This window comes from Rhinolophus sinicus, linkage group LG03 (genome assembly GCF_036562045.2).
Source record: "Rhinolophus sinicus isolate RSC01 linkage group LG03, ASM3656204v1, whole genome shotgun sequence".
Classification (NCBI taxonomy): Eukaryota; Metazoa; Chordata; class Mammalia; order Chiroptera; family Rhinolophidae; genus Rhinolophus; species Rhinolophus sinicus.
Window position 1 is genome coordinate 1,528,087 of NC_133753.1, and position 64,635 is coordinate 1,592,721.

The 64,635-nt window shown below is 61.9% G+C and overlaps 1 protein-coding gene across 2 annotated transcripts; it reads right to left on the reverse strand.

Moving 5' to 3' along the window:
• Positions 1–15,995: 15,995 nt before the first annotated feature.
• Positions 15,996–57,795, reverse strand: KIF26A (kinesin family member 26A). Of its 2 annotated transcripts, none has more exons than XM_074326809.1 (16): positions 57,492–57,795; positions 54,684–54,929; positions 42,589–43,041; positions 34,711–34,901; positions 28,054–28,243; positions 24,555–24,767; positions 23,929–24,022; positions 23,409–23,671; positions 23,130–23,313; positions 22,858–23,020; positions 22,401–22,563; positions 19,034–21,806; positions 18,071–18,276; positions 17,954–17,974; positions 17,440–17,590; positions 15,996–17,188 (listed from the first exon to the last, which is right to left on the reverse strand). In XM_074326809.1, exons 1-16 carry the CDS (start codon positions 57,627–57,629, stop codon positions 17,007–17,009), a joined length of 5,631 nt encoding a protein of 1,876 aa, XP_074182910.1. In that variant the 5' UTR covers positions 57,630–57,795; the 3' UTR covers positions 15,996–17,006. The 2 variants fall into 2 exon arrangements, with proteins under 2 accessions (XP_074182910.1, XP_019602866.2); XM_019747307.2 differs by lacking the exon at positions 57,492–57,795 and adding an exon at positions 55,269–55,517.
• Between the last annotated feature and the right edge of the window lie 6,840 nt (positions 57,796–64,635).

Genomic DNA, 64,635 nt, shown 5'->3' on the forward strand with positions numbered 1-64,635 from the left:
CGTAACGTACAGCACAGGGAATATTGTCAATAATATTGTGACAGCTGGGACGGTGTCAGATGGTTGATGGACTTATCAGGTGATCACTTCTTCAGGTATATAAATGTTGGATAACTATGGTGTACACCTGAAACTAATATAATATTGTATGTTAGCTATATTTTAATAAAAATCTTAAGATAAATTGAAAAAGAATTTTTAATTAAAAAATAAAAATTGTAAACCCCCAGATGGCGAGTGCATTAAGGAACCTAATATTATCTTTAGGGAAGAGGGCTGCTCGATACCATTGACTTCCCCCCATGCAAATGTTCCATTTTTATCTGTGGCTTACAGGCATGTCACAAATAGGATTAGAAAACCATTTTGTGAAATGGAAACAAATAGGATTTAATGGAAAAACCAAAAGATGGTCCAAGACCCATTTTTCTTTAATGATATTTCCGGCCAGGAGATTCTGAATCACCTGCTGGGTTGCACACCCTCCAGGACACCTCCCCGCTGTGGAACAAAAGCCAGACAGAGCTGAGCTGGGGGGTGGGAGGGCCATGGAGAGAAGAAAGGGAGGGCCACCAGCCAGCCCGGAAGCCATTACACAATTGATCCACCAGTAAAATTCACTTAACGGCTTTGCTGGGGCTTGATTGCCGTGAAAGACTTAATCCTTTGCCCTGGAAGCCCATCCTAGAATCCTCTGGGGACAGCCCTCTGGGCCCCTGGGCTAGGAATGACCCAACTGGGCATACTGGAGCTGCCCAGAGGGTCATGGAGGCTGGCACACTGAGCTGCAGGCCGGCCACCTGCCCAGGAAGGGGCGGGGTCTGTGACATGTCGGCCAACCACATCTGCCCTCTGCCCGTCACCTGGGTCCCCATGGGCCAATACCCAGCCCTTACCACACCTGACAGATGGCTGCAGTCCAGTGCACTGGTCCCTCACCCCCTTCCTCCTAAGTTGCAAAGGGAGGACACAGAGGTATTCCAGAATATTTCACTGTGGCTTCATGGGAACCCTCAGCCGTGCCCTGCACGTGGGCCAGGCTCTCCCACAGCCATCACCCTTTGCCAACCCTCAGGGCCCTGACGCCCAGACATCGCTCCACAGGCCTACTGCCTCTAGGCCATGTCTCCACAGCTGTCCCCAGCCACCCCTAGCCCAACATGCCCTCGTTGAGCCCCTGTCCTCCCCGTCGCCCCGATCTGCATGCTGGGAGCTCCCTGCCTTCCTCCCAGGCCAGCTCAGAGCCAGGAATGGCGCTTAGCTCTCTCCTCCTCCCCCACAGGACAGGTGGGCTAGGTGACCCCTCTGGGCCAACAGGAAGGGGGTATCAGGAGGCTTCCAACTCCCGCAGCCTTTCACACCTAAAATAAACACTTCCTGGAAGGATTTATCTCCCCAACAAATACATAGAGGGAGGCAGGAGGGTGGGGCAATTAGATGACCCTCCCGAGGTCAGGTGGGTCATCCCTGGGCAACCCCAGCCTCGTCCTTGTGCCACATGCCACCCTTCAACGGAGGACAAAGGACGTCTTCATGCTTGTGAAGCCCTTAGGACGAGCCTGGCCTGCCCTGCACCCCCAGTCGGCCAGGGTGCCATTTGCTGTGTGACCAAATTAATGAAGGGAGGAGGGAGTGTCTGGACTCACATCGTTCCCCCCTTCGCTCCCCTCCTCATTCCCTCCCTGGCGCTGGCATCTCTGAGACACTCTCCAATGCAAGTGTCCCAGTCCGGCCTAGAGCTCAGGGCAGTTTGGAGTGTCCTGGGTGGAAATAAGAACTCTTTATAACTGGCCCCACGCCCTGCTTAGACAGACGCGTGGACACTCCTTTGTGCAGTGACCTGAGTGTCAAAGGGCTGGGACACAGAGGGCCCCCACTGAGGGGCAGATGTGCTGGCCCTCACGCTCCTGTCAGCTGTCCCTTTCGACCCTGTCACCACCCTGCCCGTAACAGCACCCTTCCCACATGCTGTCTGCCCACTGCAGCTTCAGGTCAGAAGCCAGACAGTGACGTTTGCTGGCATTGGGTTTAAACCAGGGGTCTGAGTGCCGACCTGCGGGGCTGAGCCGGTCAGGTTGCGTCTGCCCAGGCCCTGCCTTCGTGGGGGTGTTACTGGGCATGAGAAATGAAACCTTATCTCAAAAATCAAATATTTACATGCAATCCCTTACACTTAAGTTTTTAAAAATTTTTTCATCTGTTTCAAAACACTTCAAGGTCATTGTGGAAAATCCAACCAACTCAGAAAAGGCAGCAGGTGGACTGTCTATGTCCCGTGACCCCCAGAGCCCCCTGTGGTCTTCGTACCCTGGGACGCATGGCTGGGGGTGCAGACGTCCCCCACCATCACCCTCACACAGTGAGATATCAGGCCACTGTTCTGTACATGAGCAGCACCTGAGCTGTACTGCCAGGGCACTGCCAGGGCACCTTGGGCAGAGACATAAATCGTGCAGACAACCACCGCCTCAGAGGAGGACGGACAACTGGCTCTGCCCCTGTCATTCAGTGGCATCTGCAGGGGGCAGGAGGCCCCTGAGCAGGCGCTTCATCACTCAAACTGAGCTTGTAGGGACAGCAGGTCCATAGCCGCCCCGGAGCCACAGGGCCCTCTCTCCCAGAAGGGAGGCCAATGACACAAAGGACAGTGTGGGGCCCCTCAGTGTCCCCACAGAGCCAGGCCACCCTGGGGGCTGAGGGCGAGGAAGGCCACACACACACCCTGTCACACATGGCACACGCCCTAGTCGGTTACCTGCACTTCCTCCCCACGGCCAGCTTGTCCCTTGGCTCAACATCAGGCCAAAGATGGGAGGGGTGGGGGAGCTGAACCTGGACAGCCCCTGCCCTGGGCCCAGCAAGAAACAAGGTCAGAATGAAGCTGGTCTCTAGCTGCTGGCGTCTGCCAGGATACCCCACCCCCACCTGCCACCTGGTCCCGAGTGGGCTTCCGCCTGGAGAGACAGGCCTCTTCTCTGCAATCACTTGTCCCAGCATGTGCTGCCGGGGAGAAGTGTGGCTCGAAGGCCCCCTGTTTATATAATTAGCGTTTCACAAACATCTCTCAGCCTGAGCGGCTTATGGTGTGCAATGTGCCACGCGAAGCTTGCAGCTCCCCAGCACCCTCGCTGCCTGCCGGAGCTCCGCCCACCAGATCGCTGCAGGCTGGGTGGAATGGGGACCCCCTGCCTCTTCCCTCCCACCCGCGCTGCAGGAGGGGAAGGCCCCTCCCTCCACTGCCACCAGCTTCCAGGGCCTGAGTGTCCCAAACGCCCTGGGCTCCACAGCGAGTTCAGGGGTCTCAGTGCTCATGGAACCGAGGCTCATCCTTGGCAAAAGGCAGAGACTAGGGAAGTGTGGCCCGCGCTCTGCCCCACAGCCCTGTGGGACCGTCCCGAAGCTCAGCCCGCATCATTATGCCCTCCCGTTCACTCACTGCTCAGTTCAGTCACGCATCTCAAGGGCAGCAACAGGAGCCCTCTGAGGACTTGCTCACTGTCCTCACAGTGAGGGGCACAGTGAGTGCAGGCCTCACCTCAGCCCTCGCCCTCCCCCGCCCTCCAGGACCTGCCCATCAGGCCCAGGGACCTCAGCCTGTGCAGGGCGGTGGAGAGCAGGGCTCCCTGGGAAAGGCCAGCACTCTGCCCTGCACAGACCCACTCTCTGCAACACCCACCAACAGCTTTCCTGGGTGTCTTCACAGAGCCAGTTCCCCACAATTCCCCATAATTACGTGCAGGCTCCAAGCCCCACAGTGCACCCCCAGGCCACAGAAGAGAAATGTCAGGGCTGCAGAGGTCCCCCCCGGGTTGCAGCATAGGACTGGTCTGCCACCTGGGGTCCAGTCGTCCCTGCCAGATCTCACCTCCTGGCTGCCAGGCCCCCAGCCCAGGCCCTGCACCTGGACTGCCGACTCTCCCTCCCTCAGCTCCTGAAACCCCCCAGGCCCAGCCCTCACTCTCACTGCTCCATGTCCTGCCCATCCCCCCCCCCCCCACACACACACACACACTGCCCCAGAGCCCCTCAGGAGGCAGAGAGAGACCCCTGGGCCCCTGGCCCAGATCAAACCCTCCCTTCCCCAGCCCACCCCAAATCAGCCTTTTGCCAAACACAGTCAATAAATTATTCAGTTTGCAAAATGCCATTATGTGTGAGTTTACTTAATTGAATAGAATAATTTATGGTAAAACCTGGGGAAAGAAAGATCGATGAGGAACAGCTAGAAGAATGATTGAGTTTCAGTGAAGGCAATTTGATTTTTATCCCTCATTATAATAATGTTAAGGGGGAAACATCAACTTGGGTCAGAATCAATATTTGCAGAGTGGCCGGACCGTGAATTTTAACTGGAGGTGGCGAGGAGGTAGGCAGCGTGTCAGTAATGAATGCCACATCTGCCGCCACAAACAGCACTGGGTTTGGGTATGGATGCCCCACCCGCAAAGTCGCTGGTGATCATAAAAGATAATTTAGGGACAAGTCTGTTTGCGACACGTGTGTAACACCCCCTCAGGATTCAGGACACAGTTACATGTCAGCGTCCCTACAAATCACCCCCGAGACAGATGGTGCCAAGTTTCTGCTCCTTTTCCTCAGGGCTCTGGGCAGCGGTGAGTCACAGAGTCACGCCAGGACCAGGTCCCAGGCCACGTCCTCCTGACCACCCTGCACCACTGTTGCCAGGCCCAGCCGGCCCAGCCTGTGGAGGGCACCTCAGGGCGACAGCAGAGGCTCGGCCACTCGCCAGCCATGTGTCCCTGGGAACGTCGCCTCTGCTAGGAACCTGAGTGTCCACACAGAAAGCTGATACCCCAGCAATTCTGTGTTCTGTGAGAACCTCTGGTTCTACAGAAATGCTTGTTCCTGCTGCTGTTTCCCTCTCACAGAAAGATTTCCCAGACGGAGTCAGCCCAGACAGTTGGCCCATCCACGTCCACCAGCTCGTGTGTGCATACACCCATGGCCCGTGCAGAGAACGTGTCTGGCTTTGGTCCTGCAGGTCTGGGGAGCAGCACAGAGCTCCCTTGGCCCCCAGAGCAGTACACTGAGCCTTGGTCCCCAAGCTTCCTGCACCTCCGCTCTGGAGCCCCCTGAGCCCCCCTGTGGCCCATCTGTGTCCCCTCGGCCAACACATACCCATGCAGTCAGCTCCAGGGGATCTGAGGCTATGTACATGCACATGGATTCAGGACTACATGCCCATTTGATAGATGAGAAAACTGAGGCTCAGGGAGGTGGAGGGACTTGCCCAAGGTCACACACCTGGGTGGCAGAGCCAGATCTGGGTCTTCCCACGCCAATTCCCCCTCTTCAGAGGATCTGCTGACTTCTAGAGTCCAGTCTCCATGCAGGGAAGGGCAGACACAATGCCAGAGCCCTGGAGGTCTTGCAGGGAGCCCAGGGCACAGTTACCATGTCAGGTCCGTTTGGGAACCAGGATCATCTGCTCTGAATGGAAAAGTGGCAGCCAGCTACTGGCCTTATGGGCAGAGGGTGGTACCAGGGGCCTGGCTCACTGGGTGACCTTGGGCATGGCCCTGCCCTCTCTGGCCTGATCCCAGTATCTAAGATCCTCACCAAACCCTCCGTGTCCCTTGCACTGGGTTGCAGGGGCTGGGCTGCAAGCCAGGACCCACCCTCTCCAATGCAGCCTCAACTGACAACACAGCAAACCACAGTCTCTGCCCATCAGAGCAGCTCCCCTGCAGTGAGGTTGGCCAAGCCAGTCCCAAGTGGCCTGAACACCTGCAGATCTGCACAGACCCCACAGACATACTTCCCACTGACGCTTCTCTGCAGACTTAGGGGTCTCCAAGGGTGGGAACCACACCTACCTCACATCTGTGCCCCAACCCCAGCCCTGAGTCCAGCAGCAAGTGGCTCTAATTGCCATTGGATGACAGGGTCAGTGTGGGGGTGGATGGATGGCTGGATGATGAATCGATGATGGGTGGATGATAGATGGATGACTGAATGGCTGAATAGACAGGTGGGGATAAGGCAAACGGACAGTAGATAGCTGGACACATCGCTGGGTGTGCAGGAGCTAGGAAACAATACAGAGACCGATTGGGTTTGGGTGAATAGTGAACAAAATGAGAGGAAAGGAGGACGGTTGGATAGATGGGTAGGTGGGCGTGTAGGGAGAGGTGGCCTCAGGAAGGCAATGACCACCCCTGCGCCAGCCCCAATGAATGAATGAATGAATGAGTGGCCAGGTGGAAGGTGGTCACTGGAACTCGCTACATTGAAACAACAGAGGGATCCCAAGGCTCGGACCCTGCTTTCTCCCAGCACGGTGGAAGCAAAGCTGGAACAGACCTCAGGACCAGCACCCCAGCCGACTTCGTCCAGTGGGATAGCAAGACCCAGATGGGGAGGGTCTTCTGTGCCTCACCATTGGCCCCCGCCCAGCCCTGCCTCTCTGTCCATTTGCCAGCCCTTCTATGGCTCAGGTCTCCATTGGTGCGACAAGCTCCTGGGGTCGGCCAGAGGCAGTGACCCCTCGCCCACCCTTCTTGCCCTCCAGGTCTCCAGCTCCCAGCAAGAGGGGGGCCAGTCTGATCCCCAGAGCCGTCAGGCGCCTGCCCCACAGGGAGCATTGCCAACTCACCCACCCTGATTGACAAGCACATTAATGTTTCATTGAGGCCACGACGCTCACACCAGACACCCCACTCATAGCAGGATGCTTGGCGGGGGCACCTGTCAGCAAGGGGTGGGCAAAGGCAGGCTGGGGCAGGCAGGTAGGAGCCCGGTGGCTGCCACCCGTCACAACAAAGGACAAGGGATGGGCAGAAATGGCCAGGAGGGAAATTGGATGGAGTGTGCTTTGGATGGAGCAGGCCGCTCTTGGTTTCATAAAGGAAATGTAAGCCGCTTGACCAGAGTCCCCGGCTGAAGCCCAGCAGAGGGGGGAGGGGCCTGCCTCAGGCCCTCCTTCCCCACCCAGCCACCACCAAAGCCACTTCCTCCTCTCCCTATGTCCCGGCCCCTCCCCGTGGCAAGCTCTGTCCCTAATTTAGCCACCACACTTGCATCCTCACCTCTCTTCCCTACCCGCATGCGTCCTAATATAGTACGTTTCCTCCCACCCTCCGGAGCACCCCCTCCAGCCTGTCTCACAGGTGAGCTGGGAAAAGTCAATGGCCAGCTCTCTGAGGAAGTAATATATACACATACACATAAACTGCACTGCACTTATACAAAGGATGCGGACGCAGAATTTACAAACAACGTACCTGACACCTTTCGCCATGACTCCGCCCAGCCTTGGTTCCACAGGGGCTCTGGACGACTCCGCCCACCCCCGCCTGCCATTCATGCAATTGGAGGAATGAAGCCTTGTCCCACACGCCCACTCTTCCCAGGAAGCTCGCTGTGGAGAGTCTGGTATGTGATCTGTTAGGCTATAGATCTCTCGTCCTCGTGCAAATTTTATTCACTCAACAGAAACTCCTGTGGTGTGGACAAAGGGCTGGCTTTCTGGCATCTACTGTCACAAAGAATGGACCTGGACTGCATTCCACTGTATTCAATGACAAATATGCTTAATAACGGACTCACAGAGGCCCTGAAAACTCAGCCGCTGGCTCTCGAGGGCCTGGAGGGGTGGCTCCCAGAGCGGTCTCCACCTTCTGGCACAAGGAGTGATGAGCAAGATTCTGAGTCTCAGCGACAGGTGCGTCCAACCCCGAACTCAGCGCTCCCAGGCACCTCCCAGTTAAAAGAAGCTCTTGGTCTTCCTGCCACAGCATGGGGACCAGCCCTCTGACCCCGAGGGGACTCCCCCAGGAGGAGGTACAGGGGCACCTGCCACACAGCTTTCCTAGGTCACACAGAAGTTTTTGATGATATGTCTGGGACTGGAGCCCACCTCTAAAAACCCCCAGCATTTGATCTGTTGGTCTCTGGGGAGGGGCAGAGGAGGCAGGATGGAGGCCCTGGGGTTCAGTGCCCAACTCCACGGGCAGCCGCCTCCCACCGGGGAGCTGGGAGCAGGTGGGGCCTGACCCCCTGGGGCCAGGAACGGAGAATTTCAAGGCAGCCACAGCTGAGCATTAACATGGGTGGGGCCTGGGTCTGCACTGTCTCAGCCGGGCCTCTCCCCTCCACCCTGCCAGCACCCAAACTCCAGCCCTGCCACTTCCTAGCCCTCCCTCGCTGCCCCCACAGCCCCACACCTGCTGCCTCCACAGTCCCCCCACCCCCTTTGGGTCACTCGAGGACCACCTTCCCCTGGCATTGCCTGGCTGGCTGCCAGCCCCTGGACAACGGTGGAGGGAGGTTGGTGGTGAGGGGGCAGCTGGGCCACTGGCCTCCAGAGACCGACGCGCCTATGAGGCCCCGCTCCCCCAGGATCAGCCAAGGACATCACCCCACTCCCTGCAGCAGTGCGGCGGCCTCCTGCTGCCCTGGTCAGGATTTGGGCTCTTCGGCCCCAAAGGCCCCAGGAATCCAGCAGTGCTGAATTTAGGACACCCAGCCCGCCCAGCCCCTCTCACATATCACACACTCCCTGCCCGGAAACTCGCCGCTCCTGCCCTGGGCCCCTGACTGTGTCCGCTGTCCCACCAGGACCAGGGCAAATGGGGAAAAGGCTTAGAGCAGGGCTCCATCCAGCTCAGGTCCCGTCTGAGCAGCAGGGACCCCGCCCGCCTGTGCACCCCCAGGGCCCTGGGGGGCAGATTTGCTCTTTAAGCCCAAATCTGTGGGTACAGATGCCAGGATCCTCTACTCCCCACAGGCTTGCCAGCAAGAACTGGAGGTGAGGGCACTGGGGGAAAGAGCTCCCCACACCAGGATTCCCAGACTGACACCAGCAGAGCATCAGTTATAACTCCCTCACGTGTGCGAGCACGTGTGTGTACGTGTGTGCCATGTGTGCACATATATGCATGAGTGTGCACGTGTGTGTGACACCAACTAATAAATCTGGCCTTTGTGGGGAGGTGCTTCCTGCTGAGGTCTGTTCTCTGTGACTTATTAACAAACTGCACAGCCTGACACGCACGCCCCAGGATGAAGTCCCCCCGCCAGATCAGCATAACGTGGGATAAGTAAGCACGGAGATGCGAGCTGCCCACTCCGCCTATGGCCACCTCTTCACCCTGACCCTGTGCCTCTGGGCCCTGCCATGGGGCTGGCTGAGCCTTGTCCCTGAGGGCCCAGAGCTGTGGGTCAGGTTCTCAGGCCCCGCTGGGAGCCCCTGAGACTGTCCCAAGAACTGACTGCCTGGTTCCCCTGACCCAGGCCCTCAGCCACCGCCCTGGGGACATCTCTCGGGAGGTCCTGAGGACAGGGCCGCAGGGCCACGGTGGTGTTTGTAAGGAAACAATGAACTGTGTGTGGGAGGGTCACCCTCAGGTCACACAGGGCCCGCCCCAGGCAGGCATCCACCACCGCTGGTCCCAGCTGCTCCTCCCAGGATCCGAGTCACCCTGATGTTGGACGGGGTGGTGACATGGACACGTAGGAAGAACTGCACTTGCGGTCTGTGTGCCCTCACTATCATGTCTGCCCATATTAGAGATGGGGGAACCCTGGGAGGCAGAGCTGGGATTCGAACCCAGGCACTTTGGTGCCTGAGCCGTTGCCCGCTGTGGCTGCTTTCAGAAGCCCAGTGCAGGATGTCCGCCCTCTCGGCCAGCACCCAGGGACCCCTCCTGCCGGGCAGCTTGGGTGTCCCTCCTCGGTCCCCCTGGGCTCAGCCCAGGGCTGGACACACGGGCTCGGGAAGTCCCCACTGGTGACTGCGTCCTGTGAAAATTATTTCCTGAAGCTGAACTTCAAGACGCCTAGAGCAACAGTAGCCTTGTTCCCTGAGCCAGGCCTGGGTCACAGCCGGCCCAGCTGAGGGGACACGGTGTGAATGGCGGGCTGGCCGGCAGGGCAGCTGGGCTGTAGATCACCCCCATCCTGTCCTGGGCTCTCAGCCAAGGCCCGTCCTGCCTCGTAAAGATGCCAAGAAACACAGCAGAGCACAGCAGGCCCACAAATCAGCCGGGCGCTGGATTTAGAGCGTCACCCCTCTGCCAGGCAGATCAGCTTCCCCAGCAGCTATGGAAGCTGCAAGAAATATGGCCCAACACTCTGCTTCTGGAGGAACAGGAGAGATTTATTCCAAACCATAGGGACTGGAGTCCGATGTCTGGGGCTGACCAGGCACAGCCAGGCCCCGCATCCTTCTATAGGAGAGGAAACCAAGGCCCAGGATGGGGACCTGCCCAGGACCCCCGGGGTAGCTGCCACACCCAGGGATCCAGTCAGTCCTCCCTTAGCCCAGAGGCCCTGGTCCTTGCCCCCAGCTGTGTGGGGCTCCCTTGGGGGGTCCTTCAGAGGCAGGTAAAGCCGTTTCATTAAGCTGGACCATGTTTTCCCACATGGCTGGGGAAAGCAGGGGCCAGCAGGGGGGCAGCGCCTTCCTGCTGGGTGGGGGTGGGGGCAAATGGCTGTCCCTGGAGGTGGCTGGGAGGCAGAGGGGGCAGGACCAGCTGACAGCTGACTGACGAAGGTGGGAGGTCTGGCTGCCTGGAGGCAGGGCAGGTAGCATGTCCCAGCTGACCTGACATTCCCCAAGTGACGACAGTGTGAACACAGGTATGGGGTGACCTCACCCTGGAGCCGCCCTGTGTGTTCTCAGGGACGTCACTGCCCTTTCTCCAGCCCCAGGGCCAGCTAGACCATGAGGTCACACTGGCAATTACACTGGCATCGTCAGCATTGTGGCTGCAGCCCCATGCCAGCAGGCCACCTCCTGCACACCCAACCCTACAGGCAGGCACTGAGTTCTGTGGCGACAAGGGGACCCAGCATCCCCCAAGTGCCCCATCACCGCTCTGGTCTCACAGTCTCCAGGGCCGCTCAGATGCAGGGAGGGGGTCCTGCTCCAGGAACTCCCCTCTGCTAAGCGAGGTCCACGAGGGGCCTAGGCCGACCACTCCCCTCTGCCTGACTCTCTGAGACTGCAACCCCCAGGCCTCAGCGCTCACAGAGGGTTGGAGCCCCCAGCGCTGATGGCCCAGGCCTAGGGGCATGAGATGACAAGTGGGAGCCTGGTGAGCACAGGGTGAGGCCATTGACAGTCAGTGGGAAGGCCAGACTAGACCGGGCGGGGACAGTGTCTGATGTGGGACTGGTGGTGGGACGCCCATTCTTAACTGGGCCACCCTGGGAGGGCACAGGGGCCTCCAGGCAACCCACGAGGACTTTAAAAATGACTCTGGCCAACTGCAAGAGCTCCCAGTGGCCAAAGCTGGAATGATTTTAGTAACAAAATTTAGTATTGGATTATAACTCCAAGTGTAAAATAAATACCCACAAGTCAGTACTGATGGGAATAGTGATAGAATAATCCACAGACGAAAGACAAGAGCAGGCGTCTTGTGCAGGATTCCAGTAACACGTGTGGGGGCCTCACCCACCCGTCCGTGTGGTGTCCTGGGGGGACCCTGGGCCAGGAGAAGGCAGGGGAACTCTGAATAAAGCATGGCTTCAGGGCACCACTGAGATGCTAATGATGGGGAGCCGCACAGCTGCGGGGTACGGGGACTCTGCATCGTCTCAAGTTCTCTGTAAATCTGAGAGAAAGCTTAGTTTTGAAAGACGATTCGGAAACAAACACAGTATAGCTAAAGGTTGGATGCAGCTGGGGGTGGCACCCAATGAAATTCTGTGCTTGTCTCTGTGGGGGGCATTTCTGAAGGTGAAAAGAGGGAGGGCAGGGGGCGAGGGGTCACATAGCTGAGGCTTCCGGGGCGGGGCTACAAGCCCACCTTGGTTTAGAAGGCTGAGGGGGGCATTTGTGGGTTTTAATCTGGGAGGGATGACCTGGTCAGGAAGGCATTTGGGAGGACCCTCTGGCTGCCCCAGGCTGGAGTGGGAGGTGGGTATGTTCCGATGCTTCTGTGGAGGCCCCACCCTGGCTCCAACCCCTCAGATGGCCCCTCCCTGAGACCTCAAATGGCCCTGTGCCCCCACTTGCCCCGTGCCAGACCATGCTGGACTCTGGGGAAGGGGTGACCCCATTCCCCTCAGGTCCTGTCCTGTCTGATGGGGAGACAGTCCCTGGGCCAGGGCCTCAGTTTCCCCAACCACAACATGGACTTCCGGGAACACCCGGCCCTGAGTTCTGAGTGGGGAGGGGTCTCTCTAGGCTTTTGCTGCCCCACCCCCATCTCACCCCCGTTTCCCCATCCCCACCCCCACACTGCAGGCCTAGCCCACAGGAAGCTAGACTCCTTGGCCGGCCCAGGGAATTCCTACCCGGGCCCCCTCCCAGCTTCCCGGGTTTCCTGTGTGGAAATGGGGTCTGGATCCCGCCTCGTAAATACAATATCAGGAGGGAGAAATCACCCTTCCAGCTTCCTGTTTGCTGGGAGCAGACGCTAGGGCCAAGCCCCAGCCTACGATGGCTTCTAGGCACCCTGTTGGGGCGGGGCAGGGTGGGCTGCTTGTCCCTGCTCCTGTCCCAGGACAGGGTCCCCACCCCTGAGGCAAGCTCGCCCCAAGCCGGGGCTGCAGGGAGGTCCCACTGGAGGCCTCAGACTCCCCTGGGATCATAGGCTGGGGGCCCTGAGACAGCGTGTGCACCCTAGATACACGAGGGCCCTGGAGACCAGGCCCCAGGGGTCGACTCTGGGGGAGACGGGGGTGAGGCAGACGCCAGCGGTGAACACACTCTCAGACTGTACATGGACAGGGGACACGGAGGCCCCAGACCTGGGACAGGCAGTCCCTGGGGCTGCTCCGGCTGATCGTTTAGGACCGTGATGCAGGCCACCCTGCCCAGCTATAGGGCCCAGGCCCTGCTGATGGGACTGCTCCCCCATTTCCCAGGGGGACACAGGTCAGAAGGGGACAAGGCCCCACGTCTGGCTTCACGGAGGCCCGAGCGCAGAGGACAGATGGCCCCATCCCCAATGTCACTGCTGCCATCGAGGTGACCCCACCCACCACCACCCCCTTGCTGTCACCATACCACACTCGTGTCACCCTCCCCATGGCCACTGCTGTGGGTCACTTTTATCACCTGTGTGACGGTAACAACAGGAGAAAGCTCAGAGGGCCAAACTTGGCCCAGAAAGCTCCAGGCTACTCCCTTGGCCCCTGAAAACCCCAGGTGGGGGTCACCATGCTCCTTCATCCACATAAGGCCCAGGGAGGCGAGGCGGGGCCAGGACTCTGAACCCTGCACCTGGGAGCTGGGCTGGCGGGCAGCTCGGGGGCCAGGAAGCCAGGTGCTCAGCTCCTGCCCCACCCACCTGCCCACCCACCCTCGCTTTGGCTGTTCCTAGTCACCCACTGGGCCCTATAAGCCCCCATCCCTGGTCACCCAGCCCAGCCTGACCCCCACCTGGCCCTATCTCTCCACGTGGCCTCCTGGTGCCCAGGGCTGGGGTGGGCAGGGTGGCAGAGCAGGCCTGGACTTGCAGACTGAGTCAGGCAGGCACCTCACCCAAAGGAACAGGCTGGCCGGGTGCCAGGCCGGCCTTGGAGGCCGTGAGAGATGCCTCCTGGGCGGGCGCACGCCCTTGGCCTTGCATAGCGCAGGCGGCGCCCGGCCTCCTCCTTCCATGGGAACCCCGGCCCTCCTCCAAGAAGGCACAGCAGAGCGGGGCTGGAGCAGCACCTGCCCACTTGGGGTCTGTTTCCCCAAAAGTTCCATAGCAGAAAGCTCACGGGCCCGTTGCGGGGGGCATGACATGGGGGCTGACTCAGCTTTGGCCGAGAGCTGGGTCCCAGGCGGCCGCAGCTTTCCCATCCATAAAATGGGCCTCCTGGTCCTCACAGCAGCTCCTAGCTGGGTTCCCAGCCACTAATGACAGGGCTGAGCCTTTTGATGTCCCAGATGAAAGGCAGCCCAGGCTCCCAGGCTGGCCCAGGACAGGGGTTCCCATCCAGAAAAGCAGGCGCCACCCTCCCACAGCCTCCCCTGGACTGTGGGAAGTGGGCCCCACTGGCCAGCCCCAAAGGTCAGCCAGCCCCCTGGGGCCTGCTCCACAGAGGCCCACAACAGGACAGTGCTGGGGTGCGGGGTCAGGACAGGAAGGGCCCCTCAGCAAGAAGCAGGCTCTGGGCCCCTCCTGTGACTGAGGGGCAGGGAAGGGAACAGCAGTGTTCTCTGTAGAAGCACCAGCATGCCCCACGTGCCATCCCACCCCGCCACACAGCCCAGGTGGCAGTGCAGGGCAAGCTGGAAATGAGCCCCCTCGGCCCTCACAGTGGGGCGGGCTCACGGGCAGCCTCCCCTGGCCTCCTGTGTGACCCCACCCAGACCCCAGCACCGCCTGGGGCTGTCAGGTTAGAGGATCCCTGGGCTGGGTCAGACAGGGGCACCAGCTGGGCTTCTCAGCCTCTCCCCTCAGGTATCAGGTCTTGAAAGGCTCTAGCTCCCTATCCTGAGTCCCATCACACCCACGTGACCCCCTCCAAGCCCCTAAATCCAGTGACAGAGAAACAGGTGTGGGTTGCATCTGGTTGGGCTCTTGCTGGGAACCGTATCTGGCCTCAGAACAGAAAGAGAAAACCAGGTGGGGGGGGATTCTGGCCCCCCCAATACCTTGCAGCTGACACGTGACCCAATCCAGGGGTTGGCAGTCCAAGTGCCATCGGCAGCAGAGAGCGAGGCGGCAGCCTGGGGCAGGGCTCGGTGTAGAGGTCTCTGTCCTGACCCACAGGGACCACATGGCCACATAAAGGACCAGGCCTGTTTCAGGCCGACAAGGAGCGTCCATGGAAGCATTTTGCCAACTGTTACGTGCTGTTGGTCGTGGACCTGCTTCTGCCCCACGCTGGACCCCTCCTTCAGAAGCCTCATTCATTCATTCATTCGTTCGTTCGTTCGTTCGTTCGTTCATTCCTTCAGCAAGCGCCCAGAGACCCAGCTGGGGCCCAGACCTCCACCCCATGTGGGGGGAGCAGCGATGACTCAGGCCCCACCCACCCCTGAGGGGCCCCATCGAGGTGGAAGACAGGCAGAGACCACACAAGGTATGACGTGCAGGGTGGAAGGGCCTGGGGCAGCAGGGCTACCCAGGAGGTGCCCTATTCTCACCACCTGGAGGGTGAGTACCAGGCACAGAGGCTGCAAAAGGCCCGGGGCTGGGGGGGCACCGAGGTGCCTGCACTGGAGCCTGGGGGGCAGGACCCAGACGAAGTTGGGGCAGCACTGGGGGTGCCCAGGGCCAGGCCCAGCGGTAGAGCATCAGGGGAGCAGCCTGAGGCCAGAGGAAGGGTACAGGGCAAGGAGCGTTCCCAGGTGCGGCCTTCAGAGGATGGGGGGCAGAGAAGCAGGCTTGGGGAGAAGTTCATCGGTTCAGCTGGGACATGCTGAGCACAGGACCCACACAAAGCTGACAGAGACCAGGAGGCCACGAACGCCATGTGAGGGATGCTGGGGACAGTGAGCCCAAAGGGTCTGGGGCTCTGCAGTGGAAAGAGCAGGGGCGCAGACCTCCAGGGATGAGCTGCACCGGGCGGCGGCTCCTTCTGGCTCTGGGGGCCCTGAGCTTTGATGTGTCCACAGTGTCTGCTGCCTGACCTGCAAAGGCAGTCGGGGACGAAGGGAGGAGACCAAGGGTCTCCACAGGTCGCTTCACCCCTGGCTCAATTTCCCTAGCTAACATAACCCCTGGGAAGGGAGGCAGGAGCCCAGCAGAAAATGCAGTTTCCTGCTAGCCCAGCGCCTGCCTCCCTGCCCCAGCCTCGGGACGCCAAGAACTGGGTGACTCAAGACAGTGGCTCGGGAAGGGGGACAGAGAGGATATGGGGACAGAGAGGATATGGGGGTTTGAATCTGGTGCCCCAGGAGGCACCGCCTGCCACAGTCGGTCCGTCGCCTACAAGGCTGGTCCAGCATGGATGCTGCAGGGTTTGTGGGCACAGGGAGAGATCCCTGCTATCTGGAAGCCCTCAGGCCCTGTGGACGCCCTGGGGACCCCTTGCCCAGGACCCTCGCAGGGCAGCACGCCCACGAACTCAGGAGCAGCGTGAACAATCAGTGTGTCTTTTATTCACAAATAAAAGCTATAGCAAGATGTTATCTACACATGTGTACAAAGTTGTGGACACCCCTAGAAAACGCACAACAGCCAGAAAACAGCCCATTGTGACGGAAATGCCACGTTGGCAGGCTCACCCCTGGTCTGCACTTGGGAAATGCCTCCTGAGGATTGCCCAGGGTGCCCCCCAGAAAGAGCCCGGCCTGAGGGACACCGCCATAGAAAACCATAAAAACATAGAGCATTTGTTTTCAAATTCCCACTGCAAAGACCGCTTATAGGCAAAATGATATAAAAATATGAACCTAACAGAACCTTACAAAACCCTTATCTCTCCATTTTTTGTGTGTTGGTTTTGTTTTTTTGCTTGTGGTTTTGGTAAGAATTCCTGCCGTGGAAGAAGGCGACATGTGACTTGGGTTCAGCCCTGGGGCACTGCCCTCCCGTGTCCTCGGGACAGAGCAGGTCCTCGGGGCAGGAGGACCCGCAGAAGCAGCTGTGTGCTGACCAAGGGGCCTGAGACCCTTAAGGTGGGCTCTGCCAAGAGACTGCTGCGAAGGAAAAGCAATCTGAAGCCTGAAAGAGGCTGGGGCCCGGCTGCTGCTGCTGCAGGAAGCTGCTCGGCTGTAAAGAGGGCAAGACCTCCCTCTGCCTGTCACACAGCCAGCACCCCCACCCGCCCCACCGGGGGCCTGGGCACACCTGCTGCTGTCCGGGGTCCTTAGCACCAAACGCAAAAAGAAGTCCAAGAAATTCAGGTTAAAGGCACTTGCGCTGCCATCTGGGTGGCGACGTCACCTGTCACCTGTCTCATGCACACTCACTCCCTGCCTACACCACTCGGCCGGCCCTGCCCTCCTTCATGCTCCATCACCACTGGAACCCCGTCCTGCACTGGCCCCCTGCATCCTCATCCCTCCGACCCCCACCACATTCTCACTCCACCCCACGTCCCATCCTCACACCCCTGCACGTCCCTTTCCCGAGTCCTGCTGCCCAGGCTCAGACGTCCACCTCCTGTGGCCCCGGAGTGGCAGCAGGGGCGGTGACACTGATGTCAAAGCAGGTGACCATCATGACGTGGGCCTTGCACAGGTTCACATGCTGCTCCAGGGCGGCTGTGGCACGTTCCAGGGCCACCAGGTACTCGGCCGACTCGGGCTCCAGCTCAGGGTCCACCTCGACTGCGGGGGGACAGCAGGCAGCTGGTCAGGGCCGGCCCCGCAGGGCCAAGGAAGTGCTTCTGTGCCTTCCTGGCTTCCAGGTCCCTGTGGGGCCGAGGGAAAGGGACATCCCGCCACATGGTAAGGAGCGCACTGGAGCTCCAGGGGGGAGCGGCCAGCCTGGGGAGCTGGGACACATGTGGACGGGTTCCTGCAAGCCTGTGCCTCCCGGCAGGGGTCTCAGTGCTCCAGCCAGCAGAGGGGGGACTCACATTGCTCCAGCCAGCGGCCAGGCTCCACCATCAGCCGGCCCTGTGTCTCGGCCAGCTCCTCGCAGAGCAGCTCATGCCGGGTCTGGACGTCCCGCAGCCTCTGCTGCCTGTGCTCAGCCAGCCTCAGCTTCGCACTGACGCACATCAGGCCCTGGACAGCAGGGGAGGGCAGGGTGGGCTCAGGCCCAAGGACGGCCCACCCCCCAGGGGCTCCTGGCAGCCCCAGCCTTGGCCATCCTCCCTCTACCCTCCAGGTCTGGGCAGGAGCATAGTGGGGTCTCAAAGGTGGGCATGGGTAGGTCCTGGGCCCCACAGGTGAGGCTCAAACCAGGTGCTCCCAAAGCAGCTTGCCAGGGCCTGTGGAACCTAGCCCAGGACAAGTGGGCATGGCTGTGGGAACCCCCATCCTGTGCAACTCCAGGGAACAATGGTGGTGGCCTCAGGACCCCTCCAGCCACCCACTCTGGGTGCAAGGGGCATCAGGGGCCACCATGGGCTCAGGGCCTGTTCCTACCTTCTCCACATCCTGGGAGGGCTGTGGACAAGAGGGGAAGGTGAAGTCAGCGGGCTGCCCAGCCACACCGCCAGGGGCCAACCTGCCCTGCCAGAGCCTCCCGCCACCAGCCCTGACCTCGGCCAGATCCTCCCTTGGGGGTGGGCGGTGCCGCTGCAGACGTTCCACGTCATCAATCTCGTACACCTTGATCTCAAAGGGCTCCTTCAGTGAGCCAGCAAGGGGCAGGGGCAGGTCCACCCACTGCCCGGGGAGGCTGGGCTTGCGGCCCAGGGCAGCAGTGTCCGGCAACGGGGCAGGGATCAGCCGTCTCCGCTGCAGACCTGGGACAGAGCAGGGCCCCGAGTGAGTGGACCAACAGCCTGGCCCAGACCAGGGTCCTGACAGGGACGGAGCACAGAGGCCCACACCAGAAATCTTCAGCCTAGCACCCCTGCCCGGCAGAGCAGATGGACCCTCAGTCTCCCATCCCCCACACGATACCCTAACTCACAACCTCCCTGGCTCCTGCTCCCCCGGAAGAGACCCGTGAGCCAGGCCCCCAGGCTCCTATCTCCAGACGCCCATCCTGCTCCCCACTCTGGCTTGCTGCTGTCCAACCTCAGCTCGGTCCCTAGAGTGAGCCTGCCCACCCGCCCCCCCACCACACGAGCCGATGGCCTGACCCCACCAACCACGTACAGTGTGAGGAACTGGCCCATCCCACCCAGGTCCCCAGAGGTGGGGGGTCCAGGGAGGGAGGAGCAGCCCTGGTGGGGGCTTCCAGGGAGCTGGGCACTGACAGGGAGGGCCAGGCTTGGAGCCCCCACTGCAAGCCCTCTCCCGGCTCCCCATGCCTCATCGTGACCACCACTGTGACGGGGATGGGAACCAGCCTCTGCGGCGGAGGACATATACAGGTGTTTATAAACTGTACAGCTCTGCGGGCGACTCTGTAGCGTAAAGCCCCAGGCACGTCTGACCCACTGCCGGGGGCTGTGTACCTCTGGGATCAGCGAAGGCTGTGCCCAGCTGTCAGGCACCTCCCAGCTTTATGAACTGCAGGGGGCTGTGCCCAGGGAGGGCTGGCACCACACCCACCTGTGGCCCTCTTCTTGGGGGACTTGAGGCTTCGGGAGCGGGAGCCCGGGGAGGCAGCCCCACTGTCGCTCATGGAGTCGGGGGCGGAGGAGGCACTGCCGGTGGCCTCGCTGTCCCGCATCATGCTCTCGTAGCCGCTGCTGCCACCGCTATGGTAGAACAAGGCAGTGCGGCCCATGGCCGGCGGGAGCTCCCCGCTCAGCACGCTGCTGTTGTCGCTGCCGTGGCCGCTGCTGTAGCGCTGGGGCCGCCGTGGGGCCGTCACCTTGCTGTAGGGAGACGGCAGCGCAGGGCCCGCAGGTGGCCGCTCCCTGCCCATGTTCACCCCGCTGTCATTGCCACTGTCCGAGTCAGCTGAGCCCCAGGAGGGGCCACCTCTGCCGGGGGCTCCGCTGGCTGCCAGCTCGTTAACTCGGCTGTGAGTGGCCCGGAGCGCCTGCTTAGTGCCCATGATGGTGCCCCGGCTAGCCTTGGCCCCGATGCCAGGTGTCACTCGTGGGGCCGCCCTGGGACCTGTCACAGGACCACCAGGGGTCCTGCCTGCCACAGGGGCCAGTGGCTTCACAGGAGCACCCACAGCCCTTGACCCACTGGTGGCCAGGCTGCGGCTCTTGCCCCCACCAGCTGGAGGTTTAGGGGCCCCCACACTCTTGGCCGGGCTGGCCCTACAGGCAGAAGTGGGCCCAGGCACAGGGCTGGAGGGTGGCACACCCAACCTGGGCACTGCCCGGGCCGGCCTCGCAGTGGCGTCCTTGGCCTTGCTGCTGCCGAGTGCCAGGCCCTCACACCGCTCCAGAGACCCATGGGCAGCTGGACGGAATGTGGCCTCTGCCCTGCCAGCCCGGGCCTTCAGGCTGGACGTGGCCCTGGAGATGGAGTGGTCAGACCGGCCACTGGGCCTGCCCTCCTCTTCCCCCCGGAAAAGGGTGGCAGCCCCTGCCCGAGTCAGCCCCCCAGCTGGGGGAGGGGCTGGTGCGGGGCTGGACTTGTGTTCCAGGCTGGACTTACGCACGGGTGGGGCTGGCGGGGTCACCCCGCCAGGCCTCGGAACAGGGCCCCCCTTGGGAGCCACACTCTTCTTGCTGCTGGGGGTGGCCTTTGGGCGGCCCGAGCAGATCACTGCCTCAGCCAGAACGTCCCCACAGGATGTGGCAGGCGTGGTCACACCCAGTGTAGTGGCCCCCCTCCGCAGTGGTGGGATCTGAGCCACAGCCTCTGGCCTGCGGACTGCTACCTCACAGCCGTCCACCACCCTCTGGGCACAAGCCAGCACTGGGGCTGGGCTGGGGGCCCTGTTGGCACAGGCCACCTGGAGTGGGCCACATTCACCTGCCCGGAGCAGCCAGGGGTCCTCAAACAGGCCTCCAGGGCCAGGCGGGCTCAGGGCCAGGCGAGGGCAGCCCGTGCGACCAGCCATGGAGGTAGTCCTGGGTTTCCGGGGAAGGCTGGAGTGGATGGTCTGTGCTGGGGCTGCCCCCTGTGGAGACGCGTCCTGGGGCACCCTGCCAGGTTGGGTGGGGGCTGTGCCAGCCATGCAGCCAGGACCGTCCAATTTGTCGTGTTCTGAGAACACAAAGCTGTGGACCTCTAGGGGGCTGTCCAGGATAGGAGGGCCCAGAGGGCCGGGGCCTGCTGGCGAGTCGGGACTGAAAGGGTCCGGGCTGGCCCTGGAGGGCGGCCGCGGAGTGGGCCCGAGGCTGTCGGCCGTGCAGACGCTGACCTCGCTGAGCCAGGAGCTGATGGAGGAGCCGTGACTGCCGCCGGGCGCCTGCGACGTGTACGCATCAAACTCATCATTGATGCTGCTGATGATACTCACGGGCCTCGAACCCGAGGCCAGGGCCTGCAGGGAGCAGCTGCTGCCAAAGCTGGCCAGGCTGGCCGGGCGGCCGGGGCCCGCGAGCCCGCCGAGGGAAAGCTCCTCCACCACCGTGAACACCAGCTCGTCCTCGCCATTCAGCTCCACTGGCTGCTGCAGTGTCACCGTGGTGGTCAGCAGGCCCCGCTCCAGACGGCCACGTGCGGATGGGCACAGGCGATCCACCTGCCCGCTCATGCCCACTGGGGGTGTCCGGACAACGCCGTCGGCGCCCCCTCCCCTGGGCTCATCTGGGGCTCTGCCAGCTTCCAGCTGCCCGGGTGGCGGAGGGGCTGGGCTGGGCAGTGGCCTCCTGCCGCCCCCCGCCATGGCCTTGTCCAGCACGGGCAGTTCAGGCCTGGTACTGCCGTCCTCCCTCTGGTCACTGCTGGCCTTGCAGGGCTCCGGGGCGCTCCGGTGAGCATCTGGGCTGTGGCTGCCACGTGGTGTGCTGGCAGCCAGTGGGGCGCCTACCGCCGTCCTGGGGGCCGTGGTCTCGGGCATCGAGGGCTTCCTGTCCCCACGGGCCAAGCCGGCCGGGGCTCCATCCGTGCTGTGGATGCCGTCCAGCCGCTCCTGCAGCTCCGCGAACGTGCTGCAGCGGAAGTGGTCAGCATCTCGAGGTCCCCGGGAGGGCGGGCAGCTCAGTGCCGGGACGATGGGCACAGAAGCAGGCGGGCCCTCGTTGTCTGTGAGCTCGCGGTCCGACAGGGCCGCTCCACGGGGCCCCACGTAGATGACGGTGTCGCACGACTGCTCGCTGCTGGACGAGTGGTCGGGGTCACCGGGCGAGCCGGGGGCGAGGCGGTCAGGGTCCGGGGCCCCGGAGCGGGGGTGGAACGGTCGCAGGGGCGGGGGACGATGGGCACGGCCTTCCTCACAGGAACTGTCCCCGCCTGAGGAGCTGGATGCGTACTGGGGGCAGAGCAGGCCCCAGAGTGTGAGTGCGGCCCCACCCGCTGCCTCCTCCCATCTGGCCCCGCCCTGCCCCACCCACCCCACCATGCACCCAGTGGTACAGGACACACTCCAATGAAGGAAAGGACAGCAGCAGCCACCGGCCCCGGCCACCAAGCACTGGGGCAGCACTAAAAGTCAGGCACCGAGCATAACTGATCCTCTGAGAGACTTCCAAGGACACAGCAAGGACCGAACCATGGAAGCAAGAATACTCGCCCATGGCCACAGGGCGCACATCTGTGAATCCAGGATCCAAACCCAGGTCCCGCTGACCCCAGGAGTGCCCTGCTGGTCGGTGCCAGGGAACCAGGCCCAGGAGGGGCACAGGCCACAGGGATCCCGCCAGGCTGCCCTGGCTACCCACTAAGGCCCCCTTGGAAGTAGCTCCAGTTCTGGTCAGGGCATCCGGGTGACCTTGGGCACAGCCAGGTGCTCAGCCCTGTGACCCCAAGGCACACAGGGAGTCTGAGCAGGGCTGGGCATCCAGCTCCCCAACCACGCCAGGTGGGGGCCCTCAGGTGGGGGGGACGGGCAGGAGGTGGGGCCGACCTTGAGCTTCTTCCTGCGCAGACGGTGGAGTCGGGCGGCCAGCTGCACAGTGCTGAGGGTCTCAGCGTGGCGGGCCGGCTCATCTGACACGTGGGCGATCATGGTGCTGTGGCAGCTGGCAGTGGCCAGGGACTCTCGCAGCAGCATGGTTAGCCTGTGCTCCCTGGGGGCAGAGGGGACTTCAGAGGCTGGGGGCCCAGAGAGGGGGATGTCACGGTGGCAGGTTGGGCACGGGGGGCTGCAAGGCTAGAGGGAGAATGGCAGGCCTCTTGCAGGCCAGGGCCGTGCCATCCACCTCTGTCCCCTGCCCCCTGGGCACTGAGATGCCCTCACCAGGTCTTAGGTAATGAGGCTCCGTGAGCTCAGGGGCTGGACACACTGGACATGCTTGACCCGCGCTCAGCTGGCTCCCCAGGGGACATCCAGGCCAGTGACCACCGAAGAGCCCACCGCTCACCTGTAGGGCACGTGTTTGGCTCCACTGACCAGAGCCAAGATGACACTGCCCAGAGCAGACAGCGACAGACACAGGGGGCCCCCGGGGGCCTCCTCGCCCCGTCTGGGCACCCCCTCACAGCTGCCCAGGTCGATGAGGTGCAGGCGGCTGCGGCCTCCAGACACTGAAACCACAGGGCAGGCACATGAGGAGGGCGGCTGGACCCCAGACCCTGGGCCCCTGACCCCTGACCCAGCCTGCTGCAGCAGCACGGCCTGCAGGTGGACACCTACTTCCCCGCTTTCCGCACTTCTCCATGCGGTACTGGTAGACGTGCAGCGTGAAGAGCAGGTGGGAGCTGTGCCGGGCGTCCTGACTGCAGCCGGCCCGGCTGGTGCTGCGGGCAGCCAGGGCTGCGTCCAGGTAGAAGCCCGCTCTCTCGGCCGTGGGCGCCCGCAGCTCACTCTGGTTCTGCAGCTGCAGCCAGTAAAGGGAACACGCCTTAGTGGCTCAGGGCCGAGCCGCAGCCCCTGCTCCCCACCAACCTGCTCCCCGCGTGACGGCACCAGTACCTGCGCCCCACAGACGGGGTCTTCCCGCAGGTACACGCCTGGAGACTGGGCGTCCTGGAGGCTGCCAGAGGCTACGTCGGCCAGCAGATCCCGCAGGCTCTGGTCCTGGCCGCACACCTCCACGGCCGAGACGCGGACCGAGAAGCGGGTGCCTGTCCTCTCCTTGCGCTCGTCGATGAGCCTGAAGAGCCAGGAGATGGCACAGGGCACGATGCCAAGGCTCTGGGGCGAGCTGTCCGTCCCGATCATAGTGTAGGACTTGCCTGGGGGCCATGCCGGCATGTCAGGCCCACCCCAAGCTCAGCTTGACCAGCCCTCACAGCCCAGCCAGACCATGTGGTGCCTCCCTGAGACCGGAGGCCACCTCTGACCTGCTCCGAGGCTCTGCCTTCCAGGCCTGCAGGGCTTCGGCTCCCCCTACCCCATGTGCCCGACTGCCCATGTGGGATACGCCCATATCCCCGTCCCCACCCGGAAAGGGGACCCAGCGACTACACAGTGGACGATGGGGGGCACATACCAAGGCTCATGTGCCCGAAGGAAAAAACGCAGCCGTCAGCCCCACTGACCACTGATTGGAGCACATCAGCCACCGTCCCGGAGCAGACCTCAGCCTGGGGGAGGGCACAGAGTCAGGCAGGCACCAGGTCAGGGGACTGTCACCCAGCCTCCCACCACAAGGTGGCCTGGCTGGACACCAGGACCAATGACATGGAGATCTCTAGGTGTACAGAGCACACACTCAGGCAGGACAGACATACAACACAGGCAGCGCAGCTGACAGACAGGCACACGCGTGTACACCCAATTCACACATCATGGACACAGCCGGGACCCAGAAACAGTACACGCGTGGTCACAGGAGGGTCACACACAGGACGCACAGCCTCACACACAGGACTGGTCAGGCAACTCCCACAGAGGGTCGGCTCTTCCTCGGGAACCAGGCCTGAGAACCAGGCCAGGAGCTGGGGGTCACCGGTGGGCCAGGCCCATGGGGAAGAGGAAAGAGGACACGGTGGCCTGCCCTGGGCTGTGCCCGACCCGCCTGCCTGGGCTACGGGTTCTCGCTGGCTCCTTCCTGCTCACCGGCACAGAAACACATGGTGCGACCCCGTGGCCCAGGCCCCCAGGATGCCCCCTCACCTGCTCTGAGTCCTGGGGAAAGACCGCATCAAAGGTAAACAGCCTGGGGACCAAGGTGGTGGCAGTGCGACGGGGACCCACGCTGCCTGGGGGCCCAGCAGCCGGGTCATAGAGGGTCACCTGCTTCTTCCGTGGGTCCACCTTCAGGAAGGACGTGGACTCGGCTGAGCGCTGGGCCCCCTGAGCCGGCCAGACTCGCAGCATGACCTTCACCTAGGGACGTGGGTGGAGCGGGCACCTGAGCAGCCAGCCACCCAGCCATGGCAGGGGGAGCCCCGGGACAGCTGGGACAGCAGGCCAGGCATCAGCTTTTGGGAATCCCCGCTGCAAGAATGTGAATACCCACCCACGCCTTGCTCTTGGGCCAGTGGGTCCCGTATGAGGTCAGTGAGGCAGGTAGAAAGCGAGCTGGCCAGAGGGAAGGCTGGCCAGTGCAGGGCAAGTGAGCATGGATGGGACAGGACAAAGGACAGAGGGGGGACAGGGCAAGGGAAGGGGGCACAGGACAGGGTGGGGGAGCCCAGGGCAGGGGTACGCAGGATGGGGGGAGGGCAGGATGGTCCCAGTGGACACAGATACAAGCACGGGACTGTGCCTTCCTGCCCCCAATTTGGGGTTCCTCCACACCTTCACGCTGACTGGGAGGAAGAGCGGGCTATCCAGGGACCTGAGCCCAGAGGCACAGAACGTTTGAGAGCAAATCACCCCCCACAAGCACCCACAGCTCGGCCAGCTTCCCCGGGGAGCTGCCACATGGCGACCCCCACCCCCAGGACCTTGAACGCCTTTTAGAGAGAGGGACAGGCTGACAGGTAGGCTGTCTTGCCCAAGTCACAGCTTGGGAGTAGACTCCTGAAATCCCAAACCCCAAATCTGAGTGAAGGGAGAAAGGGACAGAGAGGCCAGAGAGGGCACAGCAAGACCCTCCCCCCAAAGGAAGGCTCCAGGCCCGGCCCACGCTCCTCCCAAAAGGGCTGTGCTCAGGGGTCCTGGGGGTCCTAGGAGCCCCACAACCTGTGCTCCACCTGACAGGGAGGACAGGGGCTGCTTCAGAGCCCAGCCCGCCCTGGGCCCCTCCACTCCCAACCTGGAGGCCAGCTCAGTAAATTGTAGTGCAGCTCGAGGGGGGACGACCAGGGACTGGGGCTGGGACCAGTGACAGAGGGGCTAAGAGGAGGGGAGCCCCCACGCCCCAGACCGCCAGACATCTCAGTGCAGCTTCACCTCTCCAGGGCCCTTGCTCCCAGCTCCCAGCCCTCGGCCAGAGGGGAGGTAGCGGGAGTGTGTGACATGTCCCAAAGGGGAAACAGGCCTGGGCAGATGCCCCAGGAGAAAGGGGGGGCTGGTCCAAACTCACACCAGCATGCTGGCAGGATTCGGGTCAGCAGAGGAAATCCTATCAGAATGACCAGCTGGGGAGGAGGAGGACCCTGGAATCCAGGGGTGGGATGGACTGAGGCGGGGATGGGGGTGGAGGGGGTGGGCAGGGAGGGGACAGAGCAGGTCTCAACTCAGGGAGCAGGTGACCAGGCAGCCTCTGCTCGTGTGTCCCCAAAGCACCAAAACAGACACAAAAACATGTCCCCCCATGCTGGAGACTCAGCTTCCTGGTGGCCGGTCCAGCCCTTCCCTCACTCCTGAGGGAGCAGGAGGTTCAGCGGGGAGGGGGGCTCGGGACCAAGATGCCCTCAAACCTGCACCAAAACAACCCCCCCAGACAGCACCTCTTGTGCGGCCATGGGCAGGTTCTGAGGGGGGAGCCACGATGAATCAGGGTGCCTCCTGGGAGAAGGCAGAAGATGGGGTTTCTGCTGGAGAACACCTCGGCCGCCCTGCACCTCCAGTCGGAGGTGGAGACCTCCAATTTCTCCACCACAGTGGAAATCAAATTACCAGAGTCATCTCAGAGCCAAGATTTTTTGCGGACTTAATTGTAAGTGACAGATACATGATGCCAGCAAAATTGGTTTACCGTGGGTGGATGGCAGGACGCGCCATCTCTTCCCTGGCGAGCACACAGACCTGCAAACCCTGGCAGTGAGGGCCACGTCCGCAGGGAGCACAGAGCACTTCCCAACGGCGCTCGGCGCCTCCACCCCGGCTCCATTAGGCTGGAATCTATGCCTTTATTCCCTGACGACATGAACAAGACTATTTCATTCCCAAACGCGACTGCCAAGCACGTGAAATGTGCCCTTCCCAGTCATTTTTGGCAATTTTTTTCAGCGTGAACTCCTGGCTGCTTCAGGAACCAAATGGGTTCTGCAGCCTGGAGAGGATTTCTAGCAGGTAGTGGGGCAGGCCCACTGTGGGGACAAGGGCTGTCCAGCCTGCAGCACGGCCCAGCCCTGCTAAATGCGTGGGCCATTGTCTGGGAGAATCCTGTCACTGCTGCGGTGAAATACAGGCAGCAGTCTGTCCCCTAAATGTTCAGATATCACAAAGCCCCACTGAATAGCTGCCAGGTAGTAAAAAACACATTGTGCATAAAAAAGGGCTTCCACTCCTGGGAGGTGGCCCAAGCCAGGGGGAGGGGGAGGGGCGCTCGGTGTCCACTGCCACGGGATGTCTTTTTAATACGTGAGATGATGAATTAACCTTAAGTAGGACATTAATGTCAGCAATCTAATTTCTTTTCTGTGACAATATTAAATGCCTTTCAGGAGGCATTTCTGACTGAGACGTTTGTGTAAAAAAAAGGGGGGGTCTGGAGGGGGTGGTGAGAGAACTAGGCGGTGGCCAGGGCTGCTTGCCTCAAGGACAAGAGCAGAGGTGGAGAGTCTACTACGGAGCAGGGTGGAATTCCTGGGTGGGGGCCCCGGGAGAAGGTGGTGGGGAACCTGTGGGGGCCCCAAGTAGCACAGGAGTGGCACAGAACAGGGGTGTGTGCTGCAGAGCTTAGCCCCCATCTGCCCACCCAGGACACCGGCACCACCCCACCCCACCCGTTTGCAGACACAGCTACAGACAGGCCGAGTGACCAGGCCAAGGTCAGAGTCAGACCCAGAGTTGTTGAAAACCACTCCCCGACAGCCAGTTGGCTCTGTCTAGGTTGCAGTGTCCTCCCACTGGCCTGGGGGGGCTGAGGTCCCCACTCTAGCAACCCCCCCGGGGGGACACAGAGACGATGCCCCCATGGGCACAGACAGCCCACCTCTCACTTCACAGGCTGACAAGCACACGTGTGCTCGCAGATCTCGGTTCAGGCACAGTTACCGGCAACCCAGAAGGGGCCAGGATGAAAACGGAAAGGAGCCAGGAGCCAGGGGTCAGAGCCAGGGGTGGCCAGGAGCCCGCCGGCCTGTTCTGTGACTGGGCAAGGCCCTTCTGACCAGTGGGCTCCAGTCTCCCCATCTGAACCCCTGCTGACCACCTGTGTCCAACCTGGGAGAGGGAAGCAGGAGCCTCCATCTCCCCCATACCTCCTCCCTGCACCTGCTCAGACACCCCTGGCCTTACCCCTCCCCTGGATGTCACCCCCAAATCAGGGCTGGCTTACCTTGCCGACACTGCTGGGGTTGTCCTTGACCTTGGAGGCGGCCCTGAGCAAGCAGGGGGGCACAGGGGGTGGCCACAGCTGCAAGACCCCACTGAAGTCCGTGGGGTAGGTGGAGGTGCCACGGGTGGCAGGGGCCGGCGGAGGGTGCGGCTTCTTGCGCTTGGAGGCCAGGCTGAGCTTCTGGGCGGCCCTGCAGAGGGGAGGGGAGAGGGGCTGGTGAGGGGGGCTCAGAGCTGTCCCTGTCACCCTCCTGCCTAAACGCAGCTGCATAGCCCATACTTCATTTCTCCCCAGCCAACCAGGGGGCCCTGGTCCCTGGAAGCTCTGCCCAGAGCAGGCCAGGCCAGGTGACAGAGCAGGGACCCCACGCCCTACTCCAACTACACGGAGTGTCTCCTCTTCCCACAAATCTCCACCTGCCACGTCCCCAATCCAGCATCTGCTGTAGGGGTCGGGATGTGCCAGCCACTCCCAGGGGACCCAGGCATGCTGACGTCATCTCTCTGTGCCTCAGTTTCCCCATCTCTGTCCTGGGGTGATGTGACCAGAGGCCCCATGTGCGGCCCTGAAGAGTCAATGCACCCAAGGCCCCCACCTCAGTGCCACACACAGGACAGCTCAGTACCGAGGGCTGTGTCGCCACACCCCCACACGCCTCAGTGCCCTCCCCAGCGCCCCAGAACCTACCGGAGATGCCACCCTGCTGCCTCAGCCTCCAGCGAGCCCTGACTGCCCCTTCCCACTTCACCACCTCAGCCCTGTGCCACGTGGCCCTGCCAGCCCCGGCTTCCCCAGGGACCCTGCAGAGGTGAAGACACCCTGACCCCCTGGGGCTGAGGAACGCGGGTGCAGATTTGAGAACTGCTCTCTGGGACTCCAAGGGGACCCTGCACACACACACGCACACTGCACTCCTGGGCCACAGCTCTCCAGCCCACTTCCAACCGCCCCAAGTTCCAGTCGGCCCAGCACGCAACCCCCAGCCCCTCTCCTACGCTGTGGGTCCCCCCACACCTCCCGCACAGGTGATGCGGGGTGACACATGTGAAAGGACACACACTCCTCCCCAGTGCCCAGGCGGCCCCACCTGCTTGTCTCTCCCACACCCTACAGAGCCCGCCCTCCTTCCCCCAGGGCCTCAGGCCTCTGCCTCTTCTGTCCTCCTCCCCAACTCGAGAACGCCACCCCTACGCCGGCCATTTGCTCAACGCCTCTCATCTTTAATAGGAGTTGTCTTTTAAGAGACCCCAGGGACAGCTTTCCTCCTAGTGAGGTGTCATCGCAGAAAATAAAAGTAATCTACGATGCCTGCCGGAGCCTTTATAGAGCGGTGGCAGGAGCCGCGGGGGGTGCCCGCAGAGGCAGGTGGGGGCGCTGTCCGGGAGTGGAGCCCATGAGCTACCCAGACAACAGGGGCGCCCTCAGCCACAAGCAGGCATTAACCCGATTCCCGCCCGAGCCCATGCACTTATAAACCTCAAAACCTGCCGCACAGAAGAGCCCCTAGTCCCCCTTGGCCTGAGGCAGAACAGTGGCTAGAACAGAGGTGACCAGCATGGCCTGGGCGCAGGGTGAGTCAGGGTCACAGAGCAGCCACCAGGGAGGGCGGGACCAGGCGGCCTGGGCAGGGGCTGGGGGGTCCAGGCCATCGCCTCAGAGCTTCGGCTCCTGGGCTGCCCCTGCCCCAGCCCTGGCATCCTGTCTGGGACCCCCGACCACTGTGTGTTAGGCCGTAGCTTCCTGCCAACCACCCAGGGACGAAGCTGCAGCAGGACTGGAGCACATGAGCGTCCAGCAGCCCATTCCACCCCACCGGCCTGGAACTGCCTGGGTGGAGCCTGCAGGTAGGTGCACACGAGGCCTCCAACCCACCTGGGCGGCACAGGGCAGGGCAGGCTGCGCAAAGGGAAGGAGGCAGGGCCTGGACCTGACTGGCCTGGAAAGGTCAAGGAGCCCTGTGGACTCATTTCCCGTATGTGAATGGGGGCAGAGGTGCCCGTTCCCAGGATTTCGGGAAAGGGCAGCATACAGGGCCCGCCAGGCACCAGCCTGCACTGACAGAAGTCGGCTCGGCTCCCAGGTTGACAGGACAGGTCTGCAGATGGCAGAAGCATGTCCCCCAACCCCAAAGGCGGCTCCCTGCCCCCTCTCTAGGTTGGGTGTGCACAGCTAGGGACCCTGAGGCTGTGGGGAGCAGAGCATCCTGACCCACACCCCCAAACCTCAAGAGGACGTGGAGGCTGGAGAGGACCCCTGGTGAGGCACTACAGCGACACTGGGCTGCAGCCTCTAGTCTGCAGAGGCCAAAGCCAGAGGGCAGGGCTGTGTCCCATGGGCACACCTGAGGCCACAGAGGGTTCAGCACCTGTGGTGACCCTCAGGAGCCAGGGGTTGGCAGGATGGACCTCAGCCCCACCCAAAACCCCATGGGGTCCCAGCAGTGGCACAGAATGAGGTGTCCGGGTTCCTCCAAGATCGAGCAGGGCCTGTGTCCTCTGAGGTCCCGCCAGCCCAGCCATCGGGGATGTTACTGGCCAGGCGTCTCCACCCCATGGGGTGACCTAATGCGGGCGCCCTCGCCTCCCCACCCCGCCCATCATCAGCCCAGCCTGAGGGCTGGGAGCTGAGAAGCTGTACCCCAGTCCACCCAACCCCCAGGTCCCTGCTTTCACAGGCTGGCCTCACCGGCATGACTCAAAGGCACGTCACTGCATTAACAAGGCCTAAGGACAGGCACTCTCTCCTTTGATGAAATCCAGGCCCCTGTAAACTGGGACAGACACGTCAGCTACTTGGCTAGTGCACCTCGGCTGACACGGCCCAGGGGCGGGCTTCTGGGGACCAGGCCTGCTCTGCCCTCTAGGACCCCAGCCTTTGGGGGTCAGACCTGGTTTCGGAGCAGGGGGATGGAGATAGTGTAGGGGGGTGACCCCGGGCCTCACAGAGACTAAGAACACACAGCACCATGCTCAGGACCATGAGTGCCCACGGCATCGTTGGGGAGCAGGGGGCCCAAGGTGGGAGCTGCAGGGGTGAGGCATGTAGGGGGAGTGTGGGCAAGTCTGAGTGGTCTGGCTCTGATGGGAGGACTTGGAAAAGAAGGAACTTCACCAGCATACAGAGCCCTCCTTGTCCTCAGAGGACACTGCCTCCAGGAAGCCTGCCCTGATGCCCCCAAGCTGGGCTTCCTCAGACCTGTGCCTCCTGCTGTAGGAACCCTCCCTGCCCTGAGACGCAGGTTTACAGGCTGTGCCCACCAGGCAGGGGCTCTGGAGGGCATGTGTTTGCCAAGCTCAGGCCTGGCACACATAGGAAGCTCAGGACACGACCAAGAGTGAATGAGTGAGTGGGTGAGTGTGTGCGTGAATGGGATCCTGGAACATCCACCAGCCCTCTCACTGCGATCCCAGAGGCCTTCCCCAGGCGCACTGGCCCTGGTCACTGATTCATGTAAACGGGAAGAGGAATATTTCACCTTTTTACAATGAAAAACTACCTCTTCCAAACAAGAAGGTAATTTCACAAGCAGTTGGCCTTGATGGCAAGGCCCTTAATTACACCGAAGAGACACATGGTCCACACACGGTTCAGACATGTGTGGGGTCAGTTATGGCTAACCCAGGGCTCCCTAACTGGGCAGTGAGGAGGCTGGTGGACCAGGCCGCACCCCACGCCCCTACCTGTACCCACCTGGGGTGGGGGCTGCCACCCACAGGCCCTGAGAGCTCCAGGATCTTCCCCTCAAGGGTCCAGGGGTGCGGGGCTGCCCCTGAGGACAGGGACCAAGGTCCCAGTATCCCTGACTTTCCCCTGCCATGGCTGGCACGTTCCAGGTCACCCAGGGGCCATGAGGCTTCCTCAACCCCACGCTGCAGGTGAGGGACAGCCCTCCCCAGAGCCACCTTGCCTCGGGCGCCCAGCCAGAGCTGCCTGGGTGCCTCTGTGTAGCACCCACTCTGGTTCTGGACCCCTGCTAGGTTCCAGGCCTGACCTTCTCCAGACAGACACTGGGCAAAGGGCTCGACAGGCTGCAGAGGGCCGGGGAGGGGACCTGAGAGCTGTGGGGTGTCCTGACGTCCGAAGGAAACCCCACCCCACCCCATACCTGCTGAGGACACCCCCACTTCAGAAGGCATCAAGATTCAGGGTCCAGGAGGTGAGCCCCCAGAAAGGCCCAGAGAGTGGGCAGGAGAGAGAGCTAAGGAGGCATTCGGAGGCGGGGAGCCTGCAGAGGCAGGAAGGACAGGGTGTTACAGATGGGGAGCGGGAGGGCTCAGGAAGGGAGCGTCAAGGTCACCACAGCCTCCGGAGAAAATGTAATTATGGGGCCTGGCCCACAAGCCTCAGCTTTTCCAGAGCTCTGGTGGGGGCTGGTGCACTGAGCTCTCCGTGACAGTGGTGGCCGCTGTGCCAAGCGGCCACCCCAGACCAAGCAGAGGAGTGCAGGGTGCCAGGTCCCACTCCTGTGCTCCACGCCCCATAGGCGTTAATGAGACCCTGGGTACCAGGCACCCACAAACACTCCCCACCTCAGCCTCCTTGCACAGGGGTGAGGAGCTCAGAGTCCTTGACAGGACCCGGGACTAGTGCCAGCCCACGGGCAGTGCTTAGGGACCAGTGGGGAACCCAGACTCCTAACCCCCACGCCCTTCTGCCTTTCCTTGGCAAACGCCAGACTCCTACTCAACCCTCAAAGCCCACCTCTGCAGCAACAGCACTGTGCTCTGTGCCATCACGGCCTCCATGCTGCCAAAGGCTGCCTCCGCAGATGCCCTCCCCACTAGCAGTAAACTTCCAGGGGGAGGGCGTGGGCTGGGGTCAGCTCTGTCCCTCCCAGTCCCCAGCAGGGGTGGAGGTGGGAACACAGCTCAGTGCATGCCTGAGGCCCCAGCCAGGGCGGGGTCCAGCAACAACATGTCTTCTAGAGACTCTGAACAAGCCCCTTCCCTCTCTGAGCCGTAGTCCCCCGAAAAACAAGGGAGGATGTATAGAGCTGCAGAGCATTCGATCTCACCGCACAGTTAAGGGTGCTACGGCCCCAAAAAGCAGAGGGTCTCAGGCCCAAGTCAGGCAAAGGTCAGGATGGTACCACGCCCCAACTTGGCCCACACCCTCAAAAAGCCACTGTGATTTGGAGCGTCCAACAGGCTGGAAGTAATGGCAGTCGGCAGTGCCCCCCCCCCCCCCGGAAAACATGTCTCCCCCATCCCCAACCTAATGTGCCTGTTTCTATGGTAACTTCCCAAGGTCAGCAGCAGCCTTGCCAGGCTCCAGACAAAAGGCGGTGTGCTCGCTCTGGGGGCCACGGGGTGGCTAACGAGCTCGTGTGGCCCTCAGAACCCAGGACCCCTGGCGCTGCTAGGTTTTCCTTTCCATGGGGTCTCGGACTTGGACCCTCCCAAAACTGTGGCCTGATGCAAAGTGTTCACTGCCCCGGGGGAGACTAACAGGACAGGACATTCTCAACTGCCCTGTCTGTCTCTCCCATCCCCCGCACGGAGCTCTTGAGCCTGCTGGGCAGACCCCCACCCACCCCACAGACAGAGGGTCCCCGCTGGGCTCTCTGCACCTAATTGGAGCAGTGGGTCCCGCTGGGCTGGACGCTGTTCACCAGCCCCGGGCCCCATCGCACACCCCACCTGCCGCTCCCCAGTCAGGCTGCGCAGCCCCCAGACCCGCTGATAAGGTGCCTGTCCTGCACCCATGTGGTTCTCCGCCGAGCAGTTCAGCACCCACAGAGCTGCTAATGGGAAAGCGACCCAAGGCCAGGCCTGCCATTCCTGCTCATTGGCGCCATGACACCCTGTAATCCGCAGAAAGAGAACCAGCCTTGTGTCTGCAGAAGCCCAGGGCCCCACAAGGGCTCAGGTAGGACTGCTCCCCTGCTCTGTCCCCACACACCGTGGCTCCTGCACTGGCCTGGCCAGACAAGCCTCATCCACACCAATGACATCCCCACGACCTGGGACCTGCAGGGCCACGGCCAGACCAGGTCCTGGGCACCCAGAGAGCAAACCCCGGGCTCGCCACTCCCACACGGGAGAGCTCCTGGCTGACGCTGGAGCCAGACCTAACAACTGTGAGCACGGCTAGCTGTGGAATGTGCCGGCAGCCACCCAGGAGGGGGAGGGCGACGGTGGGGTCTGGCTGAGCCTGCCCTCCAGCACACGCTCCCAGGGGAGCTGCCCTGAGGCCTACCTCAGCCTTCCTCTGAGGCCCCCGCCCATGCTGGCCCAGGACGGGTCCCAGGATGCCCACAGCTGAGAGTCCTCAGCTGTGCAGCCAGTGTTCGGTTCAGCTCCCTGCACCTCAGGCAATTCTGATAGGTGAGGAAACTGAGGCACAGAGAGGTTATGTGACTTGCCCAAGGCTGCGCAGCTTGGAAGGGGCAGACTGGGTTCAAACCAGTCTCTTGGTTGCATCCCACTCTTGGGGTGAGAAGCCTCTACTAGACCCTGCTGTCAATGGGGTGCAGTGGGAGGTCGGCGCAGTGGCCCCACAGGCCTCCTTCCACTTCAGTCAGCAGCACTGAGGCCACGGATCCCTGGGGAGGCCCCCAGACCAGCAGGGCCAGGAACCGAGGTGCACCCCCAAACGTTCTTGTCCAGGCTGCTCCAGGCAGGCCTAGGCCCTGTACGAAGACCCAGGGGCACGTACCTGACGAAAAAGGAGGCTGCAGTTGATGGGCTCGTGGAGCCCCCCGCCAGGGTGCTCGGGGCCGGGGTGACCAGGGCCGTTCTGCAGGCCCCACCGCGGCCCCACATCTTTGACACACCATCGGGGCCCACGGCGGGGGGGCCGTCTCGGACTGTGTCTGCCACTGCCACCGCAGCCACCGCAGCTTCCGCCTGCAGAGAAGGAGGGAGCCACGTGAGGGAGAGACGCCCGCAGCCTCAGGCACCTGCCCACCCCAAAGCCTGGCATTCTCCCTGGGCCCCACAGTACAAGATCCTGCCAGCTTGGGGCATGGGGCAGTCTGCCCGGGCAGGGCCCCATAGGGCAGAGGGGGACACAGTTGCCCACTCTGGGACCCGACTTTCCAGCCCTCGCCCATCAAGTCCCAGAAATGCAGTGACCACAGTGGTCAGGAGAGATGGACAGGGACCCCACACCCCTCACCCCAGGGCCGTCAGTCTGGGAGCAACCAGAGGCATAATTAGAGAAAAAAAACACAATAAATACTTGTCACAGTGCTAACTGCCCCACGTGTGATAATGTATGATGTTCCCATCGTCTGAAACACTACTCTGGCATTTCCCACTAATTAGCTAAAATAAATCCCAGAGAGGAGGGCAGCCTCGTAATGAAGCACAAATGTAATTACGTGTTCCCGGGACGGCGCCAGCAAACTGGAGACCTGGCCAGCGCGCGTGAGGTTTATGTGCACATGTCCGGCCCTGAAGGGGCTGGATGGGGGGGGGGCCCCGCAGGGCAGGGGCGTGGCCTGTCTCAGCCCAGCCCCTTCGCCAAGGGCCCCAGCACACAGCCTTCCAGGCCCCCCAGGCTCCACGGCCTGGCCCCAGTGCTGTCCACAACCACTGCCAGAGGCGTCCTCTGTGAAGACCTAGCAGGGACTGTGGCTGAGGAGCCCAGGTGGCAGCCACGCTCTGGAGGGCCCAGTGTCTCCCAAGTGCCACAGACTTGGGGCCTCCCAAATGACACAGTCAGAGGCCAGGGAGGCACTTCAGCAGAAAAAGCCACACGGGCCCCCGGAGGAATGTTCTGGAAGGAGGTCCTGCCATCTCAGGGAAGCACTGCTCCTCACCATGGCAGAGTCTCCCCCCACACAGCCCATGGTCGGCACCGGCTTCTAAACCCCTCTTGCGACACAGAAAAGAACATGTTGGTCAAGAAGTTCACAGGGAGCCCCAAACCTTAGGCTGGATTGAAGCCAAGCACCACCACCCCCGGGGCACCGGCTGCTCCCCCAGGGCCGCAAGGTCAGTAGCAGGAAAGTGCCCTCACTGGGCACTGTGCCAGCACGCCAGGCCCTGCCACCTGCCTTGCCTCTGCCCACAGGGCAGGGACTCCCATGCATCCCTCAGAACTCAGTCCTTTCCCTCTCTAGCCCTGCCCCGCAACCCAGCCCTCTGACCGCTCCTTGCCACCCCCAATCTGTCTAGTGCTTCTCAGAGTCACACCACCACGCTCAGCTACCCAGCACCTGACTCTCACTCCACCAGCTTTCAGCACCTGTGCCTACTGGGCATTAGGAGGGCCCTGGAGGGGCCCAGTTTCCTGCATATCCCTGTGTCTGGCACATAGTAGGTGTTCAATAAATCTATTCTCCAGGAGCGCACAGCCTGGTGGGGACACAGACCTGAGACAGACCCAGCCGGTGGCTGGGAGGCAGACCCCGTGGCAGAATGGGCACCAGCCCATGGGGAACGTTCCTGAGGGTCAGCCAGGCCTAGACCTGGGCAATAAGAACTGGAGGCTGCGTCTTTTCCTGGGCTGCGAAAGCTCCAGGCACGGGCTGAGTGCTCCAGGGCCGGCCCGTCTGCCGTTCCGCCGCAGTCTTAAACGTGCATGATATCTCACTTCCCTCGCCTCGAACAAGAAATCGATTTTTATCACTTAACACACGTGCTCCCTACGAAAGCTCTCAACTCCTTTGTTGAGTAAAATGATGCAAAGAATTCACTTTAAAGTCACGTCACATTGATGTCACCACCAGGGCTTGCTGAGACCCACCGTGCGCTCAGCGAGCAGCCTGGGGCTGTGGTCCCCACACTGGCTCCAACCAGCCCCCAGGTCGGCCAGCTCACACTGTACAATGAGACATCCTGACAGCGGGCAGAGGGCTGCACCCGCCCTCCACCCCGCCCCAGACCCAGCCGCCCCACCAGCTCATGCCCACACCTCGCCTCCAGCCTCCAGCCGGCGACAGTGCAGGCCGCCCCGTGTGCCTGCGGCGGCCGAGCCCCCACACTGACCTGTCTCGGGAGTCCCGCACAGGCCTCGGCTCCACCGTCCCACGAGCTGCCGAGACACGGCTCCGACCACCGGGACGGCCACTGCCGACTCCTGCCAGAAGCAGAACCCGGGCATGCCAAAAGAAGCCAGGGGGGCGGGAGGGGGCAGCAGGCGGGAAGAGCACAACACAGGGACAGAGGACATGGGGCGAGCGGCGGGCAGGCGGCCAAACAGAAAATGTGATGGAGGCGCCAGGGCAGCAACGAAAGAAAAGCATGAGGAGAGGACAGCGTGAGCCCACCGTCCCAGAGGAGCCTGCCTAGCAGAGGGCTCTTGCCCGCAGCCCCACTGGGCTGGGCTCCAGATGGTGCCCACAGCAGGGCACTGGGGTTCCACGAAGCACTGTTCGGGAAACACCAAACTATCCCATTTTCCTAGGGACCCTTCAGGCCTGAGCTCTACCTCGGTCAGAGTCTGGCTTCGGAAGGACAGCATGCACCAGCACCACAGGATAAATAACCTCCCTGGGGGGCTATTTTGTGCCAAGAGGTGGGGAGAGTATGGGGGCAGGGGGCGAAGGGATGGCCAGGCTGTCTGGAAAACAAAGTGTCCATCTGCAAGGGGCACGGCTGCCATCGCTCAGTGGGCATGTGCCACACACCAGCACCCAAGTGGGGCAGACCCAGCTGCCCGTTGAAGCTCTGCAGGGTCACCCTGGGGGCCCCAGGCTGGGAATGTCCCACCTCCATGTCACAGAACTAGCTTTGCCGCAGCCTCACATGGGAGCGTCATCTTGTCCAACCTCCACCCCACGGTGGGTAAACAGGCCCAGAGGGGGGCACCAACAATGGGTCAGGTTAGAGAGAGAGGCCAGAACCCAAACAAAGCTCCATCCATACCCCACCATCCCAGCCATGTCCCTGAGGACGGGTGGGCACCCTCCAGGGACCCCACCAGGGCTCACAAGGAGGTAGGGAGGCAAGCAGGTTGGCATGGCGGACAGCAGGAACAACGCCAAAGCCTGTGCCACCCAACCTCTGTGAACAGAGGGAAACCCTGGCTCCTTCCAAGCCTCCACCGAAATGACCTCACCTCCCACTCTGCACATCCCACTGGCATGCCACACCGCCTCCAGGAAGCCCTCCACCCTCCCCACCCAGGCCAGGGCTCCACCGTCCCAGGCTGGCTGGAGACCCTCTGCTCCAGGTCCTCCCTGGACTGTGAGCTCTGAGACTCTGGGTAGGGCCTGGCCTGTGTCCATAGGACTCGGGAAGGTCTGCACAGGCCCTACTGGCCTAAACCTGAGGCGGCAGCACCCTTCACCGTGTCGCTCAGCCTCATCCCTGACTGCCCCTGTCTGGGCTTCTTCTAGCCTGCTGTGCAGTCAGGAGGCCAAAGCACTGGTCTCCTGGCATCTGGCTGTCAAATGATTGTGTTTTGGGCATCTGAACTGGCACTCTGTTAGCATGGGGAAGACACGTGGTGGTTCACAGCCATGTCCCAGGGGAGCAGGCGGGGGCAGAGGGTCTGGGGTGGCCCCACGGCTGTTGCCCAGCATTCTCAGGGCTGCCGGGGTGGGCAACAGGCCAGAGGCCAGCTCCTATGGGCACCTGACACGGGAAAGCAACTGCCAGACTGTCCCGCTGGGTGGCCCCACAGCCAGGAAGCCCCACCAAACACTCAGGAGGTGGAATAACCCGGAAAGGGCAGAGCTCTGTGCTCCCGGGCACAGGAAGTGGGCTGCCGTTTTGATTACGGCTGTGGCCGGCTGAGGGCAGCTGCTTCCAGACAGAGTTCTCCAGATGGCCACGCCTACAGCATGACCCCCCAGCCAGCCCCAGGGCAGTCTCTCAGCCACAGCATCCAGAATGTTCCAGGCCCTCAGAGCCTCGGGCCGCCTGCATCCACCCCCACAGGCCAGCCCTGTGGCCAAGGCCAGCATCCTCCTACAGCAGCCCCTGCCTCGTCCTGCACACTCCTCTCCGTGCCCTAGAACAGGTGGGCTGCAGTCCCCGCCATCTCACCAGCCCAGGTCCACGTTTGCCTGGAAACAAGGCACCCAAGGGCCACTGATGGCCTGTGGGAGAGTCACAGCGCGTCCCTCCAAAGTGTTTAATTGTCGAGCCTAGCACACAGTATTTCAACATTCTAGGGCCACCACCAATGATCGACGCCCTAGTTCAGGGGAAATTACCTCATCTGAGTCCTAAAGTTCTATTTAAGGTTCTAATAGTCTCCCTATCGACCGTCAGGACTGTTGTCTCATTATAAATCCATTCCTGCCCACTGGAATGCAATCAATGAGCCCATAAAAGAGAGAGGAAGCCTTAAAGGCCCACGTTTAATGGGGTGCTCAGGGCCACCTGGCCAGAGATCAGTGACCCCACCCGGGCATCTGGCTATACCAACCCTGTCGCTCCCACTGCCAGCTCACGCCCTTCCTCTGCCTCTGCCTCCGGGTACCTACAGAGCGAAGGCCAACCCCTCTTTCGGCCCGACATTCGAGGCCCCTGCAACACAGATCTCCCCAGGTTAGGAGACCTCTGCCTATTCCCAGGGGCCTCCACCATCTCCACACCTCACACTGGGTCCACCATCTCTGACGATTCCTTCCAGGCCCAGCTCAATGCCACCTCCTCCAGGAAGCTGCCAGGCTCCCCATCTCAGTGCTGCCCCCTGGCACATTCCTCCCAGACAGCCCAGCGCTCAGGCTGGGAAGCACCAGGGGATGCATGGCGGGGACTGGCCTCCCTCTTCTTGGCCTCACCCCAGGAATAATAAATGGAGGAGTCGGAAGCAGCGAGGCCCTGGCCAGGGTGCATCGTCACACCAAGTGCAGGTCCAGAAGTTCCTCCCGAGAGCCCTCTGTGCACCCCATCTCCAAGCCACCAAGGGCCAGGGAGGCCCCAGGGCCAGGATGGCCTCACAAGGCCCAGCCCAGCAACGGTTCACGGGGTCAGCACCTAGCAAGGGTAGGATCTCATCAAAGGCCACACTGGAAGTGACAACGTACAGCCCCATCTCACTGACCCCAGAGGATACAGCCAGCCCAGAGATGGGGGTGGGGCAGAAGTCTGTCCCGCATTGAGGTTGTGTGGGACTCCGTCCAGGCACAGAGAGGCCCACTGGGCACAGAGGCTGCAAGAGACGCCTGCCTGCTGCTCTAGTTCAGAGACACTCACTGGGCAAGCCTGTGCAGCTGCCTCAGTAGTAACTGAAAAACATACTAAGCAAAATAGTTTTCACAGCCACTCACTGATCTCTCTGTCCTGGGGCTCTGTGTGGGTGGGTGACACGTGCCAGGGGGAGTTTTTCCATGTACCCACACACCTGTGCAGCACCATCACCTCTGTCCTACTTGGACCGGTCCACAACCCTTCATCCACCGCCCTGCCCCATCTCCTGATAAGGTCTCATGCTTCACACCCCCAGGGAAGCCTCCAAGCTTCACACCCTCAGGGAGGCCTCATGCTTCACACCCTCAGGGAGGCCTCCATTCTACACCCCCCCAGGGAAGCCTCTCTGCTTCACACCCTCAGGGAGGCCCCATGCTTCACACCCCCAGGGAAGCCCCATGCTTCACACCCCCAGGGAAGCCTCCCTGCTTCACACCCTCAGGGAGGCCCCATGCTTCACACCTTCAGGGAGGCCTCCAAGCTTCACACCCTCAGGGAGGCCTCCATTCTTCACACCCCCAGGGAGGCCTCCAAGCTTCATACCTTCAGGGAGGCCTCCAAGCTTCACACCCTCAGGGAGGCCTCCATTCTACACACCCCCAGGGAAGCCTCCATGCTTCACACCCTCAGGGAGGCCCCATGCTTCACACCTCCAAGGAGGCCTCCAAGCTTCATACCCCCAGGGAGGCATCATGCTTCACACCCCCAGGGAAGCCTCCAAGCTTCACACCCTCAGGGAGGCCTCATGCTTCACACCCCCAGGGAAGCCTCCAAGCTTCACACCCTCAGGGAGGCCTCATGCTTCACACCCCCAGGGAAACCTCCAAGCTTCACACCCTCAGGGAGGCCTCATGCTTCACACCCCCAGGGAAGCCTCCAAGCTTCACACCCCCAGGGAGGCCTCCATTCTACACACCTCCAGGGAAGCCTCCATGCTTCACACCCTCAGGGAAGCCTCCATGCTTCACACCCTCAGGGAGGCCCCATGCCTCACACCTTCAGGGAGGCCTCCAAGCTTCACACCCTCAGGGAGGCCTCCATTCTACATACCCCCAGGAAGGCCTCCATGCTTCACACCCTCAGGGAGGCCTCCATTCTACACACCCCCAGGGAAGCCTCCATGCTTCACACCCTCAGGGAGGCCCCATACTTCACACCTCCAAGGAGGCCTCCAAGCTTCATACCCCCAGGGAGGCATCATGCTTCACACCTCCAGGGAGGTCTCCATGCTTCACACCTCCAGGGAGGCCTCATGCTTCACACCTCCAGGCCTCCACAGAGACCATTTCCTCTGCTCGAGTGTCCTTCCTACTTTGTTTCTGGTGAACCTCTGCACTGCTGGGCCCTAACCCTCAGTCCTCAAGCAGATGGGTACAGCTGAAGGTATGCTACCCCGGGAGAAAGTCCCTGAGTTGTGCAGGGCTTGGGCAGAGCAGCCAGATGCCTTCTGGGGAAAGGCCCTCCCAAGACAGCCCCCAGCCCCAAACTCAAACCAACTATCTCCAGTGTCCCAGAAAACCCCTGATCCAACAACCCACCCTCTCCTGACCCTCCATGCTGGTACCCCTTCTTCTAGATGGAAAACTGGAAGACACAGAAGAGAGCTGGAGAGACCCCCACCAGCTAAGTTCTGTGGCAGATGGGAAAGTGACCGGGCCCCCAGCTCCACCCTCCAGAGACGGCTTCATCTTGGACTATGGGGGTGACACCTGCCCAGAGCCCTCCAGGAGGACACCCGGCCAGGTCCCCGGCACCCACAGCACCCACTGGTGTCCAGGGCTGGTTCCACGGAGGCCATGCCCACTGCTGTGGTGACAACCTGGTGGGCCAGAGGAGGGGGAGCCTTGGCGGGAGGCACTCTGCAGTCAAGTGAAAAGAGGTGGCTCCTGAGAACAGGCCCGTGAGGAAGTGGGCACAGACCGCCCGCTCCTGAAGGCCTCCCCCTACACTCCATGGGCAAGTCTGTGTCAGCTGGCCACACCCTGGGGCGGCCTGGCATGGCAGGAGAACCGGAGAGGGAGGGACCACTGGGGACCCGTCCTCACGAGATGCTCCGCCTGCCCCCACTGCCCGAGGATGAAGGTCTGATCTCATCCCAGGAGCCACGGGGCGCTTCCATCAGCCCACAGCATCGTGTGTGGTCTAGGAAGCACGACGGCAAGCCCTCGCCGAGCACGCGGGCTGGTGCTGTGGAAGCAGTGCTCCAGGGGACATGGGAGGACGCTGCCCATCAGTGACCTGTGGGCAGTTTTGACGTGGGCCTTAAGACTATGTGTGGGCCTTGGCTTTCCCCAACATCCACAGCCCCTGGCTTTAGGGGGAGCTGCGCTGCAGGTGAGGTGTGGAAGGACCCCCAGGAGGGAACGCAGCTGTGACACAGCTACCAACAGCCCTTCCCAGAGGTTCCAGGAGGCCAGCAGCCTACCCCGCCCAGCGCACTCACCAGGCACGATGGTGGCAGGAAACTGTTGACTCTCGAGACACTCCACATGCCCTCTAGGCACTGCTGGGCCTGGATAGTGACAGTGCTCAGTGCCCCGCCCAGGCCAGCAGGTGCCACCGACACCTGGACACTGGGCCCCGATGGCCAGGCCAGTCCCTTCCTCCTGTCTGGCCCTGCTCGGCCCGGCTGCCTCCCTGCCAGGCCCACTGGCACTGGTACAGCCCTTGAGCTGGTCATGGCACCGGGGCTGGGAGGTGCAACGCCAGGGCCTCCATGAGGGTTGTCAAGGTCCTCGCAGCTGGCAGGTGCCTGTAGCAGCCGCAGGGCCTCCAGCGTGAGCTGGTTCAGGTGGGTGGCACAGACGTCACAGCGGCGCTCGGGCTCCGGATGGCATGCTGGCAGGGCCCCAGGCACTGGGAGCTTGTCGAGAAGCAGAGCCGAGAGGCAAGGGTCCTGAGGGAACAAGGGACAGAGGTGGTCAGAGCACAGGACCAGAACCTGCCACGTGTTCCTCCCCCTCCACGGCACCAGGCCAGCTCCTGCTGCGGCCACTGCATGAGCCGTAACTGATTAATAAACCCCAAACGGTTTCATCGGCACGTACCCAGCAGAAAAATAATTATCAGAGCTGAATACTGAGGTCCAAGGTGCTCTTGACATTGCCCACCTCCTCCAGCCATCATGACCGGCTTGCTCACAGCCAACAAGGCATCTGCATGCTCCCCGAGAACCAGGCCACAGCAGCCAAGGCCACGGGCTTGAGGAGCCTCCAGGAGGCCGCAGAAGCAGGGCCAGAACCCCTACCCCGCCCAGGTCCTTCCATGGCTCAGCTGGGTGCGCTCAGCTGGGTGCACTTAGCACCCAGGGCGTGAGTGGAAAACATCTATTCTAGAGACACAAGGGCCTTCCAGGCTCAACCCTGGTCGAGGCGGGGCTGGGAGCTGGAGACCCTATCACTGCCTTTGTGAAGTCTCCAGCTCTTGTCGGGATCGGAAAACGAAATGTGGTCCTGCTGCCAACGTGCCAACAGGAGTCAGGCCCTGCAAGGAACGCTCTACATGGGTGAGCCCAGCAATCCCATGTCCTGCTAGCATCAGCCAGCAAGGAGGCAGGAGGCAAGGCTCAATGCCCGCCTCCCTGGATCAATGGCCTGGACTCGGCCCCCAGAGTCTATGCTGTTTGGTGGCTGCCCCTGCAGACCAGTGCTCCCTGCCCCACACTGTGGGGACACATGGGTCTCCCTACCCGTGAGCCTGGTGTTCAGAGAGGGCTAAGAACAGGAGTCATGGAAACCCATAGGAGGCCCTCGCCTAGCCTGGAGGTCAGGGAGGGCTTCCTGGAGGAGGTGACACCTCTGGAAGGAGGAGGAGGGGTGCCGATTCTCAGAAGGAACCTCCCTGGAGGGCCCATCCGTTCTTCTATCAGCACACCAGGTTCTGCCGTGGCACCTCCCCGGGCAGCCCCATAGGGGTCAAGGTCTGAGCCAGGGCCAGCCCCTCAGTATCCTTGCCCCTCCCTTGAGGGTGAGCTCCAACCATGGAGCCGGGCCAGGGCAGCCCTTTGATGGAGCTTCAGCCCAGTTACAGCCGTGACCACCCAGGACTCTCCCAGTGCCCCCGACACAGAAAACCCCAAATGCGGCCTGTGTGTCCACTCCAACCAGCTGGTCGACTTGCCAGCCCTCCTCCCTCCACTCTCCCCCAGCCTGGACCTGCTGCAGCTCTGAGGAGCCGGGGCCTCCTCCCCTGACCTCAGCCACAGACATGTGCTCACTGGCTGGCCGGCCACACACCCCCAGATGACCTGGCTCTGGTCCAGCTGCCCTGTTGACCACAAAAGGGACTACGGCCTCCCCGAACACACTCGTTTTTCAAATCAGGAGGCTGAGGCCACCACGCAACAGGGTATCTCATTCACCTCACCTGAGCCTGATCTGTGGCCAGCCCAACCTGTGTCCCCAGAAGCCTGGGAGGGCTCAAGTGGGTGACGGTGGTAGCAGGATGGCCTTGCTATGAGGGGACACAATGCCAGTCCAGATAAGCAGGCAATCACTCTGCTCCTAGGTCCCCAGTGCCACCCTGTGCTCCCCGAGTGTGACCACACAGTGGTTTCCCTCACACACACCCCCAGGAGACCAGGACGGATGGGCCAGGTCCCTAGCTGCCGGGGCTGGAGGGCCCCAGAGCCTCTGAAGTGGCCGGCATGCCTGGCCCGATTAGCCGGCTCCCCTCTCCCTCCTGCACCCCACTGAGGTGGACATGGGAGTCCTGCAGAGGGGGGGGGAGACCCACGCAAAAGCTGTGGGAAGCCCCACGTGGGGTGGCACACAGACCACAGATGGAGTCCAGATGCCCTGTCCCCCACAGGCTTGTCACTCCCGCCTGCTTTCCAGGTCCCAGCTCTGATGACTCTGGTTTTTCCACTCAGCAGGAGGCCCTAATGGTGGCCTGGGGTGAGGGGAAGGAAGTGCTGGCTGCTGGAGCCATTAACCCGACTTGAAAGGTGGCCCAGACCCAGCCCGGCCCCCGCCCCACCCCCAGGCTCCAGCAGCCCATTGTTCCAGGGCCTCTGCCTGTCTTAGGGACCTCAGGCCTCTGGGGGACTCCCCTGGAGCCCCCTCCACACCGTACACAGGAGGCAGGAAGGAAAGCTGGAAGCAGGAGGGGGGCACCAGACCCCGAACACCCCACCACAGCCAGGCAGGCAGAGGCTGGGGGTGAAAGGCAACAGGAAGCCAGGCAGCTCACACCAAGCCCCCTCCCCACAGCTGTGTCATCAGGAATTCAGACAGCAGCTGTCAGGGCGGCCCCAGCTGCCCAGGCCTGGGGCACTAAGCATCAAAGCCCCAGGTGGGAACACGGGTCTGCTCTGGGGTGGGGGGCACCAGCTCAAGCACCCTGTGACAGAGACAAAGAGGGCTGCCTGGTCCCCTGCTCAGCAAGCCCACAGCAGCGGCTATGTGCTCACAGCCCCCCAGCCCTATTCCAGCCCAGCCCTGCTCCCTAACAGCCTGCACCTGGGTGCTGGTCCTGCTTCACAAGCCCCCAATAGGTCTGGCCCAGCCACATTGGGGTGCCGCCCCACGAAAAAAGCCCACCCAGCACTGGGGGACCGTCACAACCATGGCTGCAGAGGTACCACAGGCCGCAGGGCGGAGGCCAGAGCTGCCTGGGGCTGGGAGCCCACCTGGCCCTGAGCCTCCCAGACGGGCCGGGCAGCACTGGGCCTGCCAGTGCAGGGACTGCTGAGCAGTGTGGGGCCCTCAAACCACACACCCCACGCCGGGGGACCCGGGACCTCTCAGTCTGCGGGCTTTAGGCAGGGTAGGCCCAGTGCCCGCAGCACCCTGGCCCAGTGTTCAGGCTCTGGGAAGGGGATGCTCCTTGGGGGGCTGGCACTGGCCCCTCCCAGGATGACACCACCGGAACCCGGGGTGGCCCTCTCTGGGCCTCCACTGTATATAGACCAACAATGTCAGACCTCAGCACCTCGGAGGCCGGGATGCCCACCCTTCCCTGAGCGGGGTCCCCTCTCCTAGCCATGGGGCTGCTCCTGGCAGCTCTGGGGGTCCACAGGCCCCAGCCCCCAAGGGGTCACAGTCCTATTTCAGGAGCGTCAGGCCCTGAAAGCCCGGCCCGCATGACGCCCACCACCCACCCCTCCACTCTGGGGCCCAGCACCTTGAAAGACAGTAATTACCTCGCTGCAAAACATGACTTTCCATTCTCTCTTTATGGTCTAATTAAACAGCCATCATACTTACATTTGGACAATATTTTTCTTAATCTGATTCAATTTAGCATTGCACACCACCAACCCAGCACGCCGCATGAGTTTTAGGGAGCCTCCCCCCGAAAACGACGACTTTCCAGCTTCATCTTGTTTCTGGGGTCTCCATGTGGCTTTAGTAATCCTTCCATTTTCTCCTGCACGGGGACCCTGAGGGACTTTACCAGGGATGAGCTGCCCCGTCAGCTCTGCCACAGTGGCTCCTCCCAGCCCAGGCCCAGCCAGGCCCACCTGGGCACTGGGCACCGACAGGAGCTGACCAGATGTCCCAGCTGAAGCCGCCATGGAAGGGGGATGGGAGAGGTCTGCTCCCAGTTCAGAGAAGCTCCAGACCTCAGGGCTGTGAGACGACCTTCTCCAAGCCCATCACCCCATCTTTAACAATGGGGCCCCAGCACCCCCTGGCAGGGTTGCTGGACCAGAGGCCCAGCCTGGGGAGTGCCCAAACCCCAGGGGTTCTCCCTGGCCGCCACTGTCGGCATGAACGAGCGGGGAGCCTAGCGTGGGGTCCTCACGGGCCACAGACCACATCTGCCTCGTCCCTCTTCCCTCCACAAACAAAGCATGCAGGCAGTGACCCCAGGCAGCCACCATTTCCGGAGTTGACAACAGGTCCAGGAAGGGACCCCTGGCTGCTGAGCCAGGAGAGGCCTCTGGAGCTCTGCTGTCGAGGACATTCCGATGTCGTGTGCAGCCTGGTGGGACTGCAGGGGGGCAGGGGCTGGGGGCTCAGATTTCCAGCCTGGAAACTGCTGGGCTGTGGCAGGCCTCCTCTCCCTCCCCTTGGTAGCCTGGGGCCCCTCCCACCCACCGGGAGATTCACCAAGGGCCTCAATCCCAGCCCGAGGCCCTGACCACCCTCGTCCACTGGGTCCACAGGAAGACCTGAAGACCCCGAGCCGGACCCTCTCTCGCTGCCAGCCAGGACCCTGGAGACCGTTCCGGCCCCATCAGTATGCAGTTCCAAAGGCCCCTGAGCTGACCAGACCTCCCTCCTCTGCCAGGGGGAGGGCTGGGGGGAGTGGGGGTACACAGCCTGGCCCCCCCCAGCACTGACTGACACCCATCCCCAAGGCCCTGTGCCAGGCGCCAGCCAGCTGGGCAGCAGGGCACAGACTAGCTCATTGAGACCTCCTCCCCTCAATGGCCTCCACTGTCCTCTGCCGGATGCCACCAAGGGCTATGGGCCCCAGGGGTACAGGCCAGACTGCCAGGACCACCTCAGCTGGTGGGGGTGGCGGGGAGGCCAGCTTCCTCGGGATAGCCGCTGCTCAGAGGCGGCGCGCAGCACACTTTGGGGGCCTGGGCTCACCCAGACACTTTCCATCCAGCTCTGTGGGTACGAGCTTCAGACCCAGGGTCCTCAGTCTTCTCACCTGAGCATGGGCTGCAGCAAGGGGGGGACGGGGGGCACAGTACCCTGCAGGCATCCTCACCAGTCACCCAGCAGAGAAGAGACGCCAGGCAGGATGGGCCCTAGGCACCATCTTGAGATCCAACACCCAGAAACACCACCATCAGGCACCCCCAGGCTGCCACCGCCTCCTGTGCTGGCTGGATAAGTCCCCTCTGTGCCAGGGTGACCGCCTCGACACCCACCCCACTGGGAACCACCTTATTGGCTACTATGAGCACGCTCCCTTTACAGGCTGAGGCTCAGAGAGGCTAAGACACTTGGCTCAGGCCACACGACTTGGGTAGGAGACCTGGGGCTCAAAGTGCACAGAAAGGGATGGGGCCCAGGGACAAGACCAGGAGGGTCTGTGTCTGAGCCGCTGAGCGAGCCAAGCCAAGATGGCTTCGCAACAGTCCCTCAGGGTTTGGACATGCCAAGTTTGTGGGGCTGGTGGGGGATCCAGGAGGCAGAGCTGGGCCGTGCACCTAGGCTGTGAGGGGGAGGACCTTCAGGGAGGGGCCGACCCTGCAGCCAGGCCCCGGAGCAGGGCTGTGGCTGGCCCGGCACCTCACACGCTCCACCGCAGGCCGCCATGTGGGCCAGTATCCATCACACAGGGTCAGAAGTGAACGCACACGGCCGAGTAATAACATCCATCGGAGACCAGACATGGCAGCGTGGAGCAGCCTGGTGCTGGGCCGTGCAGGACCATAAACCCGTCAGGTAAGCCGGGGCGCCCGGCTGAGCCCACCCACCTGGCCCCACAGCCAAAGCCTGGGATGCTGCCAGGGGGACGGAAGCAGACCAGATGGCCAGGGGGCACCAGGAACCCTGCAGACAACCCGCAGGAAGCCCAGCCCCGGGGGGGCCCCCAGCCACAAAACATAACACCAGAAGTACAAGTGCCCTTAACCCAGGGGGAGCAGGAAGAATGACTCAGCCCAAGGACCCTGTTCACAGATGGGGAGCTGAGGCCCCGCAAAGGAGTGACTGTCCCACAGTGGGTGGCAGCCAGCGTCCTGCCCCAGGCAGTGCTGTGCATGTCCCAGGCTCCCGTCTCCCAGGAGTCTCCTCGGCCACTATGGTCACCTAGGGGAAGGGAGAACCCAGAGCTCAGAGCTCAGGGGCAGACGAGGAGGGAGTGGCTCCCAGAGGCCCAGCCACCCAACCTGGCTGCCACCAGGGACCGGACAGGGGACAGCTGGCCTCAACCCCCACTCCCCTCCACTGCACAGGTTCCCTGTTCCCACAGAGCACATGAGCAGCGGAGGCCGGACACACCCAGGGGACACCGAATCCATTTTCATTCTGTTTATTTGCTTGTACCCACACCTTGCACAAAAACTATGTGGTGGTTTCTAGAAACACGCAGCATAAATTAAAGGCCAAGCCACACAACTAGAAATAGTCACGTCAGAACCAACAGGAGTGATAGTTCCCAGGAGACACAACAAAAAGGGCCAAAAAGGGCCCATGTGGTGGGTAGGAGGTGAAGAGCCACGAGCTTCCTGGCAGGCAAAGGGAAATGGAAACTAGACTTTCCTGCTATTTCACAAAAGACCCAGCTCTTCTGGTTCTCAAACATGAGAGCCTTTCAGGACACTCGAGGGAGCCTTGAGAAGGCCCCAGGCCCACTCCCTTAACCCACGCCAAACTGTCACAAGCCCCCAGCGAGGCTCTGAGCAGGCCAAGGTGGGGCTGTGGGGGGTGAGCTGAAGCCTCCCTCTTTCCCTGACCCTCCCTCAGCAGAGGGGCAGCAAGACCGGTCAGAGCCCCACCTGATCGCAGCCGGACTCTTCAGGCCAGACACGAAGCTCCCTGACCAGGTCCACAGTGCAGCACCGCCCCCCCACCCCCGGCCCCTCCCTGCTGGCCCTCACTCCCTGAAACCTCGGGCCAGCAGGGACGTAAGTGGGCACAAGGAACTTCCTGCCACTTCAGCACTGGACCAACAGAAGTCCCCAGGGAGAGCAGGGGATACCGACTAGACCACCAGCCACCCCGAGAGGAGGGAGCCAGCCCAGGGTGGGAAGGTGCCAGCTAGGCCTGATGGGCCCCCTCCTGCCCTTGCTAAGCTCAGGCCTGTGGAGCCCACAACTAACTGATCCCTTCCCAGCTGAGTCACCTGGTCCCCTACCAGCTGGGAGACTGCCTGGCAGCCAGCCCCAGGGAGCGCCCGCCCCTCTCACACCTCCCCTGGCTGCCTTCGGAGCCAACCAACACCCGGCTCAGAGGGAGACACAGCTGACGGCCAGGTGCCAAGCCCTGTGGAGCCTCAAGGCAGACACCATGGCCCTGGCATTGGGGTGGTCCCAGAAGCAGGTGGAGCCCAGGCCAGACTCCAAACAGCATGGGGAATGGGGGCTGGGGCCTCCGACCCCAAGCCGCGAACAACCAACACCTGCCGGCTCAGCCCCTGCCACCCCAGGACCCCACCCTGACACACCAACACAATCGAGCTGGCGGCTGTGGAGACAGCACGCTCCCACCACGCAGGGGACCAGGAAGTGACGGTGGATGGAGAGCTGGCAGGACCGCCATCCCCAAGCCAGGAACCAGAGAGAGGCAGGAGGGTCTCCAGGCCTCCAGTCCTAGCAGCCTGGTCGTGGCACCCCGAGCTGTGCACCAGGCAGGAGCCCACGACTCCCTGCAGTCCAGCTTGGTGGAAAATGTGAAGGCATGTTTGAGCCACATGGGTGGGCAGGGCCACCAGCAGGGATTCTGGACTCCCAGGGGGCAGGGACCACAAGACCCCTGCCTGGGCGCGGGAGGGATTTCCAAGAACTAAATGAGAGCTGATCACCACCCCAGGGGGCACGAATCAATCCAGCACCGGTACTGACACCACGAATGTCGCGTGGCATGATTGTCCAACCATCATCTCTGCCAGGATGCATCTGGGTGGCAGTTGGACCACGTCCCCAGCAGGATCCCACCCTACTGCCACCTGGAGGCAGGGACCACCCGCCGTGGGGGCTGTCATCTCAGTGGGGATCCGGGAGAGCTGGGAGCCAGCCAAGCAGTCCTGAAGTGAACACAGTGGTGTGGGAGGAAAGGCCTGCTCACTGGGTCATTCAACCAATGTTGCTGGGTGATCTGATCCCCACACCTGCCCTGGCAGTGCTCCCGACCTGGGGTGGCACACTGGACACAGAGTCCACCATGGCCAAGGGGTAAGGACTGAGGAAGGGCAGGGCCAGGGGCTGGCAGGGTGTGATGGGAGGGAGGCTGGTGCACATGCAGGGGCCGCCAGAGCTCTGTGCTGAGAACTCAGAGTGACGTAGGTCAGCATGGCCCGAGTCGCCCTGCCATGGCCAGCTGCACAGGTGCCAGTACATGGGGCACCAGATGATCCAGGCAGGGTTCTGCCAGATGAGCATGGGAGGGACAGGGGACTGGGGATCCGCAAAAAAGGTGACAAACCACCTTGGGATCAAGTGAGAGAATGGAGCCTAGAGGCAGCAGGGGCCCCTGTGCCCAGAGGCTGCACCTGCCAGGGGGCCTCAGCCCAGCAGAGCCAGGCTAGGACAGCGGGACGAGAGACAAGCCACAGACACCTCTTGCTGGGTCTCTGGCTTGGCGAGTTTGGGCGGCTGGGCTGCGCTGGGCTAGGGGGACAATGAAAGGGGTCTGCAGGAATCTGGTGACCAGTGCACCATGGTGGGTGACGGCACAGGTCAGGGAAGGCTGGAGGGGCCTCAGGTTCCGGCCCGGGGGACAGGAGGACAGTGGCCAGTGCTAAGCTGGGGTGCTCAGGCATGGCACAAGAGGAAAGCCTGGCTCTGACACCCCTGTGGGAGTCGCCAAGAGCCCCCAGCAGAGAGGTGTCAGAAGCAGGGCACCTGAGAGGGCATAGGGAGCTGGCAGAATCACCCAGGGAGGCTGGGGGGCTGGGGAGGAGGAAGGCGTCTGTGGCAGGGCCTGTGGAGGTCGTGACTCCAGACCATGCAGGGTCCTGAAAGGGTCACCTGCAGAGGAGGCCTGGGGACCCTGGCGAGAGCAGAGGGTGGCACAGTGGGGGCCCAGCAAGGGGCACTCAGCCCAGAGGCCCTGGCCTGGGGGTACCCTCCACACCCAGGCCCACTGCCCTGCTTGGTTCAGGAAGGATAGTGCCCCAGGTTACAACCTGGGTGGGTAAAGCACATGCCCTCCCCCACACCTCCAGGGGCTTCAGGGTTCAGAAAGGGGCCAGGGAACAGCCCTAGCCACTCTGCATGGATGGGGTCCCTGGGTGAGCACCATCATGACCCTCACTGCCCAGATGGGGAAACCAAGGCAGGCACCGGGATAAGAGGGCCCACAGCAGCAAGGGATAAAAGAGGCCCCAGGCACCAAAGACCCAGCACGGTGTGACCCTCAAGCCCCATCCCAGCAAAAGCGACAATGGCTAAGGTGTATGAGCCATGCTGTGACAGACACTGTCCAGTGTACCTGTGAAACGGGTACAAAAACGGTCCTGGGTACAGAAGAGGAAACCGAGGCCCAAGCTCTCAACGGACCCACCTGAGGTCGCACAGGTGGGGACCCGTCTGCTGGTGGGAGGATGGGCAAGGAGACAGCTGGGGTCGAGCCCTGGCAGGGACCCCGGGGTTGGCTGAAGGATCAACGATTCCTTTCCAGCTCCCTCTATACCTGAGACCCGGCAGAGACCCCCAAAGCCTGGAACTCTAACATCTGGCCTGGCCCGCTGGCAGGGGCCCAGCTCCACCCCCCACCCCGCCCCCAAGCAATGGGAGCCCAGCAAGCCCAGGTCTGGGTCTTTCTAGACGCCAGCAAGAGACTAAGTGAGAAAATGCAGGCAACATTCTTTGTAAACTGTGAAGTCCCATCCTCAGGAAACTCATCTCACAATGAAAAATAAGAAAGGACCCCCGGGGAAAACTCCCTGAACACCAGGCTCTGTTTTCCAGGGCCTTGTCCTCAGAGCAGAGACTCTGAGGAGGCCCCACACAGTGCCCCACCCCCGGCTGCCCCACAGAGCTCTCTTTCCCAAACCAAAAGCAGAAGCAGCTGTGTGACGTCCAGGACACCACCTCCCTGCCTGCCCTGAAAGAAACTCCTGGGCAGGCTGGGCAAAGCTGCAGACTGCAAGCCAGCCAGGAGGCTGGGGAGAGCCTGGGTCGCAAGGGACAGGGACACCCGCCAAGGTCCCGAGGTTGTAGGCCCAACCCTCCATGTCCTGTGGCCAGGGTGGCTCAGCCCAAGAGCCTGAAGCCCCCCTGGACCCTGTTTCCATCCTCTCTGGACAGAGTGGAGCATGGGCCCCCTCCCTTGTGCACAGTGGTGTACAGGTTGGTCAGCACTCCCACACCAGCCCCTGAAGGCTACCTACCCCCATCTGACACAGGAGGAAACACCGCGGGGAGGGGTCCGGGAAGGGGGCCGCAGAGCAGGAACAAAGTGAGACCCTGGGTCTGCTGGGTGACCAAACCACGGGTGCCAGGGACAGGAGGGGAGGGGTGAGCCTTCAGTGCCCATTGTCGGCTGTCAAATGGCAAACTAAGGGGAGGCTGGGGGAGGTGGGAGGTGAGCGCTCTGGCTGGTGGGGGGCGGGGAGCTTCCCCAATGAGCCATCTGCAGGAAGAGACCACTGAGACCCCCCCAGAGGGACCCCAATCCACCAGTGAATGGTGTGACCTGAAGCTCTCTCCACCAGGATCCCCCACCCACCTGTGACCAGCTGGCCACATGCCGCTGAGAGCCACTAGGCAAAATCCAGCTCGGTCACTAAAGCCCCTCCTTTCTTTGGCCTCAGTTTCCTGTAATGGGGTAGCAAGATGGCCCTGTAGCTGTGACAGGCCCTTAGGAGTCTGACCCAAACCACACCCTTCTGAGGCCCTGAAAGTTCTCTGATATCTTTTCAATGAGATTCAGGCCATCTGGGGCACAGCTTAGCAAGGCTGCACTCTGCTTGGAGCAGCAGATGGGGGTGTCCAGCCTCACCCCAGAACAGGCCACAAGTCCCCTCCCTTTGCCACAGAGCGTGCTCGGGACAAACCAGGCTCAAACCACCCCTGCCTGCCCTAAACAGGAAACACATGAGACCCCAGGAGCTCAGCATCTGGAACCCACCTTCATGGACCCCACCTCCAGCCCAGACCACACGGCCTCCTTGGAGAACTATATTTAGATTCAATGGGGATTATGTGGCCTTCCCAGGAAAGCTTTCAAAAAGACTGAAGGTCAGTCGGGAAGGGCTTCCTCTGGAGACCCCCACCTCCCCAGGCTTTGCAAACTTCCAGGGCGCATTGTTCCTTGAACAATGGCCCCAGCTCCTTCCAAGACCCAGGCAAGCCCATTGGCTGGAGAATTCGGGAAGCCCCCTCCCCAGGCAAACATCTTGGCAGCTGGGACTGGAGCCTAAGGAACCCAGGGGCCCAGCCACTCAGGATGGCCACTGCCTAAGGTGGCAGAGCCCCAGGCTGTGTGCCACACACAATTCTTATCCACATGCTAGGAAGGAGCCGGCAGCCACACCTCACAGCACCAGACGCCCCTCTGGTCCTTCAAGCCTTCCTGCCCCAGGTGTGCAATTCCCAGGCAGCTGGCTGGTGGCCCAGGTGTCCCAAGGGCAACAAGGCACCAAATAACCTCTTGCTGCTGGCAGAGCAAGACCTGTCCCATCGTGGGTGGAGTCCTTGCCACCTATTGCCCTCTCTCCCCTCCCCGCCCCAAACATAGACTGTGGTTCCAACTTTGGGGCACCTGCAGCTCTGGGGAGAAACGCCGGCCCACCCCCCTCCAATCCTACCACAGGACCCTTTTAGGATGAACTGCTCCAACTTACACTGTTACAGAGAAACTGAAACCCAGAGAGGAGCAACAGCTGGCCAAAAACACTCCCGGCCCCAAGGTCTCCCAAGTTCCAGCATGGGCCCTGCCCAGAGGCGCAGGCTTAAGGGTCATTTACCCGGAGGGGTGTCCCGGGCCCGCTGACCAGCTTCCACGCCTGTCGCTTGAGCTCGGCGAGCTTCGTGTGGCAGTGGCGGCACCAGCTGCCTCCGCCGGCCGAGTGGCCCTGCTCTGCGCCGGCCCCGGCGCCCTCGGGAGCAGGGCGGCTGCCACATGGGTCATGTTCGGGCCCGGCGGGCAGCCTCTTGCGGGGGGACACCTCCAGCAGCTGCACAGGCTCGCGCACCGGGCCGCCCTCGGTCACCTGCGGGGAATAGATACGGAAGGGGAGAGTGAGTCCTATACTCAGCACCACCCCCGGATCCAGCACCGGTGACTCCAGACCTCAGCGCGTCCTGGCCCTAGAGTGACACACTCGACAAAGTTAGGAGCGCTGGGCGCGAACCTGCCGCCCACCCTCTCCGGCCATTCCGCGAGGTTCGGATAGGGTCAGGAGGCCCGGCGTCCCCGGCGCGCCGCTCCAGGCCCGGCCCCTAGGGGGCGCCGCGCACCACGCAACTATCGTCGGCGTCTAGGGCTCGGTCCGGCGGCGCCCGCCGCCCCCCAGCTACCCGCTCCCCTCTCGTGGCCCGGCCACGCGTACCGCGGGTTGCGCTGCGTACAAGGGGACGCCGCGGCCGCCCATGGCCGGGACGCAGGAAAAGCCGGGCGGGAGCTTCGGAGCCGCGCGGGCTGTTCGGGGGCGCCGCCACTATGTGATCCGGCCCGGGGGTGCCCCCATAGCCGCTGGTCGCTCCGAAGTTGGCGGCGCGGGCTGGCGAGTGGTTGAGTGCGCGCCGTAGCGGCGACGAGCTCGTTCGGAAGGCGGGGGCGGGGCCGGTGGGGGCGGGGCGCAGGGAGGACTGTCCCGCCCCGCCCAAGCCCTCTACTCCGCAGTGCGTGGGGGAAGGGATCCTGTCCCGCTGCGCGGCCCCTCCCATTCCAAGGACCCCACCTTGTTAGGCAAGTCCCAGCAGGAGGAAGAGGCGCTGGGGGCCGCGGTGAAAGAGCAGTGTACGCGCGCGCGCGCATGCGTCTGCCCGCTTGTCTGCCCTAACACTGAGATCTGCTAGTCTTCTGCGAGGCACCAACCCACTCCTCACTTTACAGGTGAGAAAACTGAGGCCGCGGAGGGGAAGATCTTGTCCGACATCACATAACGAGGTGGGACAAGGAAGAGTCTGAACCCCGGCCCCCCGACTCCCAATCGCTTTTTCCTGCAAACCCAGTGCACTCCGCGTGTCGCTGGCAACCTTTTGGCTCTAACTGTCGCGCGTGGATGCATGACGCCGCTTCGGAACGTGCAGTACCCGTGGCAGCGTATCTGTGTATAGGCGTGATTGCGAGAGGCATGCGTGTCTTTGCAGGCGAGCGTGTGCACGAAGGTGGGTGTGCGCGCTGTGCGCCGGGGAAGCAGGAGGAGGTGGCGCGGCTGGCCCTAGGGGTATGTGCGGGACCTGTTGTCAGCCGGCCTGGCAGATGGGAACTTAGCTCCGGAATTAATTGCCTGTTTGTCTCCGGCTGGGAGGTCGCCCCCCCTCTCCGGCGACCAGTTGCTCCCGCTCCAGCCCAGCCCTAAGAGTCGCCGCTATCCGAGGCGGCAGGCGACTCCAGGTCCCGGCTCCGGGTCAGCCCTAAACACGGAGTCAGTCGGCGGGCTCCGCCGCATGGCTTTCCGTGATGCGAGCGCCCCCTGCTGGCCACCGCGGACCCGCTGCCGCAAGCCTGGAAAGAGACCCGCGCCACGAATCCGGGGCGAAGAGGTGCGCCCCGCAGACTACAAGAAGCCGAAGCAGAGCAGGGCCGGCTGGCGCGCTGTGGTCCAGGCAAAGAGCCCGGCCTGCGGCTCCCGGCGCACACAGTGAGAACGCCACACAGATTCGAGCCACTCCCCGCCTCTCCTGGGCCCCTCGAAGCTACTACCTTCATTACGTTTTGCCCACTACGCCTTTACTTGGAAAGTCCTCCGCGCCCACGCACTCCTCCCAAAATAGGGATGGATCATCCCCTCCTGGCTTGCCGAGCCGTTTATGACATGCAGTGTGGCGGGGGTGTGGGTGAAAAAGTGGACAGGGGCTCGCCACTCTCACTCGGGTCCCACAGCCTCCAGGCCCTTTTCACCCGACCCGGGGGCCGGAAGCTCTTCCCATCTCCTGTCTCATCGCAGCCTCCCGAAGGAAAACGGGCATCAGCCTCCATCCGGATGTGGGTACCCCGGGACACTACCACCACCACGCCTCCCACATTGCCTGCAGGCAGCTCCGCCCCCGCCCCTCAACTGCTCAGACACACACACACACACACACACACACACACACACACTACCCACATGCGCCCCCCCAGAAACACTGACGCAGAGCCTCGGTCCTACACCCGCGGCCGGCCACACCCGCAACTTCGGTCGCCCGTACCACGGCGGCACCTCAGGAAGCGCACGCTCACACCCTACACCAGATTCCCGGAGGGGGCCGAGACACAGCTCTGCAGATCCTGGAAGTACACGCGGTTCCTGGAGTCACCTCAGGGACTCCGGCTTAGCCACGAGACCCCGACCCCCTGCCTCGTCCATCCCAGCTAGGCGTGCAGTGGCACCCAGAGTCCCTGTGTTAAGCTCTCCGCCCTGGCTGACTGCCTCCGGCTCAGGACGCAGCCTTTAAGGGGAGAGAGATGGGACCGCACTAACGGGGAAAGTGCGTCAGCCAGTCTCGGGCACGGGCTGCGGGACGTGCTCAGGACGTGCTGCCTCCTTCCCAGCGCCGCACCCTGAGCCGCGGGAGCCACGCCACAAAGTCGCGGGACAGCGTCTATGCCCCCATCCGATCCTCACCTTGGCTCGCCGCCGCAGAAGGTGGCTGGTGAAGCCCAGGATGATCTCGGAGTCCAGGCAGAGTGCCCCCATCTCCAGCAGGCTGGGCGCCTTGCGGGGCGCGCCGCGGGGCGGCTCGGGCGGCCCAGGCATCGCCATGGAGGAGCGGAGCGCGGGGAGCTGCTCCGAGCTCCTCCCGCCGTCGCCGCCGCGCCTCCCCACCCGCGCGCTCACTGGCCGCGCGCCCGCCGCCGCCGCCGCCGCGCCCCGCACGGCGCAGTGCCGCCCGCCAGGCCCTCAAGCCTCTGCTGCCCGCGCCCGCGGCCCCTGCGCTCGCTCCGCGCCGCGCGCCCCCGCGCTCTGGCCCCGCCCGTCCGCATCGACAGCGCCCCCTCTGCCTGGGCGCCGAGCCAGACACCCCGACATGCGGTCCAGAGGCCAGGGGTGGGAGGGGGCGAGGGCCCCTCTTGCTGCGGGTCCGCAGCCCCTGCCTCGCGGGCCCCTGCCGGGTGCCCTGGCTCAGAAGCAAAGGGAGGGGGCGGCGCCGCTGAGCTGAACTCCGTGAAACCTCTGCTGACAGGGGACATACCACAGCCCCTCTAATCCGTCCCGGGGACTCCGCACCTTGGGGTCCCGGTCCCTGGAGATGTGTACGGAGCACAATGACCTTGAGCTCCCCACTCTGCCCATGCTCCAGGGCGCCCCTGTGTGCAGCGGTTCCTCGGAATGTCCCCATCCCACGCCACAGTCTTGGCCTATGGACCCCTCCAAGACCCGCCAGGACCCTAAGCGTCGGCAGCGGAACCCGTGGTCTCTGCGTCTCCACTCCAGAACCCCGATTCCACCGCCACCAGCAGCCTTCTCTGCCCCTGACCCGGACCCCCTCAGGCCACTCCAGCAACTCCCCGCGGGCCGGAGCATTCGGGCTAGTTTTCGGCGCAGCCAAGACGGTGGGGACCTGGGGAAGGGATCGCTCTGCTCTCATGGAAACCCAGACCCGGATCCCGCAGTCCTACTACGCGCTGTCCCCAGTCTCGCATGCTGGCGGGCGCCCCTGTGGGTGCAGGACAAGCAAACCGGCCTCCTGCCTGGGGCTAGTGGGGCAGAATAACCTAAATAACCTCCTAGGCCCGCGGGGAAGGCTCTGGGAGTGAAGAGGGTGTCAGGGAACACCGCCCAGGGGAGCAGGGGAGATGTGCCTTGAACAGGACCTGGAAGGTAAACGGCAAGGTGAGGAGATTGAAGATGCGAGGCCTGGAGGTCAGAGCGCTGGGCCCTTTCAGAGGCGCTGTAAGCAGGTGGCAGGACATGACAGCTTGGCGGGGCCAGCCCGGCGCCTCTCTGCCCGCTGGGCAGGGACGTAGAATTCCATCGCCTCGACTTCGCCGCGGGCCGGGAGACCGGGCTGCTCACCGGGTTCCTCCCCTGACTCCCCCAAGCGGCAACTGGAGGAATTGCCTCCGCACAGCTGCACCCAAGGGGCTCATCATAAACTTATCTGTGGGCCACAGAGCTCCCACTCAGGCCTCGGGCCAGGAGAGAGACCCCGGGAGGTGATGTCCCCCTCCCTGCCCCCATGGCTCTCTAGCATGGGGCAGAGATAAGGCAAGCCATGGTGGGGGGCCAGAATCCCCCCCACTCTCCCTCCTCCCCACCCCTTTCCGGCCCCTTCCTGGGCTCCTGTGGTCTGGATTTGGGAGGAACTAGGCCCCAGGAGGACACGCTGGAGACCTCCCACCTTCCTCCCTCCCCCTCAGGCAGACACCAATAGAGCAGTGTCCTGACGTCCTCCTCTCCCCCAGACCCTGAGCCTGGGGTGGGGGGGTGCCTTCCAGCGGACCAGGCTCATCTGGGAGGAGGCCACCCGCCATCTCAGTGGATTGATTAAAGTCATCATGGGGATTTTTTTTAACATTTAATTTACCAGGCACACAGCAGCGGTCAGAGCTGTCCCCGGGGAAATCTAGGCCAAGGGAGCACAACAGAAAAACCCCTGCATTGAGCACAGCTCTGACGGGATTAATTGCTGGACTCAGCTTCCAATCAGACCCACGTGGCAACATTTCAGTTAAGGCAGGGGGACACTGGGCTGCAGTGGTCAGATTCCTGCACCAGGCAGGGGGAGACCTAAGCGTTCATACCCCCATCTCCCCCCACCTGCTGGGGACATTGGGAACCCCCCCACACACACATACACACACATGCAGACCAGTCCCTCCTGGACCCAAATCCCATGGGTGGCCTCCAGCCCATCCCAGCAAGCTTTTACAAGAAGGGGTCAGGCCTTTCAGCCAGCAATTTGAGAGCTGGGCAGGCACTTCACACAGTACACGCCACTGAAATGAGTGCCTGGCAGCAGTCGCTGCCAGTTAGGGAAGCGACCTGTAGGGAAGTGGACAACAAATTCTAACAGCATCCTCAGTGACAGTGGACACATGTCAAAAACCTGGAGCTCTTGGAAAGATACCCCAGACACAATGCACAGCAGGGTCAGGTTTGTGTCTGGGGGACATTTATGCCCAGAAAGGCCTCCACCTTTCCTGGGACATGAGATGGGTGGGTTGTTGCCTCTAGGGAGAGGAGAGGGTGGGGTCAGGGAGATGCTTTACTTCCATTTTATGTCCTCCTCAGTGGTGTTAACTCTTGCGGGATTTTTAACAATAACTTCAATATTTATTAAGGAGCTAGGGAAGGGTTGGAATGCCTAAGCTGCCAGAGATAAATGCTCTGAGGTCCACACACTACGACCACACATCATGGAACAGACCCTCCATGCCTTCTAAGAGTGAGGGGAACCTTCCCCCATCATCTCAAGGGGGCTTCTGGGCCCTCACACACTTCCCCAGGCCTGGTCAGCTCACCAGATGCCAATCTCACAGCACGTGGGAGGCTGGGCTTGTGTCTGGAGTGGGGGTGCCTAGGAGAGCAACCCCGGATGACAGCCCAGCCAAGTCCATCCTGGTTCAGGGCAGGGCCTCCTGATGGGGAAGCCTCCGTTCCCAGGTTTAAGGGCAGGCGTCAGGTGGGAGGGCTCTGCCGTCACTGCCCCAGTCCTGCTTCAGGGGCATCTGTGAGCTGGGGAGAGTTCCATCCGTTGGGTTAGCAAACACTGGTGTTTGCTATGGACCAGACTTCATTTTACCCACTCGACGTCATTCACTCATTTAATCCTCAGTCATTCAGGAGGGGTATTGTCATGATCCCATTTATAGATGAGGAAACAGAGGCAGAGAGTTGTGAAGTAACTTGCCAAAAATTACCCAGGTAGCCTGCATTCAGTCTGCGCTGGTAACCCCTATGTTCTGCTGCCCCAGGGTCTCCTCCAGCCCCCTCCAGCCCCAGGGCCTGGCCGCAGGAGTGGAGGGGCCAGACAGGGCCCTGACCTAGGAGCTCCAGGCCTGGGGCAGAAGCAGCTGCTGAGGATGGTCAGCCCTGCAGCGGGATAGGGATTTGTCAGGCAGACAGAGTGAGAGACCAGTAGGGTCAAGCCGGACCCCTGTAGGATATTCACTCGGTCGGCCCCACTGTCCCTGTCACCCTGGTCGGCACCGCACAGCAGGGGGAGCCTCAGGCCCACAGCGCCCAGACCGCCGCAGGCACCGTGGTTTCAGCACCTCGGCCAGCGCCAGCACGCGGTTTGCTCTGAGCAAGGGCCCGCGGCTTGGCCCTTTGCTCCTCCGGCTGGGTGGAATGGGCTCGGAGAAGGGGGTGGATGAGAGCGTCCACCCCCTGGTGATCCATCATTCATCTGCTCCTTCATTCACTCAGTTCGATCACCCTGGAGTCGACCTTGACTCCTGCTTTCTCTCACCGCCCTCGTGCCCTATCCATCAGGAACTCCTGTCCCCAGGACTCTGTACGTGTGTGCAAAGTCAGACCGCTTTCCACAGCCTCCGCTGCCCACGCTGCACCCCAGCCACCAGCCTATTTACTGCAGTAGCCTCTAAATAGGAGCTCTGCATCCTCTGCCACACCCTTGGCCCTGGTCTCAACATGGCAGCAGGAGAGACTTGAAGAAGGTGGTGAGATCACTCCACCTCTCTGCTCAAAGTCTCTGCTTCCCAGCGCAGGCCTGCTGAGCCCCAGTGCCCTGCAACGCCTCACTGACCTCCAGCGCTGTGCTCCAGCTGCTGTGCTCCAGCGCTGAGGCTTCCTTGCTGTTCCTAAGCAGGCCTGGCACGCCCCTTGGGTGACTGCCCCTGCTGTTCCCTCCGCAGAGGTGTTGTTCCCCAGACACCCACACTGCTCTCTCCCTCCCTTTTTCTTCAGAAGGTCCTGCTTTCTTAGCAAAGCCTTCCCTACCCACCATGCCTAAAACTTCGACCACTGCCCGCATTTCCCAGCTCTCTTCCACTTTACATTCCTCCCTAGCACCTGTCATGAACCTGCTATAATGTTCCTGATTTCTCTTGTTTATTGTCCATCGCCCCATTAGAATATCAGCTCTGTGCCAAGCCCAGCCCTTGGCACAGAATAGATACCCACTGATATTTGCTAAAAAAAATCAAGGCCATGAGTGAACCCCAGGCATGCTCTCGTGGCCAGTTCCTGTGTGGATTCCCACTGCCCTCCTCCCGCCCTCCTTCCCTGCCTGGACCAGCCCTCCGAGCCCCCAGCCTTGATCTCTGCTCTGGCTCCACACTGACCCCCCCTCCCCCAGCTCCTCTCTCCATCCCGCCCAGAGCAAGGCTGCAGTGCCAGACCCTGACCCTGCACTGACTTGATCAGACCCACCCAGCTCGCCCCAAGTCAGTCAGCTTGACCAGCCTAAGGACACTTCCTGGCCCAGATGGAAACATTCCTGCTCTATGTGTCTTCCCACTCCTGAGAGGAAATATATATGGCACTGAGTGGCCCCCCAACCAGTGTCCTCAATGTGACAGGGGTGTACTCTGGCCCTCCAGCCCAGCCTGCCATGGCTCCCAGACCGTGGTAGAAATCCCGAGCTTAAAGTGACAGCCCCTCCGCCAGCCTGCAAGGCCCCCAGACTGGATCTCCTGCGCTCTGGGCACATCTCTCCCCACCCCCTCCTACTCAAGGGTCCAGCTGCCTAAACTTCTCTCCATGCCCCCACACCCAAGCCCTCGCTGGTCTCCTGTCTTCTTTGCCTGGACTGCTCTGTCACAGATGGCCACCTCCAATTTCAGGTCAAAGTCAGAAGCCACCTCTCCCACCCTGGGAAGAACTGGTCCTCCAGCCCTAGTAGTCCTGCCACACCTGGGCCATTCTTGTGCCCCTCCAGGGCAGAGATCAGATTCATTTCTTGGTGCCCAGAGCCCAGCTCAGGCCAAGCTGGGTGTCCATTTAAGGAAGACAGACAGACAGACAGGAAGGTGGACAAGTAGCAGGAGCAGACTTACTCCTCCTTGACTCCCTGGGTCGATGGGTTCAGATAGGATGAGCCAGGACTCTGGGGAGCCAAGCTGTGCTCACACAATCACATGTGGAATGGGACACCTCCATGTTGGGCCAGCAGATGGCGCACCTTGGCCACAGTCTCTAGGAAGGAGAGATCACCCAGTTCCGTTGCCCCCAAGCAGATAGGGAAACCTAGTCCTTGAGAGGGGCAGGGCTCGCCTTAGACCCCTGAGGATGAGGTGTGTGCCAAAAGGCCCTGCCAGCTCTGTGGCTCACCAGCCTCCCCGTGTTCCCCACTCCACCCCACCCCACCCCACCCCACAGCCCTAACTTCCTTCTCCCTTCCTGTTCCCGTTCCCTCTCCCTCTACCCCTCGAAGGACTGGGCTCAGTCTCTAGCTTGAGGACAGGCAGCAAGCGACCAGGGCAGAGGGACACATGGGGGCAGGAGTCGTACTGAGTTCCCCACACTCATTGCCTGAAGGTACAACCCGGGAAACTCCTCGGAGAAGCTGCATCACAGCCCTGCCATTGTGCCCAAAATGGCCTTGCTGCTTCCCAAGGAGCCTTCTGGGTGAATCTCCCACACAAAACACCCTCCACCCACAGCTCTCCAGGGCAGGAGCAGAGTCTGGCTCAGATCCGGCTGTATGGGGACCAGAGCTGGGCATGTAGGTGGCCTCATGAATATCAGCTTGTGTGCGCACATGTGTATGTAAATGTAACACACGCAGCAGTGAACAGCATTGATGTGCCACATACAGAATGACAACGTGTGAGCTGGTCGGCTGAGTAAGTGAAGATGGGGCCATTGGGGGTCCGTCAGCGCCACCAACCATGTCGAGGACGCTGCACGCCTCTGGAAGCACCAGCCCCGCAGGATATAGCACCCCCACACGCACCTTGGGCATGGATGGGGGGAAGGACCTCAGAGAAAGACGAGAAGATACAAAGTTCCATGAACTCAAGTGCGGATGCAATTCAGAGAACAACAAGAAAAGCACTTGGAAAACAAAAATATGACACAGAAATAAAATTCAAAAGAAGGATTGAAAGATAAAGTCAAGGAAATCTCCCAGAAAGTAGAAGAAAAAGAAGAGAGGAGAAGGAAACAGTACAGGATTACAGCAGGAAGTTCAGTGTGTGAATAATAGGAATTCCAGGGGAAAAAGAACAACAACAACAAAAGAACAAAAAATATGGGTGAGAAAATCACGCAAAATAAAAAAATTCCCAGAACTCAGGACTAGGAATCTTCAACGCCTAGCACAATAAAAGCAAAAAGACCAACATCTTTGTGAAATTTCCAAACAGCACCAGGAACAAAGAGAAGCTACTACAAGCTTGGGAGAGGGGGAGGGGCTGACCTGTGAGGCGAGGAGGAGATTATCACCCAACTTCTAGCAGTAACAATGGAAGCTAGAAGCCAATGGAGCAAAGTTTCCAAAATGGTTCCCTAACTAGAATTCTATACCCAGCAAACCATCAACTGAACATAAAAGTAAAACAAAGACAAAATCTTCGCCTTTGATTTATCCCTTTCTCAAAGTTGCTGGCAGATGGGGTCTCCCAAAACAAGGAAATTAACCAAGAAAAAAGAGGAGGTGAGATCAAGGAAATGGGACCCAATTCAGAAAAGAGATAAAGGGCATTTCCAGGGTGGTGGTGAGTGGAGGTTTATGGGATCAGCTGAGTCCTAAGGGTCCAGATGGCAGCAGACATGTAGAGCGCTCCACAGGGAGGCCTTAAGGAAAAAAGGCAGGTGGGCAGGAAGGAAGAAGGGAGGAAAGAGGAAGGGAAGGAGGGAA

Bases quoted from the DNA above. Each gene is read 5' to 3' on its own strand.
- KIF26A (XM_074326809.1), bottom strand. From the start codon at position 57,629: ATGGCGATGCCTGGGCCGCCCGAGCCGCCCCGCGGCGCGCCCCGCAAG. The intron at 17,975-18,070 runs GTCAGGGCTGGT...TCTTGTCCACAG, and splicing joins CAAGGGAGGATCTGGCCGAG to CCCTCCCAGGATGTGGAGAA. The intron at 17,591-17,953 runs GTAGGAACAGGC...CCTGCTGTCCAG, and splicing joins CCTCCCAGGATGTGGAGAAG to GGCCTGATGTGCGTCAGTGC.